Source organism: Bufo bufo, chromosome 1 (genome assembly GCF_905171765.1).
Source record: "Bufo bufo chromosome 1, aBufBuf1.1, whole genome shotgun sequence".
Lineage (NCBI taxonomy): Eukaryota > Metazoa > Chordata > Amphibia > Anura > Bufonidae > Bufo > Bufo bufo.
Genome location: NC_053389.1, coordinates 13,461,878 through 13,533,966, shown reverse-complemented (window position 1 = coordinate 13,533,966; position 72,089 = coordinate 13,461,878). Strand labels below are relative to the sequence as shown.

General features: G+C 43.3%; 3 protein-coding genes across 12 annotated transcripts; 1 reads left to right on the top strand and 2 right to left on the bottom strand.

The window, feature by feature from the left end:
- Nucleotides 1-4,631: 4,631 nt before the first annotated feature.
- On the bottom strand, nt 4,632-22,070 carry LOC120991695 (chemokine-like receptor 1). 10 transcript variants are annotated; one of them, XM_040420494.1, is made up of 5 exons: nt 21,938-22,070; nt 21,275-21,456; nt 20,518-20,597; nt 10,166-10,256; nt 4,632-6,061 (listed from the first exon to the last, which is right to left on the bottom strand). In XM_040420494.1, the coding sequence occupies exons 4-5, from the start codon at nt 10,201-10,203 to the stop codon at nt 5,092-5,094; spliced, it is 1,008 nt and encodes a 335-aa protein (XP_040276428.1). In that variant the 5' UTR covers nt 10,204-10,256; nt 20,518-20,597; nt 21,275-21,456; nt 21,938-22,070; the 3' UTR covers nt 4,632-5,091. The 10 variants fall into 10 exon arrangements, with proteins under 10 accessions (XP_040276428.1, XP_040276448.1, XP_040276462.1 ...); XM_040420514.1 differs by lacking the exon at nt 10,166-10,256; XM_040420528.1 differs by lacking the exon at nt 20,518-20,597 and having other exon boundaries at nt 10,159-10,256.
- On the top strand, nt 16,526-21,488 carry LOC120986270 (protein GOLM2-like). Its single transcript, XM_040415140.1, has 2 exons — nt 16,526-17,079; nt 21,417-21,488. The coding sequence occupies exons 1-2, from the start codon at nt 16,582-16,584 to the stop codon at nt 21,486-21,488; spliced, it is 570 nt and encodes a 189-aa protein (XP_040271074.1). The 5' UTR covers nt 16,526-16,581.
- Nucleotides 22,071-47,774: 25,704 nt separating the features above from the next.
- Nucleotides 47,775-50,704, bottom strand: LOC120991683 (chemokine-like receptor 1). Its single transcript, XM_040420484.1, has 2 exons — nt 50,571-50,704; nt 47,775-49,228 (listed from the first exon to the last, which is right to left on the bottom strand). Exon 2 carries the CDS (start codon nt 49,191-49,193, stop codon nt 48,138-48,140), a length of 1,056 nt encoding a protein of 351 aa, XP_040276418.1. The 5' UTR covers nt 49,194-49,228; nt 50,571-50,704; the 3' UTR covers nt 47,775-48,137.
- Between the last annotated feature and the right edge of the window lie 21,385 nt (nt 50,705-72,089).

Genomic DNA, 72,089 nt, shown 5'->3' with positions numbered 1-72,089 from the left:
CGTCGTTCACAGCTGCCACTACTTCTCCAGGAGAGCCGTGCCCTCCCTGCACAACCAAGTATCGGATAAAATCAATTGTGCACTGCGCAACGACATCTGTGGAAAGGTCCACCTAACCACAGGAAGGAGGCCATTTTAGATTTGGTATTCACAAATGGGAATTTGGTATATGATATTACTGTAGGGGAAAGCTTGGGATCTAGTTATCACCAGTCAGTGTGGTTTACTATAAGTAGAGTGACTGAGTCACACCACACAAAAACAAAAGTTTTAGATTTTAGAAAAACTGACTTTTCTAAAATTAGATTAGTGGTATACGAGTCCCTATCAGATTGGAACTGTTTCATTGGAGTCCAGGAGAAATGGGACTACTTAAAAGTGCCACTATTGAAGGCAACAGAAAATTGCATTAGGCTTGTCAGTAAAGGCAAAAAAAAATGGAAGAGACCACTGTGGTACTCGGCAGAAGTGGCCAAAATCATTAAAAACGAAAAGATAGCATTTAGGAATTATAAAACAAAAACGAGGATGACTGGCCTCTCTGCCTCATCTTATAAATTTGCCTAACAAGTTATAAGAGCTTCTAAAGCACAAGCAGAAGAAAAATTTGCTCAGTCAGGGAAAAAAGGCGATAAGGCATTCTTCAGATACATAAATGAAAAAAGGAAACTAAACAAGGAATTGCAAAATTAAAAACAAAAGAATGCGATTTATATGGAAGAAGATAAAGAACTAGCTGACTGCCTCAATGAATACTTCTGTTCAGTTTTTACAAAGGAAAAGGACCTCAGTTAGGAAAGAAGACTAATGAATCTTTTGATGCATGTGTCTTTACAGAGGAAGAGGTTCTAAGTCAGCTGTCTAAAATTAATACAAATAAGTCACAGGGGCCTGATGGGATACACCCAAAGCTATTAAAAGAGCTCAGCGGCGAACTAGCAAAACCATTAACAGATTTATTTAACCAATCACTGGCAACAGGAGTCGTCCCAGAAGATTGGAAATTAGCAAATGTTGTGCCCATTCATTAGAAAGGTAGTAGGGAGGAATCGGGCAACTATAGGCCAGTAAGCCTGACATCAATAGTGGGGAAATTAATGGAAACCATACTTAAGGAGAGGATTGTGGAACATCTAAAATCCCATGGATTGAAAGATGAAAAACAGCATGGGTTTACCTCAGGGAGATCATGTCAAACTAATCTTATTGATTTTTTTTGATTGGGTGACTAAAATAATAGATGGAGGAGGTGCAGTAGACATCGCTTATCTAGACTTTAGTAAGGCTTTTGATACTGTCCCACATAGAAGGCTTATCAATAAATTGCAGTCTTTGGGCTTGGACTCCCATATTGTTGAATGGATTAGGCAGTGGCTGAGGGACAGGCAACAGAGGGTTGTAGTCAATGGAGTATATTCAGACCAAGGTCTTGTTACCAGTGGGGTACTTCAGGGATCTGTTCTGGGACCCGTAATGTTTAATATCTTTATCAGCGAAATTGCAGAAGGCCTCAATGGTAAGGTGTGTCTTTTTGCTGATGACACGAAGATTTGTAACAGGGTTGATGTTCCTGGAGGGATACACCAAATGTAAAAGGATTTAGGAAAACTAGAGGAATGGTCAAAAATCTGGCAACTAAAATGTAATGTTGATAAGTGCAAGATAATGCACCTGGGGCGTAAAAACCCAAGAGCAGAATATAAAATCAGTGATACAGTCCTAACCTCAGTATCTGAGGAAAGGGATTTAGGGGTCATTATTTCAGAAGACTTAGGCTACTTTCACACTTGCGTTATTCTTTTCCGGCATAGAGTTCCGTCACAGGGGCTCTATACCGGAAAAGAACTGATCAGGTATGTCCCCATGCATTCTGAATGGAGAGTAATCCGTTCAGTTTGCATCAGGATGTCTTCAGTTCAGTCGTTTTGACTGATCAGGCAAAAGAGAAAACCGTAGCATGCTACGGTTTTATCTCCGGCTAAAAAAAACTGAAGACTTGCCTGAATGCCGGATCCGGCATTTTTTCCCATAGGAATGTATTAGTGCCGGATCCGGCATTCAGAATACCGGAATGCCGGATCCGTCCTTCCAGTATGCGCATGCGCAGACTGAAAAAAAGGTGAAAAAATAAATGCCGGATCCGTTTTTGCCGGATGACACCGGAAAGACGGATCCAGCATTTCAATGTGTTTTTTTGACTGATCAGGCATTTTTAAGACTGATCAGGATCCTGATCAGTCTTACTTATGCCATCAGTTAGCATACATTTTGCCTGATCCGGCAGGCAGTTCCGGCGACGAACTGCCTGCCGGATCTCTCTGCCGCAAGTGTGAAAGTAGCCTTAAAGGTAGGCAAACAATGTCATAGAGCAGCAGGAAATGCCAGCAGAATGCTTGGGTGTATAGGGAGAGGCATTACCAGTAGAAAGAGTGAGGTGCTCATGCTGCTCTACAGAGCATTAGTGAGATATGAGACCTAAGCGTTGGTGTACACAAGCAAAAAACTAATCCTTTAAGTTGGCACTATCAGTCAGTGCCAGCCTAAATAACTGGGCGGTTGGTTTTGAAAGTTGGCTCTGCAAGGGTGAATTTATATAATATTAGGATCTGGGCGTATAGTCGGATGATGAGGGTGACAGAAGGATAAAGAAATACAAGTATTTGTTCTGTGAGTTCAGAGATTAAACAGTAAGAACAAGGTTAGTAATGATAATAATGGTGCCGTGAGTACCTTTTATCTTTCATCCAAAACGGTCCCTTGGTTGATGATCCGTTGTGTCGCTCACTATTTGAAAGTTTCTGTGTTGTTCTTATAATGGTGCTGTCCTTTTAAATCGCGGCGTCCTCCTAGCTCACCTATCAGCAGCAGCGTGGCCCCGGCCGGAAGCACGCATGGCGTGAGGGAGCTTGTGAGTCTATTGCCCGGGAAACCGCTTGCGGTGATGTCACCGTTAAGAGTATAGGGGCCTCCGTAGGACAAAAAACTTCCTATGCGTTTCGGGGCCTATCGAGCTCCTTCTGCTGCTGGTAGGTGAGCTAGGAGGACGCCACAATTTAAAAGGACAGCACCATTATAAGAACAACACAGAAACTTTCAAATAGTGAGCGACTCAACGGATCATCAACCAAGGGACCATTTTGGATGAAAGATAAGGTACTCACGGCACCATTATTATTATTATTACTAACCTTGTTCTTACTGTTTAATCTCTGAAATCACAGAACAAATACTTGTATTTCTTTATCTTTCTGTCACCCTCATCATCCGACTATACGCCCAGATCCTAATAATTATATAAATTCACCCTTGCAGAGCCAACTTTCAAAACCAACCGCCCAGTTATTTAGGCTGGCACTGACTGATAGTGCCAACTTAAAGGATTAGTTGTTTTGCTTGTGTACATCAGCGCTTATGTCTCATATCACCCACGGGTGATATACTATTTTCTCTTACATCCTTCACATAAGATAGGCCCAGGGGCTATCCATAGTATTCAGTATATTGGGCAGAATAGATGGGCCAAATGGTTCTTATCTGCCGACACATTCTATGTTTCTATGTTTATGGCTCTACATGGTGTTCAGTTACTTACATAATATGGCTCCACCTTTTGTTCTATTAATTACATAGTTTTGTCTTCACCTGGTGTTCAGTTACTTACATAGTATGGCTCCACCTGGCATTTAGTTACTTACATAGTATGGCTCCACCTGGCATTTAGTTACTTACATAGTATGGCTCCAGCTGGTGTTCATTTACCTACATAGTTTGGGTCCACTTGGTGTTCATTTACTTACATAGTATGGCACCACATTGTGTTCATTTACTTTCTTAGCATTGTGCCTACGGGTGTTCATTTTCTTACATAGTATGGCTCCACCTGGTGTTCATTTACTTACATAGTATGGCTGCATCTGGTGTTCATTTACTTACATAGTATGGCTCCACCTGGTGTTCATTTACTTACATAGTATGGCTCCACCTGGTGTTCATTTACTTACATAGTATGGTTCTAGCTGGTGTTTAGTTACTTACATATTATGGCACCACCTGCTGTTTAGTTGCTTGCATAGTATGGCTCCAGCTGGTGTTCAATTAATTACATAGTTTGGCTTCATCTGGAGTTTAGGTACTTACATAGTATGGCTCATCCTGCTGTTTATTTAATTACATAGCATGGCACCATCTGCTGTTCATTTACTTACATAGCATGGTCCCACATGATGTTCAAAGTGTATACCAATGTGACATCCACTTAAAGGGAACCTGTCATCGGGATTTTGTGTATAGAGCTGAGGACATGAGTTGCTAGATGGCCGCTAGCACATCCACAATACCCAGTCCCTATAGCTCTGTGTGCTTTTATTGTGTAAAAAAAACTAATTGATACATATGCAAATTAACCTGAGATGAGTCAGGGACAGGACTCATCTCAGATTAATTTGCATATGTATCAAATTGTTTTTTTTTTACACAATAAAAGCACACAAAGCTATGGGGACTGGTTATTGCGGATGTGCTAGCGGCCATCTAGCAACCCATGCCCTCAGCTCTATACACAAAATCCCGGTGACAGGTTCCCTTTAAGGAGGCTAATGCTGGCAATGACCCTTGCTTAATTACTCTTTCCATTTCCAGGTTTTTGCATATTAATTCTCTGTTTATTGCAGCGCAGCCCATAGACGTAGCTTTCTGCCTACTTGTCAGGAAATGTATAGAATAATTTAGTCACATGGTAGTACAGCAGAGTAGACTACTTCTACAGGTTAAATATGGAGGGACTAAACTGATAGTTGCCAGAGTGGGAGGGAGACCTCAGCAATACATATCAGCAGCAGCATCAGTGGAGACACATAGCAGAACAAAATTGTGATTTTTTTTCATGTTAGAACCACTGTGCATTACATTTACAAACAGTTATTAACAGTTTTCAGCATCTTTGGGATTGGAAAAGTCCATGGAATAACTCCAGAAACAGCACCATCTCTGTCCACAAGCTATGTCTGATACTGCAGTTCACATCTGCTGAAGCGAGGGGCAATATGTTTCGAATAAAATGCATGGTCTGTTCAGTTGTCTTCTTTCCAGATTCTAATGTATTTTTGCAAATAATGATTGTATAGAAAAAACTTTTTTAAAATCCGGACAAATAAAAGCATACATCAAAGGGTTTATACAAGCAGTCAACAAGGCCAAGGCCATAGTGAGAATCAGACCCTGGTCAATAAAGGAGTTCGGAAGACTTTCTCCAGTCATAGAAGAAGATAGAAAGGAGAATACATGGTGTGGGATCCAACAAAGGAAAAAACATATCTGGATTAAGAAGATCAGTTTTAAGTTTGTGGTATACCTTGAAGAATTCTTCCTGTGATAGAACAATCCTGTGAAAATGATACATGAAATGATGATCAAAAAAGGGATGAGGATTCCAAGGACAAATGCACTGGTCACTATTGACTGATATTGGACCTTCTCATCATGGAGAACACCATAGAGACACTTGCTTGACTTCTGACACTCGTATGTGTTTTTGAAAATTAAGTAAGGCACACTGGCCGCAAGTGAGAAGATCCAGATGACTAGGACTTCTATGGAAGCCAATCTCGTTGTCCTGTAAAAATTGTAACGAATGGGAAGCAGGACCACAATGCAATAGTCTATACTGAATAGAGTGAGAATAGAAGCACTTACAAACAAGTAGAGATAAAAAATAGCATTGTTCAATCTACACATGAAGGAGCCAAAGGGCCAGTGAACATCTAAGGCAAAGTAGACCATGTCCAGAAATTGGAACAATGAGAAGATAAAACCAGCGAAGAACAAGTGAAGGTATAAGACTGTACGGTATTTCTTCTCCATCTTGAAGACTTTAATCCATAGGACAAAGCCATTTACTGGTGGCCCCAGTAGGAACACCAAGGCACAGATAACAGCAGATACAACACTAGTGACATGGACATGGTGACCATCTTCTTTGCCAGTGATATTACAATATTTCTCCCAGGTAATGGCATGGTCAAGGTTTGAGTTATTCTCCATTTTCTTGACTTGAAAAGATACACTGTAGATTATAAAGAGAAAGAAAAAATATAATATGATCTATATAGAATCAAGAGAGCTGGTGGGATGTTGTTTCACTAGGTTTTTCCAGGATATGAGCTAATTTACACACTTTTCACCCATAGACCATTGCCATAAAATACAGTAAGTCTCTTCAATGAGAGCCAGTAACTATCTCAGGTATACTAGTCAATATGTCCCTAAAGAGGTTTTTCAGGTTCTAAATATTGATGATCTGTCTTTCAATCACTGGCCAGTACACAATGGGCAGACCTTTGCTTTCACCTCCATTCTTCCAGGAGACTGATGCAAAGTGCTGATCATTGGGGATATGGATTGTTGCCCCCCACTGATCTGATATTGATGACATATCCTATGAATAGGCCTTCAATAGTCATATACCTCATAGACTGGAAACAGCTCACTGAATGGTGGAGGTCACTGTACTAGAGAGACATGGACCAGTTCTGGCCAGACTCTCTGCAGTTTAACTGCATAGTGTTGGGTTGGTTGATGTGCAGAGATATTGGTGGAGTGGCTACATGTCCTTTGTTTTTTGTGTGGTGAGAGCCCTCAATGGTTAATAAGTTATTGTATCTTCTACAATCTACATATATATATAAAGGACGTATATATGTATGTATATGTGTATGTATATATTTATGTTCTATGATCACTCAAAAATGCAACCATCGATTTCAATGAAACTTGGTATACACATCCCTTGCTACCTGGAAATAAATCTTGTGGGGGTCACAGCTCTCTAGGACTTACCGTTCCTGAGATATTACCAAGAAATGACCTGCATTAGCCAATACAAGTCTGCAAGTCTTTCTCTTCATATCTCAACTGTCATACACACGGTCACATGACCCTTATCAGCCAATAGAAGCTTGCAGGCCCTTAGTCTCCACATACACACAGTTTTACTCCAGGTTTCTATAACAACCCATCCATTTTTCTTCACTGCTGTAGGTCAGCTTTAGGCTAGGGCTGCACAACACAGGGCACAACTACACTGCTAAATGCATCCATCTTGAATGGATTTTTTGCGACTGTCGTGTCGCAGTTGCAGCATGTCCGACACTATAGCCTATCATTATAAAAATTGTTACACGACACATGCCGTCATATATCCCTAGCCTTAAAGGGGCAGGGCGCTATGAAAGTCACTGTTAAGGGTACAGGGGTCACTATTAAAGGGGCAATGCGCTGTGGAGGCTGCTGTTAAGTTGTCAGACAGGTCACTGTTAGTGGGACAGGGGCCACAATTAAGGGGCAGGCCGCTGTGGAGGTCACTATTAAAGGGGCGGGCACTGTGGAGATCACTGTTAAAAGGCGTTCATTGTGGAGTTCACTGTTAAGGGGGCAGGCCACTGTGGAGGACACTGTTTAGTTGTCAGGGGCCACTATTAAAGGGGCAGCTGCTGTGGAGGTCACTGTTAATGGGGCAGAGGCCACTATTAAAGAGGGCAGGCCAGTGTTCAAAGGGCAAGCACTGTGGAGGTCACTGTTAAAAGGGCGGGCACTGTGGAGGTCACTGTTAATGGGGAGCTCACTGTGGAGGTCACTGTTAAGGGGGCGGGCACTGTGAAGGTTACTGTTAAAGGGGATGGCACTGTGGGGGTCACAATTAAAGGGGTGTTAACTGTGGAGGTCATTGTTAAAGGGTCAGGCACTGTGGAGGTCACTGTTAAAGGGGCAGACACTGTGGAGGTCACTGTTAAGGGACAGGGGCCACTATTAAAGGGGCTGGGCACTGTGCAGGACACTGTTAAGTTGGCAGGTGCCACTATTAAAGGGGCAGACTGCTGTGGACTTTTAAAGGTGTGGGCACTGTGAAGGTCCCTGTTAAGGGGTCGGCAATGTGGAGTTCACTTTTATAAGGCCAGGCACTGTGAAGGTCACTGTTAAAGGGGCAGGCACTGTGGAGGTCACTGTTAAGGGACAGGGGCCACAAATAAAGGGGCTGGGCACTGTGCAGGACACTGTTAAGTTGGCAGGCGCCACTATTAAAGGGGCAGACTGTTGTGGACTGTTAAAGGTGTGGACACTGTGAAGTTCACTATTAAGGGGTCGGCAATGTAAAGTTCACTGTTAAAGGGGCAGGCACTGTGGAGGTCAATGTTAAAGGGGCGGGCACTTTGGAGGCCACTGTTAAGGGGGCAGGGGCCACTATTAAAGGGGCAGATGCAGTGGAGGCCACTGTTAATGGGGCAGGGGCCACTATTAAAGGGGCAGACCGCTGTGGAGGTCATTGTTAAAGGGGCAGGCAGTATAGAGTTCACTGATAAGGGGGCAGGGGCCACTATTGAAGGGGCAGCTGCTGTGGAGATCACTGTTAAAGGGGAGGGTACTATGGAGGTCGCAGTTAAGAGGATGGGCCACTGAGGAGGCCACTGTCAAGGGAGTGCGGTGCTGTGAAACTCACTGTTAAAGAGGCGGGCTGCTGTGTAGGTCAAAAGTAAAGGGATGGGCGGCTGTGGAGGTCCCATTTTAAGAGGGCTGGGCACTGGGGGAGATCAGTGTTAAGCGGTGGGGGGCTGTGGAGTTCACTGTTATGGGGGATACTGTCAATATCTTTTAACGACACACACAAACATTAGGTTAAATAGATGAAATATACCCGTGCGAAGCCGGGTTTTTCTGCTAGTGATGTTTGTATTTGTTGAAAATCAAATTTAATAGGCTCATTCTGTCTAGGAGATGACTTTATTATGCATCTCATTTTCAGGAGCCCAATAACCCTCACCATGGCCTAGAATGAAGAGGCACTAACTCCTTAGCTCATTGTGACATACATGATTAGAGCGGAAGTGTATGGCTCTGACCTCAGGATCTGATCCCACTCAATACACGGTGGGTCCTGACTCTATTATACTTTGCAACTGGCACCTGTCTGCAATGTTCGGGATCAGAACTATGGTAGCCTTAATTCCTGGTATTTAACTCCCTCATAAACCTATGGTGAACATATGAGCGATTAGGTTCCCTCTATTGCCTGGTTTTATCTCTTCCATAGGATAACAACATATGTTCATTGCACTACGGAAGGATTCTAGTGCACTGTACAATTGTGTTAAAGTCCCATAGAAATAAGAACTTTAGTCCCCAATTGCTATTCCTACTCTGAGCGCAGCTGGTCTCCAGCGTAGTGAGTTCAATTCACAGCAAGGTCCAATTAATAGTCATAAAGACTGCAAAGCTCCAGATAGATACAGATCTGCCCAAATTGTAGTAGATAACTCTCGTCTGCACCTCCTATATGGAAAAGGACCGAATGGCCAAAGAATAGTTAAGTACTGCTAGCACTTAACAAAAATAACCGAAGTCACCTGACCAAAAAACTCCTTTAGTCCTATCAGTGTGTTAAAACTTTAACCTTTATTGTTTGCTTTTTATCCATAGCGGTTCCTTTTACCACCAGACGAAAGGTACCGCTATGGGTACGCCATGTGCACCGACTTTTGCCAATTTATTTTCAGGGTGGTGGGAGGATCATAGTGTTTTTTCTGATACTTTTTCACAATTCACGAGGCACATTTTATTTTGGGGCAGATTCATTGATGACGTCCGTATATTTTGGGATGGGGAATTACAACAGTTCCATGATTTTGTTGAGAAACTGAATGTCAACACAATTGGCATGCACTTCACGAGCGAAATCCATTTGCAGGAAATTAGCTTTTTGGATTTACAAATCAGTAAAGATGAAAATGGACATATACAGACGGAGATTTTTAGGAAAAAAACTTCTACCAATAGCTTCCTCCACTGTTCCAGCTGGCATCCGAAAGCATACAAAAATGGGATTCCAGTTGGCCAGTATTTAAGAGCTAAAAGAAATTGTAGCACAGAGGAAGCCTTTGAAAAAGAGGCAGGTGAACTCTATAGATGCTTTAGGGCGAGGGGTTACCCACGTAAACCCCTGAAAAAAACATATAATAGAGCGAAAAATCAAAAAAGAGAGGAGTTGATAGCACCAAAAAACACGGAGGATACCTCTCAGAAAACTCAGACAATTAGATGCATCGGTACTTTTGACAGTCACCACCAACAAATGATGGTGATATTCAAAAAACATTGGAGAATACTTACCAGTGGCACAGATTTCAAGAAGGTCTTACCAGCATATCCTAGCATCACATATAGAAGGGGGCAGAATGTCAGGGACCATCTGGTTCATAGCTTTCAGCCTAAAATACATATGGATAATGCATTATGGCTGAGGTAAAAAATTCAGGATTCATTCCCCTGTGGGAACTGCACTTTTTGCAAATTTCTACCTAAAATAAAAAAAATTAGGAACCCAGCAGATGGCCGGGAATAGACTATCATGGGAACTTTTCAACTGCCGCAGCAGCGGCATTGTGTATGTAGCCCTGTACCTGTCCAAAGTTATATGTGGGCAAAACAATACAGGAATTAAGAAGAAGAATATATGGACATGTCAGTGCTATCAATACTAAAAAGTATACCCCCCTTTATAGACATGTTGCATACGTACACAATGATAACCCTGAAGGTTTAAAATTCTGGGGTATTGCAAAAATAAAATTGGGTCCAAGAAGTGGAAATTTGGATCTGAAATTATTGCAGGAGGAAGCCAGATGGATTAATAGATTACAATCTTTGAGTCGGAGGGGCCTTAATGAGGGCTTTCATATACAGCTTTCATTTAGTAAGCTAGGACTCATTTAAGGAGTCAAGGATCTATACATTGCCAATATTGCCACCAGTACCTGCATAAGATAAAATATACTACAAATCAGAGAAGCCCTTATAATTGGGTAAATTAGCCTGCAGTATATACCATATTCCCTTCCCTTGTCACTGATCCTATACATGATAAGTGATCAGGTATAGGATAGGTTCTGTGATAGACACATATGGCATTTCCAAGGTTATTTATGTACTTCCACGGTATTGCAGTGATTACTAACTGACTACTACAGCCAGAAAGGAAAGGGTTACCGCATCAAGGATGACGTAAGTCTAACCTCCCACCCCGGTCAAGAGACACGCGTCGCATCGCACTGGCAGTAAAGAAGTGGCGCTTCCATGACGTTGCACACCTTGTTCGGTGCAGTATTCAGAAGGACGCGTGTGATAGGCGGTAAGAAAGTGATGCGATACCGTGTAAGGGGGTGTGCCTAGCATGCGATTTTCCTTATTGGTGGAGAGGAGCGGCATTCGGATGATGTCACTCCCCCCGCCTACCTGTCAATCTTGATGAGACTCACAGGATGGGTCGATACACTTGTCAATCACAGTAATACATCGTTATTGGCGGGAACCCATAGATTGGGAGGGGAGAGATAGTTTTAGTCAGGCAAAACATAGCGTGTCACGCTATTACCCCAACTCCCCTGAGGAAGCCGCCTCGCGGCGAAACATGTTGGGTGAGGTAGTGACCATTCATACCTTTTAGGCAGGTTGCAATAGAGGGCAAGATTCACAACTAGTAGGGTTGAAATTACTGTCCAGCTCAGCATATATCGTGCAATTGTTCGGAGGTCAACAGCTTGATTTCCCAGTGTGTGAGATGGTGTGAATGAATGATGGATGTCTGTTGTATAGGGATATAGGAATACACCCCATCTATTTATAATAGAAACTCCTATAATCAGGACCTTTAGGGACACCTAACAACTTACCATTGAGAACACACCTGGGAACCTGTGGTGATATAACGTATATCCCCCTTTCCCCGTAGAAATAACATCACTCCCTAGTGGAGCAATAGTATCATGCACCTGATATCTAATAAAGTGCCAGAAATGGCCACAGAGCATCCATGAGGTTAACCACCCCTTAAATAGAGTGCAGAGCGAATGATAGCGACCACAAAAAGACATTTAGTAACTCACTTAAGCCCGTACTTGCAACCTGATATTTTTAATCACCTTATAGTATTGTTTTCTATGAGTAAAAAGATATTTAAAAAAACAAACAATAAAGGTTAAAGTTTTAACACACAGATAGGACCCCTAAAAGGATTTTTTTGGTCAGGTGACCGAGGTTATTTTTGTTATAATATCCTGAGGGCACTACTGCTAGCACTTTATATAAAACCTGTATTTATTATACTTACAAGATTCCATATTCTTGGCCATTCTGTCCTTTCCAATATACGGTAGGAGGTGCAGACGAGAGTTATTGTGGAGTCCACGCTTGACATAACAGTGATTGACTATGCCGAGACAGTTGTCTATCTACTACAATTTGGTCGGATCTGTATCTATCTGGAGCTGCGCGGACATTATGACTATTAATAAGTCCCCTAGGAAGACTAAAAAAGGGGGTTAATAAGTTTTTCTAAAATATAAAAAAAAAAACATTTTCCATTTATCAGTTTTAAAATATACCGTATGTTTCGCCCTATAAGACGCACCGGCCCATAAGACGCACCTAGGTTTTTGAGGAGGAAAATAAGAAAAAAAATATTTTGAACCAAAAGGTGTGCTTTTGGTGGGTTTTGAACTAATTGTGGTCTGTGGATGGCGCACTGTTATGGGGGATCTGTGGGTGACGCACTGTTATGGGGGATCTGTGGGTGACGCACTGTTATGGGGGATCTGTGGGTGACGCACTGTTATGGGGGATCTGTGGGTGACGCACTGTTATGGGGGATCTGTGGGTGACGCACTGTTATGGGGGATCTGTGGGTGACGCACTGTTATGGGGGATCTGTGGGTGACGCACTGTTATGGGGGATCTGTGGGTGACGCACTGTTATGGGGGATCTGTGGGTGACGCACTGTTATGGGGGATCTGTGGGTGACGCACTGTTATGGGGGATCTGTGGGTGGCGTACTGTTATGGGGGATCTGTGGGTGGCGTACTGTTATGGGGGATCTGTGGGTGACACTTATGGGGGATCTGTGGGTGACACTTATGGGGGATCTGTGGGTGGCTCTTATTGGGCTCTCTGGATGGCACTGTTATGAGGATCTGTGGATGACACATATATAGCATCGTATGCTATGTGTCATCCACAGATCCCCTCCATAAGTGTCCCTGTAGTGAATGACCCTCAATGCCGGGGGCCGGCATCTGCTTTTATAATGACAGCGGGGCCCGTGCAGTGACTGTATTCTACTACACGGGCCCCGCTCACTGTATATTATCGTATCTGTAATAGTTAATTGTTATGTATATAATCGGGTAATCAGCGCCTGTATCACTTACAACTACAAGCACTCGGTAGCAGAGAGGAGGGAGGAGGCAGGCCGGGAGGACGGGCGCTGGCAGCGTGAATCACTACTTCATGCACCCACGCCGCCTGCTTCATTCATAAAGTGACTCACGCTGCCAGCGCCCGTCCTCCCGGCCTGCCTCCTCCCTCCTCTCTGCTACCGAGCGCTTTTAGTTGTAAGCATACAGGCGCTGATTACCCGATTATATATATATATATATATATATATAACAATTAACTATTACAGATACGATAATATACAGTGAGCGGGGCCCGTGTAGTAGAATACAGTCACTGCACGGGCCCCGCTGTCATTATAAAAGAAGATGTCGGCCCCCAGCCCCTCCTCCCTCACAGCTGATACACCCGCTGCGCGGCATCGCTGCGGGTGTATCATTGAAAATTCAGCAAAATGCAGCATTCGCCCCATAAGACGCACTGCTATTTTCCCCCCACTTCTGGAGGGAAAAAAGTGCCTCTTATAGGGCGAAAAATACGGTAAACTCTAAAAAATATAAAATAAACACTAAAAAAATAAACTGAATTAGTAACATAGTGTCTGTTATGGTCCAACCACACAGTGAATGTTATATGAAAAGAAATTCATAATACTGGAATCACTGTCTTGTGGTCGAATCACCTTCCAAAAATATGTAATAAAAAGTTATCAAATAGTTGGATGTGCCCAAAAAGAGTACAAATAAAAACTACAGCCTACTTGCAGAAAAAAGCCATCACACAGGTCTATTGACGCAAAAACTAAAAACCTATTTGTGCTAGAATAAGGAGACCCAAAGGTTTTTTTTTTTCCGTAAACTTGGCAAATCATAAAATAGTATAGCAATCTGGTAGGCAGGCATGTCACTCAGGGAAACACTTGTATTCACTCCCTTAGCAGTGAAGGGGGAGGGGCAAAGATTTTTGTCATTGCAGGTAAACAAAGGCCAGAAGAGAACCAAGGAAATGAGGAAATAGATATTTTTTTTTTGCCTAAAACTTGCTTAGCTTAGGCTACTTTCACACTTGCGTTCTTTTCTTCCGGCATAGAGTTCCGTCGTCGGGGCTCTATGCCGGAAGAATCCTGATCAGGATTATCCTAATGCATTCTGAATGGAGAGAAATCCGTTCAGGATGCATCAGGATGTCTTCAGTTCCGGAACGGAACGTTTTTCTGGCCGGAGAAAATACCGCAGCATGCTGCGCTTTTTGCTCCGGCCAAAAATCCTGAACACTTGCCGCAAGGCCGGATCCGGAATTAATGCCCATTGAAAGGCAATAATCCGGATCCGGCCTTAAGCTAAACGTCATTTCGGCGAATTGCCGGATCCGACGTTTAGCTTTTTCTGAATGGTTACCATGGCTGCCAGGACGCTAAAGTCCTGGCAGCCATGGTAAAGTGTAGTGGGGAGCGGGGGAGCAGTATACTTAACCTCCGTGCGGCTCCCCGGGCGCTCCAGAGTGACGTCAGGGCGCCCCACGCGCATGGATGACGTGATCACATGGATCACGTCATCCATGTGCATGGGGCGCTCTGACGTCGTTCTGGAGCGCCCCGGGAGCCGCACGGACTGTAAGTATACCTCTCCCCAGCTCCCCGCTCCTACTATGGCAACCAGGACTTTAATAGCGTCCTGGGTGCCATAGTAACACTGAAAGCATTTGGAAGACGGCTCCGTCTTCAAATGCTTTCAGTTCACTTGCGTTTTTCCGGATCCGGCGGGCACCTCCGGCAAATGGAGTACACGCCGGATCCGGACAACGCAAGTGTGAAAGACCCCCTAGGCTACTTTCACACTCGCGTTTTGGGCGGATCCGTCATGGATCTGCAAAAACTGATCTGTTACTAGTGTTGAGCGCAAATATTCTATTCACAAATTTGCACTTAGCAACATCCCTAGCAACCAATAGGAAAGTTGCTTACCCCTTAGTGTTGATCGCGAATATTCTAATTGCTATTTTTTTTTTATCAAAATATATTACATTGCCGATTTTCGCAATCAAGTAAATAATGACTGGAGATCACGAATTCTCAAATTTGTGAATTTATGGCGAATAGTCAACCAAAAATTCGCTAATTATCTTGAATTCGAATATTGCCTATGCCGCTCATCACTATCCATTGCAATAATACAACCTCATGCATCCGTCATGAACGGATCCGTTTGTATTATCTTTAACACAGCCAAGACCGATCCGTCATGAACTCCATTGAAAGTCAATGGGAGACGGATCCGTTTTGTATTGTGCCAGAGAAAACGGATCTGTCCCCATTGACTTACATTGCGTGTCAGGACGGATCCGTCTTGCTCTGCATCCCGGGATGGATAGAAAAATGCTGCAGGCAGCGTTTTGGTGTCCGCCTCCAGAGAGGAATGGAGACTGAACGGAGGCGAACTGATGCATTCTGAGCAGATCCTTTTCCATTCAGAATGCATTAGGGCTGATCCGTTTTGGACCGCTTGTGAGAGCCCTGAAACAGATCTCACAAATAGAAAGCCAAAACGTGAGTGTGAAAGTAGCCTTAGTTATATATTGCTGCCCATCAGATTTACAGTGCAATATATATATTTTTTTTTTACTTGGACAATAACTGTCACCTTTGGACCCTAATTTCAATTTTCATATATGTAGTTACTATTACCCTGATATTCCAGAATCAGTTACTATTAGACTTACTTACTCCATATTTCATAAGATCCAGCCCTTAGCAACCAGTCTGAACAAAACTGCAATTTCCTTATTCAGTTAAGATGGCCCCTGATGACTCATCCTGAAGCTAATCCAGCCTGCTCTCACTACCCACAATGCATTGAGCTTCTGCACCTCAACCAATAGGTGCTCTCCACACTAAAACACGCCCCCCTCCTGCTATCACATACACTTTAGGAACATCCCCCTCCCCTAAACAGTGCCATCCACAGATCCCCCCTAAACAGTGCCATCCACAGATCCCCCCTAAACAGTGCCATCCACAGATCCCCCCCTAAAAAGTAACATCCACAGATCCCCCTCCCCGACGCTCACAGGAGTACATTTATTAACTGTAATCTGTAACTTTAACTTTAATCATCGCTCATCTCTTTACTTTGATACCTTACTCTCAGCTCCGGTAACAGCAGGCAGTGCGGGCGGCGCTCACTCACTGACGTCACATGCCTGCTCCTCCCACTAGGCGGCGCAGGCGCATGACGTCAGTGAGTAAAGAGATGAGCGATGATTAAAGTTACAGACTCGGCTCAACAGCTGTCACAGCAGGTTTGGCAGCGGCGAAGAAGGGAGAAAGACGGTGTGAGATTGGACAGGGCTAGGCCGAGGGGGCGATCATGGTGGGCTTTGGAGCCCTGCGGCGTACAGGCCGGCTGCCCCCCTTTGTGTTGGTGGCGTTGTTAGTGGTGATCGCCCTCCTGGCCTTAAACTACTGGAGTGTGTCTGCCTGCCAGGCCGCCTTGCAGGGGGATCTGGTGGCTCTTCAGGAACAGGTTCAGCGCACGGAGGTAGCCCGGAGCCGGCTGGAGAAGCGCCATTCTGAGCTGATCGTGCAGTTGGAGGGCAACCGGCGGCAGCTGGAACAACGGCTGGGCGAATTTCAGAAGATAGGGGATCGACTGCGGGCCCGGGACCTGGAGGCCCAGCGCTGCGAGGCAGACAGGGAGAAGCTGCTGGCCAAAGTGTCACTCCAGATGGTAGATATCACTCATCTGAAGGAACTGTTGCATGAACTTCATCAAGAATTTTTGCGACAGGAGAATCAGCTACTTGAGTACAAGAAAAATAATACCCTGCTGCAGAAGGCACTGAAGGAAGAGAGTATACAATGCCCTGTATATTCTAACCCCCAGATGTTCCCATGGTGATGGGGACGCTTGCCTGGGAGTCAGAATATACCATCGGATCTGAGTTTTCACGATCTCACTGAGATTGTGAAAACTCAGATCCGATGGTATATACTAACCACCAGGCAAGCGTCCCCGTCACCATGGGAACGCCTGGGGGTTAGAATATCATGAACGCGCACGCACGTAGCAGGGCAGCCTGCTCGTGCGTCTCCCGTCCTCCAACAGATAGACGGACCTCTCCTAGCAACGCAGTTTTAGAGTAAGGTGAAAATAGGCGCTATGGGGGACAAATTGAATGATTTTAATAGTTTAGGAAGAATTAATATAAAATTTGAAGATGGCCACTAAGGTGATACTTATCACCTTTATCAAAATATGGAAAAAATATATATATGACAGTTATACTTTAAAACTTCTTACTTTATTTTTCTTGAAAGGGTTAACTTACAGTATACTGTTTATTACTGTGTTACTGCGTTTTATATGTATGTTGTGATAGATATTCTGTTCATTATCACTGTATTTACATGGCTCTGTGGAAAGGGTTAATGAATACTGAGAAACTGTTAGAAGTCTTTGAAAAGCTGGTAATTTTCCACAACTGGTCTGTAACCATGGAAACGAGCAGTGTATAATGTGATGGGAAAATGAATCCAGCCAGCAAAGGAAGCAATAAGGATAATAACAATATATTAGTAAGTGGCTTGTATTAACTTTCTCTACATGATAAATGCTAATTACTGAAGTGAGACAACCCCTTTAAAAAAGACCATGTTTTAGGGTACTTTCACACTAGCGTTATTCTTTTCCAGTATTGAGTTCCATCCTAGGAGCTCAATACCGGAAAAAAAACTGATCAGTTTTATCCTAATGCATTTTGAATGGAGAGAGATCCGTTCAGGGTGCATCAGGATGTCTTCAGTTCAGTCTTTTTGCCTTTTCAGGACGGAGATAATACCGCAGAATGCTGAGATTTTATCTCCGTCCAAAATTACGGAACACTTGCTGAAATGCCGGATCCGGCATTTTTTCCCATTGAAATGCATAAATGCCGGATCCGTCCCCGAGTGTTCCGGCAAAATGGATCCGGCATTGCAGTCTGCGCATGTTCAGACCGGAAAAAATTGGAAAAAAATATAAATGCCGGATCCGTTTTTTCCGGATGACACCGCAAGTGTGAAAGTACCCTTAGAGGGAAAAACACAGACATTGTTTACCAACAAAAGCAGACAGACTGAACTTTTGAATGTCTGGTTTTAGCTCAGTTGTTATGTCTGGAAACTTGTTTTTGTCTGGAAAACCTGCTGTGTCTTTGGCATTGAGTATCATTGAAGCTGTAATGTAAGTCTATACCAGACGGGAGTTGAAACAATGTATCTGTTTGTGCTGAGTTTCTCCACCCCTCCCACTAGAAGGTTCTAGTCTAGCTAGAAACTGTATTTAAGGAGAGCAGTCAGAGCGCCTAGTGTTCTGCAGTTAGGGAACAGTGCTTGGAAGAGGAGACTACTGAGTGACCAGAGGAAGACGATAAGACAGGGATATGCTGCAACAGACACTGGATCACCAGCCTTGGACCAGGGTACCAACCTTCTGAAGAGAAAGAGGAACAGCTAGCTCAGGCCCTTCCTCAGCATCAAACCCTTCTTCTGCCAGGGAGGAGATTGGAGAAGCCTCGTCTGTATTGTTTTGTACCTGAATTTCTCCAGTAAAGAAGCACCCTGGCTTACTGCAGACCCCGACTCTCTGGACTTCTTTCCCATTGGGGTGCACCACGCCTTACCATCCCTTACGGAGAGCAGCAACACATGGTGACACCTCGACAGTGTCCGGGGGACCCAGCGTAGCGTTGGGACTACCCCAAAACCGGCCACTGCAGTGCACTTTAGTGGAGATACTAGGGGGAGCATTATAACTACTCAGGGCACTATAGGGAGCATTATACTTACTGGGGGAACTATAGAGAGCATTATAACTATTGAGGGCACTATAGAGAGCATTATAACTATTGAGGGCACAATAGAGAGCATTATACCTATTGGAGGTACTATAGAGAGCATGATACTTATTGGGGGCACTATAGAGAACATTATACTTACTGGGGGCACTATAGAGAGTATTATACCCACAGGGGCAGTATAGAGAGCTTTATACCTACTGAGGGCACTATAGAGAGTATTATACCCACATGGGCAGTATAGAGAGCATTATACCTAATGAGGGCACTATAGAGAGTTTTGAATTGAGTTTTTTTCCATGATTCAAATAAAAAAAATGCTGAACAGTGACCCTTATATGTGTCTAGGAGAGGGTAAAGTAGCTTCAAGATATGATTGATTGTGCATGTCACATAATCATCTCAAATGTTCTTAACCCTTCAAAGACTCCACCGATGAGGAGCAGAACATGCAGCTGCCTGTGAGTAAAAACGAGCTTCTATGTTTATCTTCGTGTGTATTTACCTGTGAGTGTGAGTGAGTGTGTGTGTGTGTCAACGTCTGCTTTTACTCTCTATAGAAGGGAAGTGCACACTGTCCTCAGTGCCAAAACATGAGTAGTAGTGCACAATATACGGAGACCCATCTCTGTACAGCATTAAAATGTGAGCCAAAGTCAGTTATTTGCAAGGTCGCGTGAGACTTCATTGAAGATGTTCGGTAGTTGATTTTTAAAGTTGAAAACCCTTTTAAAACTTCGAACCGAACTTGGCTTCCGTTCTGAGGTACCAATTGGAACCAAAGCAGAGTTTGGTTCCAAGTTTTAAAGTGGTCTTCCACTTGAAGAGTCAACTACCGAAGTTATTCAACAAAGTCTTGCGTGACTTCGTAAATAACTGACTTTGGCTCGTCGGAGCCCAAACATTTTAATGCTGTACGGAGACGGATCTCCGTACAGCATTAATCTGAAGTTTTGAACAAAGCGACTTTGCTCATCGCTAGCCCTGATCACATGACGGTGATGTCATCACAAGTCCTTCCTCATCACTCCTACTCTCCACTGCTGAGCCCCGCCCCTTCTGATGTCATCACAGGTCCTTCACCACAATTTTTGGTCGTCACTGCAGTGGGCCCTCCTCTTCTGCACTGGTCACATGACAGTGACATCATCACAGTTCCTTCACCACCTCTTCTACTGTACACTATTGAGCCCCACCCCCTTGTGATGTCATTACAGGTCTTATCGGTTTTGCTCTGGAGGGGGGAGTACTTGCCCTTTGGTACCAAATTACTGTATATCTACAGCCCTGCCGGTGACATAATCCCATCATGCGAATGCAGGGCCCCTTACATTACAAAAATGCCCCCAAAACAGCATTATCTAAAAGTGCAGACCCCGATAACATGGCCCTGAAAGGAGGGGACAACACTGCAGAGGGAAATTCATATCAATAAAACGTTTTAACTGTAAGGCAAACATAGAACCTGCCTGCAGTGAGCACAGTGCTGTTCTGGCTGGAGATGTCATTCAGAAGGTGCGGCTTACAGCTGGAATACTCGCTCGGTAACCTATGATTGATGAGAGCATTTGATTGGCTAGTTTGACAGATATTTCACACAGAATATTTTGTGACATAGAATTCTACAAAGTGCACTGTGAACAAATGGCGCCCCATAGTGGGCAGAGTTATTATACACAGAGAAACGCAATGTTGTCTACCATAGACAGCAGGCACGTCATGCTCTCCAGTAATATGCTGAGCCCCTCCATCTGACGGAGACTCCTTTGGCCTCCATTAGGCAGCTATACATGGGGGATTGCTGGATGTAGTAGTGCTGCAGACTCTGCTGTCCAATCTGTTATAATTATATCCATTGAGCAGATATAATAATAATCTATAAATGACAGAAAGCTGCTTTCACACAGAAAATGTTGCGGTTTTTTCTGCGCCTTTGCATTTTTGGTGCGGTATTTGCTGTAAAAATACAAGCTCCAGGCGTTAGCTGAAGGTCTAAATATGAAATGCAGGACACACAAGGGGATTTTTAGCTTCGGGTTCCTTTTAAAAAAACAAACAGCATACTGGAGCTCCTGGCATTTTTTTTTCACAGGAGTTTGGTATTAACTTCTCTAGAGGTGAAAAGCACAAAATAAGCCATCTCCATACACACACAGACACATACACAATGTATACATTCATATAAATACGCAAGAAGCACAAATACAGCATGATACTCCTACTTACACTCAGGGTCTGTAATATGGTGGTCAGCAGGAGCAGAACAGGGCTCTGTACAAATCCTCTGATGAGGTGGGGGAGGAACGTCTTCCAGATACAGTCATTCTGGAATCTGCGGTTACTGACTCCCTGATCTGTCCTCTTGCAGATAGAGGAAGTAGCTGCTGCTGCCAAGAACTTTGCATCTACTACAACAAAAGAAAAGCAGTGGAAGCCCTAGTCTGCTACAAGAGTGTGAGGGACAGAGCTGAAGTCAAAAGTGGTGCTATCATACTGCAGTGTGTAGAGGGTCAGCGCAGGATGGAGGCCTCTCGGACAGCCGCTCAGTATCTCAGTTATCCCACAGTCCTGCTCTAAACATTGATGTCAAATTCAGCCTAGGAGTGATGTCACAGCACTGAGCATGCTGAGAGCTGGCTACTGTACTTCAGAGGAGTTGGGTCATTTCATAGAGCATGCATGTGTTCTCGCCTCTGATGGGGGCTTATCTCCCAGAACAACAGACTGGTCATCTCACCCTACAGTCCAATTCCCTGACATAGGCCTAATAAGTATCAGGCAAACATCAAATGCACATTAGCTAATCAGCTGGTCATCTCGAAAAGGGCAGGTTTGGTCGACCATAGTCTAATGTATCTGACCATCTTTACATAGGACAGGAAATGTTACCTCTGTGGTTTTTTTAGGATTCCATAAAAAGGAGATCGTCCAGTAGATCCTGTCAATCATCCACTGAATTCATGTAAGGTCCATTCACATCTCCCCGGCAATCATGGTTGTATCGTCTGCTGCATGCGTCTTCCACCCGATGATTGAGTAACAGGAAGTGTAACGTCCTCCTACTGATATCTCTTTCGACACATGGTTAAGTAAAGGTTCCTAATCCTGAAAACAGTCAGCTGTACATACATGTCTCCACATGTCAGCTACTCAGTTATGTGCCTTGTATGTGTATTAATGTAGCTGAGGAAGAGATGAGCAAATTTGTTTTGTGTCCAATTCGTAGAATTTTTGAAAAAAATTGATTTGTGTCTGAATTGATTGTGCATGAATCGAAGTGTCTCCAATTGCCCCGAAAATCGTTGTATAAAACCCTCTAGTCTTCTAGGCAGGGGCTGGCTGGCAAATTGTAGCCTGGGGACAAGCCCACAGCACTGGTGCTTGTGTAACTGCCCACATTTAACACTACAACACCTACAAAATTGTTCCCGAGGGAACAAACAATGATACCCAGAAACAATATTTACTAAAATATAAAGTTTATTTAGAATAAGATCAAACAAACATGATAGAGGCAGAAAAAGACATCAGACAATGGTTAAGGTGACCATAATTGTAATACCAAGTACTAGGCCCACAGGTCACATCCCCTCCAACAAGATGTACCATGTGTCGTATAACCACAGGTGCGGTAGAATTATCAAAACAGAATAATACTAATCAGGAGCCCCCGATATGGTCAGGGGGAACATCCCAATTGTACCTTTCACAGGTGTCTGACCAGGCTCTAAAGTAAACACTATATAGAGATATTCCAGAGAGATATAGATATCGGGCGGCACTGCTCAGCGTTCCCTCCATGGTTATACATACACTCAGTACCCCTTTCACAGACCAGGTGCAGGTGGTGCACTACCTCCTGTAGAAAAACAACATTAGATTGTAGATAGAAAGGAAAGCAGGTGGCACTCACCACTGGTACAAATCACGTCTTCTTTATTGTAGACTCAAATAGACTCACGGTGGGGCTGGAGCGGACCAAAGCCTTCACAGAGCGCTTATAGCGACGGCCAGGAGGTCAACTTGCAGCAAGAAACAAGTCTCTTGGAGACAATAATTGATTCTTCCACCCAAGATAGCGTTGTTATCAATCTCACAGGCTGCGACCTGTCACCTGACTGTATTTTGGGCCTTAATCGAGGACTAGGTTACAGTTTAGTCGAACAGTTTGACAGGACAGCTTTTGAGATTGATTTATACAAATCTATCCGCAAGCTTTACTTACACGGAACATTCCATGAGATGCCCCAGCGCCCCCAGACAATTAGACAGGGTGATGTCCCCGTTAGGTGCATTCTTAGATATATATATGCCCCAGTTACTATGTGATTCAGCCTCCTGACGAAGCCAGAGGGTGTGGCTAAACGCGCGTCGAGGTTACGTTCTGTGCCGGTAGCGCCGTGTCGCTTGCCTACCACGGGTGATTATTATTAGTGTTTATATCGGTCCTGTGTTTTCCTCATGTGCTCCCTTACTGGGTATTGTATTGGGCTTATATTATGCCCTCTATTAGCAATGTAACTTGCATAGTTGATAGTAAATTGCCCTGAGGATAGACACTTCACATGTTCATATTGGTTATATTATTCCATGCTGGGCATGTGATCCGGTTACCTACCTGGTTGGTCTCTGATACACAGGGGTTTCTTTGTTGGTGTCTCCTTTCTTTTGGGAGTTCCAGCTTATGTTTTCACCATCATTTTTATTATTATCTTTATATTTTGTTCTAATAAACTTTGTATATTTTATACTCATTAGTTGTATTATAATCCTGTTCTTTGGCTATTGGTTCTGTTCAGTATAGGTTGTGTATATGCAGTACTAGGCCCATATGTAATTGTAGTTGGTATAATTCTCGAGGTACAGGTTGGTTTACATATAGCTATATATGGAGTCAGAGCAGGGACTCCTAAGCTGAACTAGAGTCCTGACACCCTCCCCTCTTAAGAGCAGGGGCTGCCTGAGGTTTTCCCATTGACTGCCATTGTGCTCGGGTGCTTGGTAGAACACCCGAGCATGGCGAAGTGTTCTGATCAATCAACACTAGATTTTATCTATTTATATATTTTTTTTTAAGAATTTTCCACCCCAAGCTTGAACCAAATGACAGCAATATCAAACCATGTCTGAGTGACACTGAAAGTGTTAATGTGTTTAGAAACACACCACACAGTCACATGTGTTGTGCTTTTTCATATTACAAAAAGCTTCTAAAAATTGTCCCTTATTGAGGACATTATATCGCATTTAAATATTTTATGAGAAAAAGTGGATTGTTCAGGGATCATCCATGCTGCCTCACCCAAACCTTGACAAAATAGACCGGTTTCTTCTGGCTACCTGCCTCAGCGACCCGCCTAATGCCACACACCTGATTCCAAGTGCTCATTCTTACACCCACCATTGTCAGCGGGTACTGTTATTGCCACCCACCTCCACACTCTGTCACTAGGTCACTCTGTGGGCTCCTGATGCTGCTGCCACCTCACCATTCAGGTCTTCTCATGCAGCTATTGCCTCCTTCACACTATGTCATTGTGCCACTTTGTTTTCTCATCATGCTGCTGCTGCTAACACCTCCACACTCTGTCATTGTGCAACTCTGTGGAATCCTCATGCTGCTGCCACCTTCACCCTATGTCATCTTGCCACTCTGTGCTCTCCTCCTGCTGCAGTCAACTCACAACTCTGTCTCTGGGCCACTCTGTGGTCTCCTCATGCTGCTGCTGCCACCTCCACACTATGTCACTTTGTCAGTCTGTGCCCTCTCATGCTGCTGTTGTCACCTCCACACTCTGTCATTGTGCCACTCTGTGGTATCCTCATGCTGCTGCTGCCACCTCCACACTATGTCTACTTACCAGTCTGTGGCCTCCTCATGCTGCTGCCACCTCCACACTCTGTGATTGTGCCACTCTGTGGTCTCCTCATGCTTCTGCCAATTCACCACTCTGCGGTCTCCTCATGCTTCTGCCACTTCACCACTCTGTGGTCTCCTCATGCTGCTGCCACATCACCACTCTGTGGTCTCCTCATGCTGCTGCAATATCACTATTCTGTGATCTCCTCATGCTGCTGCCACGTCACCACTATGTCACTTGGCCCCTCTGTGAACTTCTCATGCTGTTCCCACCTTCCCCACTCCATCACTGGGTCAGTATTTTGCCTTTTTGGTCTGGCTGAAATCATTTATTTAACTCTTCTTCTGATCAGTTAGAAGGAAGGAAAAATGAGACCCACAAGGGATCCTGTCTGTGTAACAGCTGTAAGACCTGTATGGTCCCATCAGAATTGGCTTATGAATTTGTAGCAAAAAGCAGGAGTGGGTACAAAACACAGAAGACATGCAGATATTCCATTCACGTGTCATCTCTGTTTTCGATCCACTCCTGTTTTGTTTGTTGCTATAGCAATACTGATGGATTACTGACCAAATGTTGACCGAGTGAAGGCGGATGCTCCACCGACAGGATCTGTTTTTTGGGGGTTATTGTTCTGATGGATCAGAGTAAGGGCAAAATAATCTGTGATGTCAACACAAACTTACTGCTGACACCCTCTCCGCTCTGTCCAGGGGAGGTGGGGGGGGGCTCTACTTGTATAAGCGTTTAATAGATGTAGACATTTATGTGGAATCAGCCGACAAAGGTGTAAACGGAGTGCGCTCTTTCACACTATAGTAGGATCGTGGGCCTCTGCACGGTTCTTTATACCTGGCGCTAACATTGACCTGTAAGGCTGAGTTCACACTTGAGTTATTTGGTCAGTTTTGGCCCCGTCACTGCCCTAATAAGTGAAGTGTGCAGTGATTCTAAGAGTGACGCCTGTCATCTGCATGTCATACGGACTCACAGTATTGTTTCCCTACCACAGAAGACTCCCTATGCGTGTTGCTGCAAGGCACAGTGTTCTACACCGCTATACAGGCACAGTGTTCTACACCACTATACAGGCACAGTGTTCTACACCGCTATACAGGCACAGTGTTCTACACCACTATACAGGCACAGTGTTCTACACCACTATACAGGCACAGTGTTCTACACCACTATACAGGCACAGTGTTCTACACCACTATACAGGCTCTCTGCAGACAGAAAATAGCTGTTTTTTAATGCGATTTTCCACGAATAAATTCGGATCGAATCGAATCTTTTCGGAAAGTTCGGCGAATTGGCCGAATCGAATTTTAAGAAATTTGCTCATCTTTATCATCGTGCTGCAGTTATCCCTACTGACAAATTTCATGGCCTTTTCGAATGGCTTTTCGAATGGCTTCAGCACTCGACAAGTGTCTCGGATGAGCTGCCACTGCCTGACCTTGAAACAGCACATGCTCGCCGCTGTGGTTTAGTGCATGACAACATCATTCATGACTTTCTGCTGCTCATATAGATGCTCGAGCATGTGCGATTTGTCAGGGCTCAGTATCGAAATGCAAGTGAGTATGAATATAAAATTGACAGTACTGGACTCGGCGACACTAACACTATGATCTGCTTACTGTAGTTTGGGGTTTGTTTCGTTGCTGACAGATTCCATTTACAATAGCATGCTTTGAAGCATTAAGCTATGTGGTCAGTGCGCTATTCCTATAGTAAGGCCCCTTGTAGATGAGCATGAACAGTGAAAAATGTGTTATTTAGCATGCAAGTTCATTCAGTTTAGTATGCAATCGTATTCAGTTGTTCCGTTTTTATTGAGTGGGTGCAATGCGATTTAATGCGTTTTGCACGCGTGTGATAAAAAACTGAAGGTATACAAACAACATCTCTTAGCAACCATCCGTGAAAAACACATTGCATCTGCACTTGCTTGCTGATGCGATTTTCATGCAGCCCCATTCACTTCTATGGGGTCAGCGTTGCGTGAAAAACGCAGAATATAGAACATGCTGCGATTTTCACACAACGCACAAGTGATGCGTGAAAACCAACGTTCATGTACACAGACCCATTGAAATGAATGGGTCCGGATCCAGTACGGGTGCAATGCATTTGCATCACGCATTGCATCTGCGCGGAATACTCGCTCGTGTGAAAAGGGCCTAAGTCTATACCATGGCTTCCTTTGCAAGTGGCGTAGTGCACCATTGCACGCTACAGATGTATTATTTGTTAACCAAGCACTGGCACACTATGCTATTAATTAATGTACCACATCACAGGTTATTTGCGTAGACCAGATGTTCATTTTGACTTGAGCAAAGTATTGGAAAATTTGATTCGGTTGCTTCGCAAATTTTACAAATTTTTTTTTGTAAGTAGTGGGTGCAATGATAGGGAGCTGCGATTGCGCCGCTCCCCGTCATTGTACCCCTCGCTACGATAATACATCATTCACAGTAAAAATACAGTGTAAAATTAACAGAAAACTATATTAAATAATACTTACCTCCTCCATTTGCTCGTGACGGGCCAGCCGCGATCTTGCTTAAAGATCTAGCATGAAATTTGGCGCCGCCCGGGATGACGTCGTTATGCTAGCCCGTGTGGTAGCTAGCCGACCCATCGCAAGCAAATTGAGGAGGTAAGTATTTTTAGTGCTTTTACACTATTTCAGGTTAAATTGATTCTCTACCATGAAGCACAAATCAAATTTATCCTGAAATTCGGATCAAATTCCACTTTGTTGGGTTCGACATGCTAATTGAATGAGCATCACGCTCAGTGTGTAGGCCAGGGTGGCTTGTTTAATAAATGATACATTTGTACAGATAGAGTAGAGCATCTTATGTAATGATAAAGGTGTTTTCTCATCTTCCTGGATCCATACTGAACATGAAAGCAGTGTGCCCCATTTGAACAACTATAACTTTGGAGGAAGCTTGATTTAATTGTGAGTTCATAGGGATTTGGCTTCGAACAACAAGAAACACTATCCAACAGGAAGAAATTGACTTATCCTGGGCTAGACAGTTCACCAAAGAGAAGGTTAAAGACTAATTCAAGTGGGAGCACTTGTGGGAGTAGTGAATTCCAGGATGCAGGTACCTGTGGATCTGTTGAAGGCAAAAAAATAAATTGAACGCAAGAGGACTGCACCCAAAATGGACTAGCCCAAGGTTGTCTTCAGTCTAAGGAATCACGCACCAATAGGCAAACCGTTTTCCAATAGTTCCCAAGAAAAGAGTCAATGATTAGATTATCGTCATCCAAATATCTTCAGGGCCATCATGTTGTAGTGTTTATAGACCAATGTAGATTGCATAAGAAAAGAAAAAAGAAAAAAAAAGCACCGCGGCACTCACCACTGGTCACAAAATTGCTGTTGCAGTTTATTCTTTAGTTACATGGTATCAGTGGACGCGGACGGAACACAGGTGCATGGATCTGCTACAGCTGTTTCGCGCTGTGTTGCGCTTTGTCAAGACTAATATCCTGCATAAGTCACAATATATCATCAAATCTGTGACTTACGCAGCAATCCCATTCATTTCTATGGGTTTACCGTGACTCCATCATACTGGCTGCAACACATGTCGTGCTAAAGTGTAGCCATGCCGGTAATTATCTCAACCAGCCAACTCATACCCTGCTCTATACTAATGAAAGGCAAGAAGCAGCTGTCTACAGATGGATTTATCTGGTTTGGCAGAGGTAAACTAATTTGCCTCCGCTAATACAATACTTATAGATGGAGTGTGGCTTAAAATTATCTACAACACAACTTAGAATGATTTTCTTAAAATTGGCTCCATCACCAATGACATCACCTTTATATTAACCCCCTGGCTGTCATGGTCTTACCTTCTTGCTGTTCTCCTTCGTTTGACATGTGCTGGCGGCCATCTTGGTTTCTGGGTTTCTTGTAGCCTTCCACCCTGCGGCTCCTCCTTCCCTCTGGGAGGAGCTGGATGCCTAGCTCATATATATAGGAGGTCTGTGGCTTCAGTTCCTTGCTTGGTCCTCCTGTGTTCACATGCTTCTAAGACTGCTGCTGCTTCTGGTTCCTGATCCTGGCTTCGTCTGACTACCCTGCTGGTTCCTGATCCTGGCTTCGTCTGACTACCCTGCTGGTTCCTGATCCTGGCTTCGTCTGACTACCCTTCTGGTTCCTGATCTCTGGCCTCTCAAAGACTCTGCTTCGGTTTCACCATTCGTTTGGACTTTTGCTTTACAGCTTTATTTTCAATAAAGCCTTCTTATTTTCACGTATCTCTTGTTGTACGTCTGGTTCATGGTTCCGTGACACTGGCACACCAGAACGTGGTCACACAGGCTCAGAAGCTATGCCCACTCAATCACTTATGGAGCCTGGTGGTGATCAACAGTTGGGTTTCTCCTGTACCTGGAAGCCGTGTATCGGGGTGGGCTCCCCAGGATACAGCAAAGTCACAAACGAGGAAAGCAACCCCAACACCAGCTTTTGTCAAAACAGTATTTTACTTAAATGTGGTAATGAGCACAACCACAAATGCTGGGAACATACAATAAATTTACATACACCCAGCCCAAAGGCTGAGACCCTTGTGCTGCACAGCACGGTGCCCTCGTTGGATGCCGGACTAAAGTGCAGTAATTTACCTACTGGCGGGCACAATTAAACAGCCACACCTTACCTGTTATTACCCTAAAAGATCAAGAACAACTGTTTGGGCGTGTGGTAGAGGCTAGCCTGCGGTGCAGCGCAACAGCTTACAATCTTACAAAGCTCTACAGGATTCCCCCTCCCATAACTGGTCTTGTAGCACATACCTGAATTTTCCTCCTGAGCAAAACACCAGACTGGCTTGTGGGGTTTACCAGATCTCCAGTGTGAGATGTCACTTTAAATTGTGGAGTCCTTGCAATGAACAGCCAGCAACACCTGTGGCCTGACACAAACAGAAATTCTATCTAATTAACTAACTTCAGGCCTGGTCTCAGTCTCCAGGTGCCAACACTGTAATGAGGTGCGTACACGAGCAGTCTTACCGACTCAGGTCTGCTCTGCATCCACTGGTGACTGTGGACCGAACAAAAGGTTCTCTAACAAGTATGCGGTGCCACAGAGTATGTTGATTTGCTCCTCAGCTCTGATCAGCATTCCTGGAAGCAATCCTTGTTCCTCTGGACAGGATCAGGGCCTTGGACACACTCAGCTTCACTGGGCTGTAGTTCTGGTCACCGAAGGGCGCTCGCACACCTGGATGGCGATGCATCCTCCTCACACACAGCTCCTGGATTCTCTTGCAAGCTCTCCCCAAGATGGCTGCTCTATCTTTAGGAAACAGCGGCATCTTATGGCCAAACAGCAGAATGTCAGTCCAGATCATTTAACTTAATTTACACAAACAGTTTTCAGGCAATGAGAGCCACTTCCACATCTCACATGCCAACTAATATTAAAAAAAAACGAGACAAAAATAAATAAATAAAGATCTCACTGTTTAACTCTTTAATTGCTATGGTTAATAGACCCTGACATCTTGGTGGACCTTAGAGGGGCTCTGTAAGCCTATCACCATCCTACAGTATGATTTCTAGATGCCAATGGGTAGTTATAGTGCAGCATCCCACATACAGTATGTGTTTAAAAAGGGTCACTTTAAACATCTGCCTATTTATCTAATGTATTTACAAAGTATGATATTTCCTATTTATCAGGCTGGGAATGTCATTACACCCATCTGCCCCTAGGTGGTGCTGGCACCACATTAATTAGTTCAAAGTGTAGTGAGAGGAGGAAAGCAAGTGTATGGAGGAGAGAAACAGGCCTAATTCACGATGTAACTGCAATTTCTTTAAATATGAAGTAAACCTAGTGAAGGTTAGAGCTGAGTCTGGCCTATGGACTTCACAAGCACAAGTGACCAAGAGTAACTTTCCAAGTTCCTGGACAAGACTGGATGATTAAAGGCCATCATTATCCTTATTTACTAGAAGCCTTCCGGGATACAGTAAACCTGAATACTTCAGAAGAGCATCCTGTAAATAATGCCACAGAGAATTTACCTGCCGCAAGGGAGAAACGCCCTTATTGGATAGCTCAAGATAAGTAGAAAACAGCATATTTAGTACCAGAGTGCTATAGTTTGGACTTATTTGAATAATTACAGAAGTATTGCCTGTAAAGTGTAATCCTTAAAGAGAACTCCTCAACTGACAATTGCCTAAACCTGATAAAATGAATCCTACTGAACCTATTTCTGAGTCATCACTCATGCCATATACAGTCAGGTCCATAAATATTGGGACATCAACACAATTCTAACATTTTTGGCTCTATACACCACCACAATGGATTTGAAATTAAACGAACAAGATGTGCTTTACCTGCAGACTGTCAGCTTTAATTTGAGGGTATTTACATCCAAATCAGGTAAACTGTGTAGGAATTACAACAGTTTGCATATGTGCCTCCCACTTGTTAAGGGACCAAATGTAATGGGACAATTGGCTTCTCAGCTGTTCCATGGCCAGGTGTGTGTTATTCCCTCATTATCCCAATTACAATGAGCAGATAAAAGGTCCAGAGTTCATTTCCAGTCTGCTATTTGCATTTGGAATCTGTTGCTGTCAACTCTCAAGATAAGATCCAAAGAGCTGTCACTATCGGTGAAGCAAGCCATCATTAGGCTGAAAAAAAAAAAAAAAAACCCATCAGAGAGATAGCAAAAACATTAGGCGTGGTCAAAACAACTGTTTGGAACATTCTTAAAAAGAAGGAACGCACCGGTGAGCTCATCAACACCAAAAGACCCGGAAGACCATGGAAAACAACTGTGGTGGATGACCGAAGAATTCTTTCCCTGGTGAAGGAAACATCCTTCACAACAGTTGGCCAGATCAAGAACACTCTCCAGGAGGTAGGTGTATGTGTGTCAAAGTCAACAATCATTGGTGAGCCTCAAAAACAGGAAGGCCAGATTAGAGTTTGCCAAACGACATCTAAAAAAGCCTTCACAATTCTGGAACATCCTATTGAAAGATGAGACCAAGATCAACTTGTACCAGAATGATGGGAAGAGAAGAGTACGGAGAAGGAAAGGAACTGCTCATGATCCTAAGCATACCACCTCATCAGTGAAGCATGTTGGTGGTAGTGTCATGGCGTGGGCATGTATGGCTGCCAGTGGAACTGGTTCTTTTGTATTTATTGATGATGTGACTGCTGACAAAAGCAGCAGGATGAATTCTGAAGTGTTTCGGGCAATATTATCTGCTCATATTCAGCCAAATGCTTCAGAACTCATTAGACACCGCTTCACAGTAAAGATGGACAATGACTCAAACTACAGGGAGTGCAGAATTATTAGGCAAGTTGTATTTTTGAGGATTAATTTTATTATTGAACAACAACCATGTTCTCAATGAACCCAAAAAACTCATTAATATCAAAGCTGAATATTTTTGGAAGTAGTTTTTAGTTTGTTTTTAGTTTTAGCTATTTTAGGGGGATATCTGTGTGTGCAGGTGACTATTACTGTGCATAATTATTAGGCAACTTAACAAAAAACAAATATATACCCATTTCAATTATTTATTTTTACCAGTGAAACCAATATAACATCTCAACATTCACAAATATACATTTCTGACATTCAAAAACAAAACAAAAACAAATCAGTGAGCAATATAGCCACCTTTCTTTGCAAGGACACTCAAAAGCCTGCCATCCATGGATTCTGTCAGTGTTTTGATCTGTTCACCATCAACATTGCGTGCAGCAGCAACCACAGCCTCCCAGACACTGTTCAGAGAGGTGTACTGTTTTCCCTCCTTGTAAATCTCACATTTGATGATGGACCACAGGTTCTCAATGGGGTTCAGATCAGGTGAACAAGGAGGCCATGTCATTAGATTTTCTTCTTTTATACCCTTTCTTGCCAGCCACGCTGTGGAGTACTTGGACGCGTGTGATGGAGCATTGTCCTGCATGAAAATCTTGTTTTTCTTGAAGGATGCAGACTTCTTCCTGTACCACTGCTTGAAGAAGGTGTCTTCCAGAAACTGGCAGTAGGACTGGGAGTTGAGCTTGACTCCATCCTCAACCCGAAAAGGCCCCACAAGCTCATCTTTGATGATACCAGCCCAAACCAGTACTCCACCTCCACCTTGCTGGCGTCTGAGTCGGACTGGAGCTCTCTGCCCTTTACCAATCCAGCCACGGGCCCATCCATCTGGCCCATCAAGACTCACTCTCATTTCATCAGTCCATAAAACCTTAGAAAAATCAGTCTTGAGATATTTCTTGGCCCAGTCTTGACGTTTCAGCTTGTGTGTCTTGTTCAGTGGTGGTCGTCTTTCAGCTTTTCTTACCTTGGCCATGTCTCTGAGTATTGCACACCTTGTGCTTTTGGGCACTCCAGTGATGTTGCAGCTCTGAAATATGGCCAAACTGGTGGCAAGTGGCATCTTGGCAGCTGCACGCTTGACTTTTCTCAGTTCATGGGCAGTTATTTTGCGCCTTGGTTTTTCCACACGCTTCTTGCGACCCTGTTGACTATTTTGAATGAAACGCTTGATTGTTCGATGATCACGCTTCAGAAGCTTTGCAATTTTAAGAGTGCTGCATCCCTCTGCAAGATATCTCACTATTTTTGACTTTTCTGAGCCTGTCAAGTCCTTCTTTTGACCCATTTTGCCAAAGGAAAGGAAGTTGCCTAATAATTATGCACACCTGATATAGGGTGTTGATGTCATTAGACCACACCCCTTCTCATTACAGAGATGCACATCACCTAATATGCTTAATTGGTAGTAGGCTTTCGAGCCTATACAGCTTGGAGTAAGACAACATGCATAAAGAGGATGATGTGGTCAAAATACTCATTTGCCTAATAATTCTGCACGTAGTGTATAAAGCAAAAGCAACTAAAGAGTTTTTTAAGGGAAAGAAGTGGAATGTTATGCAATGGCCAAGTCAATCACGTGACCTGAATCCGATTGAGCATGCATTTCACTTGCTGAAGACAAAACTGAAGGGAAAATGCCCCAAGAACATGCAGGAACTGAAGACAGTTGCAGTAGAAGCCTGGCAGAGCATCACCAGGGATGAAACCCAGCGTCTGGTGATGTCTATGCGTTCCAGACTTCAGGCTGTCATTGACTGCAAAGGATTTGCAGCCAAGTATTAAAGGGTTTCTACCACCTCATTTGGACCTAATTAGCTGTCAGACACTAGCGATCTGCTAGTGTCTGCTCTACCTAACCATGCTATTCTAAGACCTTTGTGTGCAGCCGTTACACTAAAAAAACAACTTTTATTGCTTTGCAAATGAGCCTCTAGGTGCTATGGGGGCGTCTTTTCCGCACCTAGAGGCTCCGTCTACTCACCCTGTATTCCGCCCCGCTCGTCCGTCAAGTCCGCCCATCTCTAGATTGCCAGCCTCCATCTCATCCATCGGCCTTATTCTCGCACCTGCGCCATGTGCGTCTGTATTCGGCGCAGGCGCAGTGACTGACTGACCAGCCGGGCGTCGTCTGTTCGGGAGCGGTCAGACAGTCACTGCGCCTGCGCCGAATACAGATGCACACGGCGCAGGCGCGATAATAGGGCCGATGGATGAGATGGAGGCTGGCAATCTAGAGATGGGCGGACTTGACGGACGAGCGGGGCGGAATACAGGGTGAGTAGACGGAGCCTCTAGGTGCTGAAAAGACACCCCCATTGTTTTTTTAGTGTAACGGCTACACACACAAAGGTCTTAGAATAGCATGGTTAGGTAGAACAGACACTAGCAGATCGCTAGTGTCTGACAGCTAATTATGTCCAAATAAGGTGGTAGAAACCCTTTAAAAAGTAAAAGTTTGATTTATGATTATTATTATATCCCATTACTTTTGGTCCCTTAACAAGTGGGAGGCACATATGCAAACTGCTGTAATTCCTGCACCGTTCACCTGATTTGGATGTAAATACCCTCAAATTAAAGCTGACAGTCTGCAGTTAAAGCACATCTTGTTCGTTTAATTTCAAATCCATTGTGGTGGTGTATAGAGCAAAAAAAAAATGTTAGAATTGTGTCCATGTCCCAATATTTATGGACCTGACTGTAAATGAACTGTATCTGTACTGACTACCTGAAGACAATTGATTCAGTAAATGTTCAACTGTTTGATTGCAACCAACTCCTCATCATTTCTACTACTTCACTCAACATTTTCACCTTACAGTGCTGGCGTCACAAACACAGGGGCCCAGCCACCAAAGCACCTTGAACACCTACACTATCAAGGGCACCTTAACTTCCATCTGGCTGGTGTTCTCTGCAATAGAGAGTGCCCCGGAGGATTTAGTGCTGTCTTCCCATCCACATTAAAGCATTGCCGACCCACGGAGGTTCTGCTAACCGTGAGTAAATGAACTACTACCCTCATCGGCCCACCATAGCCTCACATGTTTCCCCTGTGTTCCGGCTCATTGCAATAGCAACTGGGGGTTTAACAAAGTTCCCCAGAACAGTGATTACCATATCTATCTATCTACTCAAAGAGCAACCACACAGAGAGCAATTCTCATTATTATTCTTTATTGGATATCCAACACATAGATGGTATATCAATTAAAACATATACAAAGACGGGGCGGAGCCAGCACCAGAGCCGGATGGTCGTGTGAGGTGCTGCTCTCCTGCTAGCATATCCCTCACAGCACTTTATTACAAGCTAACTGGACTGCAAAATGGTCAAGATCGGGGGCCAAAAGCCTGCTGACCAAACAGGTCACACCAGATCCCTGAACCAGACTGGAGAGATCGAGAAATTTATCAAAAAGACGGCGGCTGGAGCAGTCAGCAAAGAATCCAAGATGGCGCCCGGGACGCCTCGCTCCAGCCACAAACAAGCAGCAGCTGCATTCGTCGATACGGTAGGAGAAGATCCCTGTGACACAGAGTGTCTGCCTATATCTAGGGCTTACCTCAAAGAAGCGCTAGCTGATGCCTTGGGCCCCCTTAGCCTAGACCTCTCTTCTATCAAAGAAGATGTGCGCCATATAGGCAGAAGGGTGGAAGTATTAGAAGACACCCAGGCCGCGATTTTGCAACACCAGAGTGAGGTGTCCTCCAGCCTGTCTCTTGCACAGAACCATATCAACTCCCTCTATACCGCTATGGAGGACCAAGAGAACAGAAGCAGGAGAAATAACCTCCGCTTCAGAGGCATCCCTGAAACGGTCACTGCAATAGATATCCCAGAAACTGTTATGCAGATTTGTTTTAAACTACTAGGCCCTGACTCGATCCATGAAGTGTTAATAGAAAGGGCACACAGAGCACTCCGGCCCAAACCACAACCTAATGAGCCTCCTAGAGATGTCATCTGCAGATTTTTACACTTCCAAGTGAAGGAAGCTATAGCGACCAGCTCCAGAAATGCCAGCTCTGTGGAATGGGAGGGAAACCCCATTACCATTTTTCAGGACTTAGCCCAATCAACCCTGAGAAAACGCAAAGCGTTGAAACCACTCACAGACCTACTACGCCATCATAAGATTATATACAGATGGACATTCCCATTTGGCATTTCCTTCCTCCATGATGGACGCCGCATCCATATTGCTTCATTTGGAGACCTGGATAAAGCCTACGACCTTCTTCAGATTTCACCACTTCCTATAGAAAATTGGGACATGGTCCAGAACTTGACCACCTTACCAGACCTACCTGTGGTTACACCTTGGGAACCGCTTCAAACTCCCAAATCTCAAAGATTCAGAAGAGGGAACTTACCAACTACTCCGAAACGTTTAGCCCTAGCGGATAAGTAACCTGCCTGAGATCCTCCTTCCAGTTATTAGGGTTCCATGGAACTTAATTCGCGGACCTTTACACTAATAATTATGCATTAGAATGTTATGCTTCGCAGGGATTACTTCAGTCACTGAGTGGGAATGTTAGCACTTTTATTTTATTTTATTCTATTTTATTTTATTTTATTTTCAATGCCCATCCATTTGCCATATCTCTAGTCAGGGATGGATATAGAATTAATGGGGATCCTTTGTTCTCTATTGTATATAGGTTAAAGATTACCAAAGAAATAGAAGGAAGAGTTTACTCTTTGCCTCACAAACATATGTTCTTAGTAGATAAATAGCTCAATATGCTCTCCTATCTCCTAAAGTGGGGGATCTACTATAAACAATATATGGAAAGGTGCTATTTCTAGAATACTATTACATCACTCACCAAGTGACAAATTGTCATATACTGGATGGGGAGCCTGGCTTAACCCTTTTTTCATTTTTTCTGGTCATGTTCTGCTCCTTACCCAGTATTAGACGACGAGACAGTAGGGAGCTCCTCCCAGAGTTTCCCATCTGTTTTAAGGTTAAAATAGTCACGTTACTAATTATCAAGATCTACTTACCTCCTACATAAATACGCTTTCCCATATCCAAGAAGTTGTACGAGGCATATACACTGACACACCTACATCTTGTAATCCTATGCACTACTATTATCCCCATTAATGGCTATGGGCAGACATTCCTCCCACTATCATTTGTTCCCTGCTTGTTTACTTTAAAACGAGTTAAAATTATTAAGATTCTGTTTACATCTTTACAGACCTTCTATATCTCTCACTAAGTTAAATTAAGTCCAAACACTCCAGTATAAGTAGCATTACAGAGGGTAATGCAACTGGGTATTTTTCCCTTTCCCCCCATATATGCTGCCTAAACAGAAAGGCGCAGATGTTATGACTTACCTAATTCGGATGAAACTTACTCATCCTTTGTCTTTAACCATAATTTTACTTTGTGTTTCATTTTGTTATTGTTTTGACAGGTACTCTGAAACTGATTTAATGCTTTCTCAAATGAGTGAACAGTTGTCTACACAGATTTGGATTTTGAAAGATGGGATTTTCCTGAATAGTTGGATGCTCTTGGGCTTCCCTGGTGGCCGCACTCCCTCCTCCGCCCTGATGGTGATTATTCAAGTTTCTTATGCTATATCAATTAGCCCCCCCCCCCTCCTTTTTTCTTTAGTAAGACATGACAGATTTTAAATTGGTTTCCTACAATGTCAAGGGAATGAGATCCCCTTCTAAGAGGTCCCAGATTTTCTCCCTCCTGCACAAAGAGAGGTGCTCAGTGATCTTTTTACAGGAAACACACTTCAAGCACGGAAATTACCCTAATCTCTCATACTCTAAATTCCCTAACTGGTACCACTGTGGTGCTGGGGGTGCGGCCTCGAGGGGAGTCAGCATTGGTTTCAGTAGAGGGTTTCCCTTTCAGTATAAATCTCATATACAAGATCCAGAGGGTCGTTACCTGATCCTGATTGGCCAAGTAGGGCAATCCTTATATACTTTCGCAAATCTATATGCTCCAAATGTAGACCAAAACGGTTGGATCACCCCAGTCCTATCTCTGATTGAGAAACATAGGGAAGGTTTTCTGATTATGGCAGGTGACCTTAACATAGCTTTAAACCCTTCAAAAGACACCTCTTCTAAAAAATCTCCAGCCTCATCAAAGACTCTCAGGTTGTTGCAAATAAAACTGCATAACCTTGGAGTTCTGGATATTTGGCGCTGCCACAACCCTGAAACAATTGATTATTCCTTTTATTCCTCGGCCAATAGTTCATACAGTAGGATTGACTATATTTTTATACCAAAGGACAAACTGCAACTAACCTCATTTCCAAAAATTGGAAATATTACCCTGTCCGACCATGCCCCGATTTACTGTGAAATACGCCCAGATCATAACACTGCTAGACGATCTAATTGGAGATTCAATGAATCCTTATTAAATAACACAAAATATACCGCCCTTATAGCCTCCTATCTTGAGGAGTACTTCCAAATAAATAATACCCCTGAGATATCCCCACAAGTTTTATGGGACGCTCATAAAGCTTACATAAGAGGCAGGTTGATTGGTCTCTGCTCTCATCTGAAAAAGGAATCAGAGAAAAAGCTCAATGACCTGCTGTCAAAAATACATATGGCAGAGAAAGCCCATAAACAATCCCTAACAGATCAGCAACTAGCGGAACTTTCTTCCCTTAGAGCTCAATTAAAAAACTTTCTTAATGAACGCTCAGCTAAACTTTTCTTGTCAGTGCAACAGAAATTTTTTGCCCATGGCAATAAAGCGTCTAAATACGTGATGAACCGCATTAAACAGAGAAGAAATTCCCGATATGTACAATCTCTTAAGTCTCAGCAAGGAGATTTAATGTTCAAGGCTGAGGAGATAGCTGATCAATTCAGGTTATTTTATAACTCCCTTTACAACCTTCCAGTCCCTGACTTGCCTGACCCTTCTAAATGCAGAGAAGCCAACATTAATTCTTTTCTGGACACCCTTAACCTCCCAACCTTATCCTCAATACAACAAGAATCTTTAAGCAGACCCTTTACCATCTCTGAGCTAGAAACCGCCATCAAATCGACCCCCAGGGGTAAATGTCCGGGCCCGGATGGTCTTCCTATAACGTATTTCTCAACTTTCAAAAACATACTTCTACCAAACCTATTACCTATTTGTAACCTAGCTATGGCTAACACCCCACTTTCTCCCGACATGACTAGGGCTACTATAATAATAATACCCAAAGAGGGTAAGGACCTTACATTGTGCTCCAACTATCGCCCAATTTCCCTACTTAATGTAGATCTTAAACTTATCGCTAAGATGTTGGCCACTAGACTACAAATTCTCCTACCCGAGCTAATACATCCAGACCAGGTAGGCTTCGTGAAGGGGAGAGAGGGGAAGGACAATACCGCAAAAATACTTGACTCCTTATATTATGCCTCACATAAACATACTCCCTTGGTCCTGATTGGCACGGACGCCGAGAAAGCATTTGATAGAGTGGATTGGACTTACATTAGATTGACTCTGTCAAAATTTCAACTCCCAGAAGCTTATCTAAATGCAATATTTGCAATGTACACGTGCTCCTCGGCGTCCGTGTCGGTCAATGGCTTACTATCCTCCTGCTTTACCATTAGAAATGGGACGAGACAGGGGTGCCCCCTCTCACCCCTCTTATTTGTGTTAATAATGGAAACTCTCTTGCAAACTCTTAGGCAAAGTAATGATATTAAAGGCCTAAAAGTTAGAACTCGAGAATTCAAATTAGCAGCCTTCGCTGATGATTTGTTAATCATTACCACCAACCCACATAAATCCATGCCCAAGATCCTATCTACGCTTAGCCTTTTTGGTTCCCTCTCTAACTTCAAGATCAATCCCTCCAAATCCCAAGTACTCCATACAGGCCTATCCCCTACTAGCATCTCCTCTTTACAAACAAACTCCCCTTTTAACTGGCAAACCCAACAACTAACCTACTTAGGGGTCAAACTATCCCCTCGTTTAGCTGATCTTTTCAATTTAAACTACAAACCCCTCTTAACATCTATGCAGAAACAATTAGAATCTCTGGACTCTCACTATCTATCATGGTTTGGTAGAAAAAATATCTTTATGTCCTTGATTATGCCGAAACTCACCTATCTGATGCAGGTTCTCCCTATTGAAATTCCCAAAACATATTTTGCCTCTCTGAATAAAATTATTCGCAAGTTTATTTGGCAAGGCAAAAACCCACGTATCTCTTTTGACACATTAACTAAACCAAGACCTTTAGGTGGCATTGGTCTCCCTGACCCTGAAACCTATATGAAAGCAATTCAACTCTCTAGAGTTATAGACTTTATTAGAGAACCAATTCACAAATTCTGGCCCAAGTTAGAAAATGCGCTACTTCCATCCCCAATTCGAGCCCTTTTGCTAGCCAATAAACCACATCCGCCACTGGTTTCAATTACCAACCCTCTAACTCGTAACACTCTTAAGACTTGGAAATGGTTCACAACCAACCCAGAAAGTCCTATATTACCATCCCCCCTTTTGCTTATTAAAGATATTATTGATTTGGCACCCAAGGAGCTAAGGGAGAGCTGTCCAATCACTTTAAGAAATTCGGAGATTGCTGTCTCACAACTGCTAGACGAAGAGGGCTGTATTCTCTCTGGCCCGGATATATGCAAATTGTTAAAAACACAGATCCATAACCGCTTGGTACAGCACTTCCTCAAGACAGAGGCTCTTCTTTGGGCAAAAAAAACTTCCCAAACAGGAGAATCTAGTTGGTTCGAGGTAATGCTCAGTTCTAAGATATACCCACCCAAAACCATTTCTAAAATATATAAACATTTGAAGTCGCCCCCCTCCCTTCCTAAGCCAGCAATTGTGGGTCTCTGGGAAAGAGACTTACAACGTAACCTGTCACCCCAAGAGATCACTAAACTCTTAATCTCCCCTCACAGATTATCTAGATGTATACGCATACAGGAAAATAGCTACAAAATCCTTATGCGTTGGTACAAGACCCCAGATAAAACATGTAGGTACAGCTCGAATGCCTCTGACATTTGCTGGAGATGCCACACGTCGAAAGGCACATTCATGCATATCTGGTGGTCTTGTGACCTAATTAAGCCTTGGTGGGAGAAAATACTCCAACTTTGCAATCAGATTTGTCACTCATCTCTCCCTTGCTCACCTGAAATAGCCCTTATATCCTTAGGAGTGGGTGGAGTGGGATTACATAAATCTTCCCTCTTCTTACTTTTATTGGCAGCAGCTAGACTACTTCTACCAACACATTGGTTGTCTTCTGATATCCCTAGTATTGACCATTGGATCAATAAGGTAGACCAGATATACAGGCTAGAAGAAATCTCCCACTGGGAGTCTCACTCCAGATCTACCTTTTTGAAGATTTGGTCGCCATGGAAAACTTATAGGGGTTTTGTATAATTGAATTCTTATCTGTTTATCCAGGTGGGGTTGATCATATATTCATATGATGTCGATAAAATCCTGATAACCTTATGTGGCTTCTTCTCTTTACACCAGGAGATGTGCTTGATTGTGCCTGACATTCTGTTCAACCAGAGTTTTATTTAGGTCAAGTTCTTTGCTAATACCTGTCTATGTTGGGCTTGATTTGCCCGCCAATTATTTTAACATGTGATATTCTTTTTCGAATATATTTGATGCTTCCTTTTATGTCACATGTATTGTTGATACAATTTGTCTTCATGCATGTACCTTGCTATGATAAACATAAAACAATAAAAAATTGTTAATAAAAAAAAAAAAAAAAAAACATATACAAAGACAGCACATACTGGGAACACAACGGTGTTACAATAAATGTATAAAAAAACAGAGTAAGCTCCAAACCAATAAGGGACTAGTATCCCCCCATACGCAATAAAGCAGTATCAGCTTGGTGGGGCGCATATAGCGATAATAGCATCCAGAACATACATAAACAAACACTCCAAACATTTAAGGGAGTGTAAGCCTGGGTGCCGCCCTCACCAGGCAGAGACTGCAAGTGAAGGGGGGGGGGGGGGGAAACACAGTTTAAAGTGCCAGTGCAATGAATACCTACTGACCCTGGTCTGAAACAGCCGCCCGACGATCGTTTCGCAAAATGCTTCCTCTTGGGGCCTACTGAACTACTCCATACTGGTCTCCTATATACTCCTGACATCCAAATTCAACCAATCAACACACACCTACCCAGCTTTCCATAATTGGGCAACTCAGCTACTCCTGGTAGCAGGAAAAGTGCTCAACCAATAGTCAGTCGTGTTCAGTCTCGTCATCAGACACCTGATCTCAAAATATTGGCACCGCCCACCTATCTCTCCGAGCCGTGTTGCGGCACCATTCAATCCCGAGCCTCAACCACTATTGTTTCTTTTTTCTTTCCTCTTACTGTACTTCCGTATCACTCCTTAAGATTATATATTATATACTAAACCACAGGTAGCGCTGGATGATCACATACCGTCATGCGATCCGCATCATGACTCGGTCACGCCAGCCAGCGGCGCCAGAGAGTGACGTCACCTCCTGTACCAGCGTGGCATCCTCATTACCTAGCAACCGAGTCACGAGGCGGGTCACATGATCGGACCAACGGCATCTAAGAACTTCAATGTTATTGTTGCCAAACGTCTGTGGAGAAGACCAGGGTCCATATCTTATAACATACTATCATCACTCTCTGCTATATATATGTGAGCACATAAATATAATATTAATGACACAGATGAAAAATAAATGAAAAATAAAAAAATATGAATATACATATAGAAGGTTGGGTATTCTACATAATGCATGAAATTGGAGCATATATCTCTCCAAGTAGTGAAAGTGGCCCGTGCATATACAATTTAATAATATACCTAATATTGTAAATATAAATATAAAAAATACAAAATACAAGAATTACATTCATTGTCTATAGAACAATTACTACAAAATCCCACATAGTATAACAATTACAATGCGATACTTAAAGTGCTATAGTGTTAATTACATCATATTAATAAGAACACCACAAAAGAGGCAGTGCATGTATAATTTTTGGAAGTCAATTATTTATCTACAATCATCAAATATGACACCCGGACCATTAAGTTAATATATAGGATCCAATTGATCACCTACAGACCCATACCTCAAATAACTATCCAGGGTCCAGATGTGTTCCGATACCATCAATTATAAAAGTGCCAGTGCATGTGCTCAAAGAAACATAAGTGTGAATGCAAAGAAGAAAGTGTTAGAAAAGTGCCAGTGCCAGTGCTCCATGAGAGAGAATTATATTGATGGGTATCCAAACCCAGCTCGCCTTTTCACGTTTCATCACTGTAATCATATAAAACCCAACCAACATGTGCCCCATTCCAAAGACCCCTTGATCATTTCTCTGACTCTATATATAAACACAGAAGCACTATGTATATCTTCAAGGGTTTCCATAAAATGGGAGAGTCCAGACCACCTTACTCTTCTCCACATCTTTTTTTCTCCTTTTTTCTCTTTTTTCTCTCTTTTTTCTTTTCTTTTCTCTCTCATACTTTTTTTCGATGCCCTGCATATTTGATACTGCAAGTATATCTCAAATCACTCCATAGACCAGGAAGCTCCATGTTCCAAGGTGTGTGTTATCCAGACCTTCAGACTATACTGGAACAAGCCGGAATCAAAAACAGGAGTACACAGAAGATCAGTATCTACATTAAAACACATAACAAGAAAAAGAACCACCGTGTGGCTGCATAAATACAAACAGCCCATCACTGGTATCAAAGAGAAGAGAGACACATAAACAAATCACTGCTAAAAGAAAGTTACGCAATTACATCAACACATAACTAACAATGATTAAAAATGAACCCATCTTACCTGGTGGTTCTGTGATGATCCAGGCTTCGAAGTACAAAAGAGGGGGGGAAAATCTAGAGAAATGGAGCATAGCTATTATAGTCATTCAATCCCACAGGGGCCATAGTTTTCAGAGTATATATCCAGCGTGTCTCTCGCTGGGCCAATAGTTTCTTCCAATTCCCACCTCTTAGGGAGATCATTACATGATCAATCCCTCGGAAACGTAGGGCTGATCCATCACAGGCATGTTCTGCTTTAAAATGCCTTGGTATGGTTGTTAGCAATTGTACATCAGTTATCTCCTGTGCAGCTTCAATAGCTAGCACATGCTCACGGATCCGTTTTTTAAACTGACGTGAGGTCATCCCCACATAGATTTTTTCACAGGGACATATGGCCCAGTAGATTACCCCCACTGTTGTACAATCAATGGGGTGAGTGATTTTATACTCTTTTTTTGTGGGACATGTCCCAAAAGATGTCACTTCTGTCCATATTTGTGCATGCAACACATTTTCCACAGCATTTGTTTCCCCATCGTGGGCCTTTTGAGCCAAAAGGATTGGGGGGGCGTACTACATAGTGACTCTTCACTAGGTGATCCCTCAAGTTTTTTCCTCTTCTGAAGGTAATACTCGGATGTTCTTTTAGTTTATCCTTCAGACAGGGATCGAGTTTTAAAATCTCCCAGTGTCTAGTAAGTATCTTGGTGATCTCTTTGTTCCTATTGTTAAATGTTGTTATGAATCTGACCTCCTCCATATTCCCCCCTGGTCTCTTACCTTGCAACAGACTTGAACGTTTCGATAAACTCGCTCGTCTATATGCCCTTTCAATTGATCTTTCAGTATAGTTACGCGCCTGAAATCTATGACGTAGGTCTGTTGCTTGATTTTCAAACAGATGATCTGAGGAACATATCCGTCTGGCCCTCAGAAACTGCCCCACAGGAATGTTTTCGATCAGTCTTTTTGGATGTGCTGAATCGGCCGATAGTATACTGTTAACGGAAGTAGGTTTTCTATACAGATCTGTCACTATTTTACCATTCTCACCCACACAGATTTTTATATCCAGAAACTCCACCTCAGTTTGACTCGTGGTGGAGGTCAGTCGGATGTTTAAATCATTTCTATTCAGTTGATTCATGAATGTGTCGAACTCCTCGTTGGTGCCCTGCCATATAATCAGCAGATCGTCAATATATCTGCCCCAATATTGCACCTTCTGTGCCAGTGATGTTACTTCAGTTTGGAGGATTTCCCTTTCCCACAGCCCCAGGAAAAAATTAGCGTAAGAGGGCGCACAAGACGCCCCCATCGCTGTCCCCTGGAGCTGTAGGAAGTGTAGGGCCATGATAAACTCACGTTTTTTTGCAGGCATGTTCGAAGTCTGTAGATAGAAATTGGTTGCCCTCAGACCATCTTCATGTTTTATAGAAGTATATAGCGACTCCACTTCACAGGTGGCCAGGAGCATGTCTGAGTCCAGATGCAGGTCTTCAACCTTTCGGAGCACGTCAGTGGTGTCCTTCAAATATGAAGACAATTCTTCAACATAAGGATGCAAGTGATGTTCAATGTATTTACATATTACGTCATTTATACTATTAATCCCAGAGACAATTGGTCTCCCAGGCGGTTGTTCCAAGTTTTTATGTACCTTCGGTAGAAAATACATTGTTGGAGTTACCGGATGTTCTGTTAATAGGAAGGACATCTGTTGTCTTGTAATGACACCCTCGTCTACTCCCTTTTCCAGGATGACATTTTTTTATATATATTTTTTTTTATATTTATATTTATAATATTAGGTATATTATTAAATTGTATGTGCACGGGCCACTTTCACTACTTGGAGAGATATATGCTCCAATTTCATGTATTATGTAGAATACCCAACCCTTAATATGTATATTCATTTTTATTTTTAATTTATTATTTATTATTTTTTATCTGTGTCATTACCATTATATTTATGTGCTTACATATATATAGCAGAGAGTGATGATAGTATGTTATAAGATATGGACCCTGGTCTTCTCCACAGACGTTTGGCAACAATAACATTGAAGTTCTTAGATGCCGTTGGTCCGATCATGTGACCCGCCTCGTGACTCGGTTGCTAGGTAATGAGGACGCCGCGTTAGTACAGGTGGTGACGTCACTCTCTGGCGCCGCTGGCTGGCGTGACCGAGTCATGATGCGGATCGCGTGACGGTATGGGATCATCCGAGCGCTACCTGTGGTTCAGTATACAATATATAATCTTAAGGAGCGACACGGAAGTATAGTAAGAGGAAAGAAAAAAGAAACAATAGTGGTTGAGGCTCGGGATTGAATGGTGCCGCAACACGGCTCGGAGAGATAGGTGGGCGGTGCCAATATATTTTAAGATCAGGTGATTGATGACGAGACTGAACACGACTGACTATTGGTTGAGCATTTTTCCTGCTACCAGGAGCAGCTGAGTTGCTCAATTATGGAAAGCTGGGTAGGTGTGTGTTGATTGGTTGAATTTGGATGTCAGGGGTATATAGGAGACCAGTATGGAGTAGGTGATAATACGAATAACTCCATGCGAGATATTTATGATACAGTTGTTTTTTGGTGTTTATCATATCTATCTATCTATCTATCTATCTATCTATCTATCTATCTATCTATCTATCTATCTATCTATCTATCTATCAGAGAAGGGACATCAGCTTTTGAGATTGTAGAAGCAAATATATTTATGTTATTTGTGGGTTTTAGTCTATTTCTCATTTATTTTTTGTTCTTCTTTATCACAATAATAATGGGGGTGGTTTTCTCTTGTTCAATTATATAACATATTCAATCAAAACTGACTACTGTATCTTGCATAAGTGTAATTCAAACCTACACCAATTTTGAAATGGTCAAATAGCTCCATTGTACCAAAAATGGGTTCTGTGGTCTCCCCAATTAATTTTTTTTTAATTTTCCCAGAGAACACTGTTTTCATGTGCGTACTTCCTTTCCCCTCTTGTCAGTATCACTGCATCCTGACAGAATGTTTACATGCAGAACTTCCTGTTTTTATTAGATTCCTGCTGGGTTTTCTAACCAAACCCATTATGGTTTGCTCTGCAGAATTCCTTACAGCTTTCTCACCTGCCACACCGTTCCCACTGCATGTTCACTAGGTGGAGCAAGTCCCAGGAAATATTACAGAGGAATGCATTCTAGGTTTGGTTAGCAATTTCAACAGAGAGCAGCTGAAAACAGGATGTTCTGGATGTAAGCATGCTGCCAGGATGCACTGATGTTGAGAAGAGGGGAAGGAAAATGCTAACATTGAGTATTTAGGGAACTCTTGGCAGATGAACGTTTGTATAACTGGAGAACCCCTCTAAACATATGTTAGAGCAACAAGCAGAAAGAATAATGTAATTTATTTTATTAAAGCACAAGCAAATATAATTAATCTCAACATACTGACGAATCACATTGGATGTCTTTTTGCGAGCCCATTTACACAGCCTGATTGTGGCCCATAGCGAGTGTGGAATTGTAATAAAACCAGCTCATTTAAAAAGGTCGCTATACTGACTGATGGAAGGTGCTTGGGATAGGAACAACCATTACTACAGTAACTACTTTTGCATTATGTCGGCAACATTTCATCTATTTATACCTAAAAATGAGCTACCTATGTTTGCATTAATAGCCTGATCAGCCAACAAATCACCGGCACAGTTACACACACCAGTTATCGGGAACACACCTTTGTATCAACATTTGTTTCCGATAAAAGGATCAATCTTCTACCCATGTAAAGGGGCCCTTACTGATGTATTCAATTAATGAAATAATAAGCATGGTGTTTAGTTTCCATTATTTCGCTAAATTTGTAATAAAAACAAAATTTTCTGTCTTAAAATAATACATTTAATATTGAGTGTGGTTAATCAAATGACAACTTCCTCTTCAGAAGCTTGATGTAACGTTGGAAGAGCTACATGCCTTTCTTGTTTCTCAGCGTCAAACTCGTCCTTTTCTATAAATGCTTTCTCCAACGTAGCTTGGAACGAGCCACAGAAATTCTCCTTGAAATCGCGGCCGATGAAGACGTAGAGGATGGGGTTAATACAAGAATTCATGATTAATAGGGCAAAGGCAATTACAGCTCCATAATACAACACATAGATATTAAGGTTACTTCTTTCAAAAAAAAAAAGAAGGGAAAACAAATGATTTGGAAACCAGCAGACAAAGAAGGCAATGATGACGGCCACAATGGTTTTAAATAGCTTAGGAGATTTGAAGATGCGCTTCTTTCTGAGGTGCAAAGCAATCACCATGTAACAGAAAACAATGATGACAAAGGGTAGAAAGAACAATAAAACAAAGTCCAAAACTGTTCTCCGCCTCAGGCTAGATTCATCCAGTGTTAAAGAGCATATTGTAATTATGTCAGACACGTCAAAAATGACTAGATAGGAAAAAAACAGAAGAAGTGAAATTATCCAGATGATCAGGACAATAATTAAAGCTAATCTTGGCCTCCGATGATTGTGACACCATACCGGGAACACAACACAGATGCATCGATCTACACTGATGACCGTGAGCTGGAGGATGCTGACGAGCATGTTCAGAGACAGTAGACCATGGATTAGCTTGCACATAAATTTTTCAAATGGCCAATATCCTAATATAATTTGTGTAATGTTCAAAGGAAGGAATAATGCAAAGGAGAAATCTGCTACGGCTAAACTGAGGAAAAACACCACGTTGACTGTCTTCTTCATCCTGAAGATGCCAAACCAGATGACAAGAACATTTCCAATGATTCCCAGAAAACAAAATGCTGAGTAGATCAACACAATGCATATGGCTTCATACGTCATGGATTTATTATTGACACCTTTTCCATAGTTTTCCATGACTTCATAGTTTTTATCATAATCATCTGTATAAAAGGTGGTATTTACCAAGGAATCAAAAAGTGTAAAAGTCTCCATTATTTTTGTATTCAGGGATATTTACTTCTTTATTCCTGGAAAATAAATTCAAAAACTTAGATTTGCACTTTGTACTGTATAACCACAACTATACAAGGGTTTTTTTCATCTTACAATTCTAAATGGCAGGACCATAGACAGGAGTTTGTTGCCCTTTCTATGGCGCTTGCACATTTACATTACCAGCATAGTTGTAGTTTTGAGATTTGGTTTTATCTCCCAGAAATAGGAGGCCATCTCAAAGATGGCCTCCCATCAGAGAGTTCCTGTTAGGTTTTACCAGTGGAACAAACTGAAGAGTCCCTTTACTGAAATTAACTGAAAATCATAGTAGTATTAGTTATAGCAGTAGTACTACTCTCAATGCTGTTCCTGTGTTTTTGAAGAACCCAACTAGCCACCCAATGATTTCCCTGATGCCAAAAAATTTTGTTATGTTCTATTCTTCTTTTTGTACATGGGACTAATGTGGGGATACATTTATGTTGTGTGGATGAAAACAGGCCAGACGCTACAGTCGTAAGGATAGGTTGGAGCATCCAAACCCAGGAGCATCTCCTTACATTACTACTGGTATATTATAATATCATAATAAGCAAAATCAATAGGCACATCCTTAGTCTAAAGAGAAAAGGCAACAACAAATACACATTAGCATATAGAGCCCAAAAATATTGGGACCTTAAACATCTTTCCCCAAATTAAAAATCTTGTTTGTTTCCAGAAACGTCTACATCTGTCCATAGAGTTGTGTGTGGTATTACAGCTCAATCTCATTCCAGGACTAAGCTACAATACCATACTTATCCCACAGACAAGAGTGGCGCTGTATAGTTGCTCTTTTTATGGCAGCTTGCAGCCCAATTAATAAAAAAAAAAGGCAAATAAATAAATCTACTGGCTGTTGACTGGACACTGTTCAATTTTGCCTTTTTTTCCAAAAACCTGTTACAAAACTTCTACAGTTAATAAGTGTACAATAAGCGTCAGCAGCAGGATTTTTTTTTTCCACAGAGTTTGTGCCTTTTTTACTTGAAAACCTTCTTTAAAAAAAAGACAAAAGAAAATAAAATAGTTCTAGGAGACCTCAGAGTGTCACATACCAATTTTAAGGGCAATTGGAGCACATTAGAATCAGGTCGAATTTATTCATACCCAAATCTAACCTTCCGACTGACTCGTTAGAATTGGACCCAAAACAAATTTAAAGTAAGTTCTTGTTCATAATTTTTTAAGTATGTTTCTAATGCTCACAATCTGTATTGCAACCTGTGCTAAGTAGTGGTATGTATAGAAGGATCAAAGTGCATTTTACAGCATACAGTATATAGCGCCATCATCATATTAGAGTATTAGTTGTCTATATACATTACTTACCAGTCGCTGATTGTATTGGAGGCTTCAGCTTCTATGTTGCTCTAAAGAGATTCTCTATTATACAGTATGTGTCGTATTTGAAATTCAGCTTCTTAATCTTCCATGAGAACTTCCTTGTGACTAACAGATTGTTCTTATCGCACTTGTTTTGTAGACTGTATGGTTTAGTTATGTCTTAATAACAGCAGCACAACTCAAAATGTCACATCATTAAAAATAATTAAACCAACAGCTAAGCTGCTTGTATATTTAGCTCTAGAAACCAAAGAAAGAAATGTATAGATGAATATGAGAATTTCCAAGAACACAAACTGGTTAAAAATTGCACCAAAAATGTCTTGCATTACAGGAATAAAGTTTCAAAATTAGGTCCCCTTCCAAGGAACTGCGGCGAAAAATTAAGTGACAAATCCTTTTCAAAATCTGCCCACACTTTGGAAACTATGCAGCGTATCCACCCCATGGTATCATGTTTCTGAAAGTATATTGTAGGCTGAGTTCACACTTCAGTTATTTGATCAGTTATTTCCATCACTTATTGCGAGCCAAATCCAGGTTTGGTCAAAAACACAGAACAGGTGCAAATCCTATCTCCGAGTCAGGTCACAAAAACTGATCAAAATCCCCGATCAAATAACTGAAGTGTGAACTCAGCCTTAGGGCTCATGCGCACAAACATGTGCCGTATCTTCCGTGCATCGGGGACTGCAAATTGCACGTCCCAATGCACAGGCTCCGTTCGTGTGGCTGGCGCAGACGGACGCAGACCCATTCAACTTGCGGTGCGAAGGAACTGACCGAATTGCCACGAAAGCACTCTGTAGAGCTTCCGTGGCCTTCCGTTCCATGCCTCCACTCTGTATATTCCAGATTGTGGACCTCAAGTGAATCCGCATCTGTGATACACTGCGCACACGGTCAGTGCTCCTATATTGCAGACCCGCTGTTTGCCGGCTGACAACTAGGTGAAGTGCAGCCAGAAATGTGTGTAACCTGCCCTGCAGATTTTGGTCTTCTCTCCCCCTTTGGCGGTTTCTTTAAGAGTATATTCGTACACAGAGAACACACAACTGATTTGCCACTGTGGATTTGCACATGGTCTGCACTATGCAGCATTTTGGGCATGTGCAGGGCTACACTACCAATTTGGCGAGGTGATGCGATTGCATTGCTGCCCTGGTGAAAAGTGGGGGGCTGCAGCAGGGCACAGAGAGATGAGCGCTTCCATTGTGGAAGAGCTCATCTCCATAGTCATCTGTATCGCAGTCCCCAGGACAGCAATACAGATGGATGTGCTGCGGGGCAGGGGAGGGAGAGGCGTGTCCCTTCCCCGTTCCTCTGATAGGCTGCAGGCACTAGGCCTGTAGCCTATCAGAGGCCGGTGCAGGTGGAGCAATGACCTCATTGCGCCGCTTGAGACATACAGCACGGGACACAGGTAGGAAGAGGCCTGCATCGCATCGCTGCCAGCCTGATGGAGGTAAGTATAAGTGTTTATTTATTTTTTTATATGTTACAATACAGGAGAGGAGTACTGTGGGGGCACTTGTTACTGGCACATGATTGGGAGGGCACTTGTTACTGGCACATGATTGGGGGGAATCTATGGGGGGCACTTTTTACTGGAACATGAGTGGGGGCATCTATGGGGGGGTATTTCTTACTGGAACATGATTGAGGGGCATCTATTGGGGCACAGGCACTTTTTACTGGTACATTATTGGGGGGCATCTATGGGGCAGTTCTTACTGGCACATTATTGGGGGGCACTATTGGGGCACTTTTTACTGGCCCATTATTGGGTGGCATTAGGGGGCATTTCTTACTGGCATATTATTGGGGGGCACTATGGAGGCATCTACTAAGGCCACAAAGAAGGGATATTTTATATGGGGGGCACTATGGGGGAAGGGGGGAGAGGAACACTATGGGTGCATCTACTGAGGCCACAAAGAAGGGGTATTTTTTATGGGGGTCTCTGTATAGGGGCATTTTATACTGGGACACATTATGGTGGGTACAGTGGAGAAGTGGGAAGAGGAGTACAATGGGGTTATCTACAGATAAAAACAACAAAACTTTATTTGTATTGCTGGTTAAAATATATTAGTCCCTTGATTGAAATTAATATAAAAGGCTCTGGTGAGCATGCATCATATGGGGGGGAGCGGAAAATTCTCCAACCCCCACAGTTTAAGTGGACAGGCAGCTGGCTGTTTGTACTATGTCCAGTGAGCCAAAGCTGATCCACAGTAACAAAACCTCACTGCTAATGTGGTAACAGTGATCAAGCTGGGACTCTAATTGTGCCCAGTCCCAGTGCTGTCACCTCAGTATTATATAGCTAGCCTCCCTAAAGCATCAGATGAGACCCATGTACTGTATTAGATTGCATGATCTCTATGCTCTAAGTCTGGCTAATAATCATACCTCCTGCTCGACGCGTTTCTCATAGCCCCCCACCAACAATATAAATAAAGTTTTGTTGTTTTTGCTTTTTAACCACTTCCAGACCAAGCCATTTGCCCCTTTCCTGACCAGGCCAAATTTTGCAAATCTGACATATGTCACTTTATGTGGTAATAACTTTGGAAGACTTTTACTTATCCAAGCCATTCTGAGATTGTTTTCTCGTGACACATTGTACTTTATGATAGTCATAAATTTGAGTTAATATATTTCACCTTAATTAACCAAAAATTTAGAAAAATTTGTAATTTAAAAAATTTAAATTTCTCTGCTTTTAAAACAGAAAGTGATACCTCATAAAATATTCATTACTTAACATTCCCCATATGCCTAATTTATGTTGGCATATTTTTGTAAATGTCATTTTATTTTTTTAGGACGTTAGAAGGCTTAGAAGTTTAGAAGCGATTCTTAAAATGTTAAGAACATTTCCAAAACCCACTTTTTAAGGACCAGTTCAGGTCTGAAGTCACTTTGTGGGGTTTACATAGTGGAAACCCCCCATAAATGACCCCATTGTAGAAACTACACCCCTCAAGTTACTCAAAACTGATTTTACAAACTTTCTTAACCCTTTAGGTGTTCCACAAGAATTAAAGGAAAATGGAGATGAAATTTCACTTTTTGGCAGATTTTCCATTTTAATCTATTTTTTTTTTAACACATCAAGGGTTAGCAGCCAAACAAAACTTTGTATTTATTACCCTGATTCTAAGGTTTACAGAAACATCCCACATGTGGTTGTAAACTGATGTAAGGGCACACGGTAGGGAGCAGAAGAAAAGGATAGTTTTTGGAAGGCAGATTTTGCTGAACTGGTTTTTACAGTAGAAACTCCCAAAAGTTGACCCCATTTTGGAAACTAGGGGATAGGGTGCCAGTTTTATAGGTACTATTTTTGGGTACATATGATTTAGAATTACTCTATATTAAGTTTTTTGTGAGGCAAGGTAACAAGAAAATGGCACTGTTTTTATTTATTATTTTTTACAACATTCATCTGTGCTATAGATCATGTGCTATTTTTATAGAGCAGGTAGTTACGGATGCGATGATATCAAAAATGTCTACTTTCTTTCTTTGTTTCAGTTTTACATAATTAAGCATTTTTGAAAAAAATATGTTTTTGTGTCTCCGTTTTCTGAACGCCATATTTTTTTATTTTTCTGCTGATCGTCTTGTGCAGGGGCTCGTTTTTTGCAGGAAGAGTTTTTATTGGTACCATTCTTGGGTACATATGATTTTTAGATCATTCATTTTTACACTTTATGGGGCAAGGTGACCAAAAAATTGGTTGTTTTAGCACAGTTTTTATGCATTTATTTTTACAGTGATCACCTGAGGGGTTAAGTCATGTGATATTTTTATAGAGAAGGTTGTTACGGACAAGGCAATACCGAATATGTATACTTTTTTTATTTATTTAAGTTTTCGTGTCTCCATAGTCTGAGAGCCATAGCTTTTTTTTTGACCGATTGTCTTAGTTAACTTCTTGTTTTTTTGCGGGATGAGGTGATGGTTTGATTGGTATTATTTTGGGGGGCATATGCCTGTTTGATCGCTTGGTGTTGCACTTTATGTAATGGATTTTTTGGCACTGTTTTTATTTTATTTTTATTACGGTGTTCATGTGAGGTGTTAGGTCATGGGATATTTTTATAGAGCTGGTTGTTATGGATGCGGCGATACCTAATATGTGTACTTTTTTAAATTTATTTCACTTTAACACAATAATAGCATTTTTGAAACAAAAAATGATGTTTTATTGTCTTTATGTTCTGAGAGCTATAGTTTTTTTCATTTTTTGAGTGATTTTATCACTTGGTGTTGCACTTTTTGTGGTGTAAGGTGACAAAAATGCCTTTTTTTTACACAGTTTTTATTTAAATTGTTTTATGGTGTTTATCGTATGGGGTCGATCATGTAATATACAGGGAGTGCAGAATTATTAGGCAAGTTGTATTTTTGAGGATTAATTTTATTATTGAACAACAACCATGTTCTCAATGAACTCAAAAAACTCATTAATATCAAAGCTGAATATTTTTGGAAGTAGTTTTTAGTTTGTTTTTAGTTTTAGCTATTTTAGGGGGATATCTGTGTGTGCAGGTGACTATTACTGTGCATAATTATTAGGCAACTTAACAAAAAACAAATATATACCCATTTCAATTATTTATTTTTACCAGTGAAACCAATATAACATCTCAACATTCACAAATATACATTTCTGACAAATCAAACAAACAAACAAAAACAAATCAGTGACCAATATAGCCACCTTTCTTTGCAAGGACACTCAAAAGCCTGCCATCCATGGATTCTGTCAGTGTTTTGATCTGTTCACCATCAACATTGTGTGCAGCAGCAACCACAGCCTCCCAGACACTGTTCAGAGAGGTGTACTGTTTTCCCTCCTTGTAAATCTCACATTTGATGATGGACCACAAGTTCTCAATGGGGTTCAGATCAGGTGAACAAGGAGGCCATGTCATTATATTTTCTTCTTTTATACCCTTTCTTGCCAGCCACGCTGTGGAGTACTTGGACGCGTGTGATGGAGCATTGTCCTGCATGAAAATCATGTTTTTCTTGAAGGATGCAGACTTCTTCCTGTACCACTGCTTGAAGAAGGTGTCTTCCAGAAACTGGCAGTAGGACTGGGAGTTGAGCTTGACTCCATCCTCAACCCGAAAAGGCCCCACAAGCTCATCTTTGATGATACCAGCCCAAACCAGTACTCCACATCCACCTTGCTAGCGTCTGAGTCGGACTGGAGCTCTCTGCCCTTTACCAATCCAGCCACGGGCCCATCCATCTGGCCCATCAAGACTCACTCTCATTTCATCAGTCCATAAAACCTTAGAAAAATCAGTCTTGAGATATTTCTTGGCCCAGTCTTGACGTTTCAGCTTGTGTGTCTTGTTCAGTGGTGGTCGTCTTTCAGCCTTTCTTACCTTGGCCATGTCTCTGAGTATTGCACACCTTGTGCTTTTGGGCACTCCAGTGATGTTGCAGCTCTGAAATATGGCCAAACTGGTGGCAAGTGGCATCTTGGCAGCTGCACGCTTGACTTTTCTCAGTTCATGGGCAGTTATTTTGCGCCTTGGCTTTTCCACACGCTTCTTGCGACCCTGTTGACTATTTTGAATGAAACGCTTGATTGTTCGATGATCACGCTTCAGAAGCTTTGCAATTTTAAGAGTGCTGCATCCCTCTGCAAGATATCTCACTATTTTTGACTTTTCTGAGCCTGTCAAGTCCTTCTTTTGACCCATTTTGCCAAAGGAAAGGAAGTTGCCTAATAATTATGCACACCTAATATAGGGTGTTGATGTCATTAGACCACACCTCTTCTCATTACAGAGATGCACATCACCTAATATGCTTAATTGGTAGTAGGCTTTCGAGCCTATACAGCTTGGAGTAAGACAACATGCATAAAGAGGATGATGTGGTCAAAATACTCATTTGCCTAATAATTCTGCACGCAGTGTATTTATAGTGCTGGCTGTCACGGACACGGCAATACCAAAATTTTCAATATTTTTTTTCTAGTTTTAACTTTTTTTTTTATTACTTAATTGGGGAATATTTTTTTTTACATGTGAAACCTTTTTTATATTTTAAAACACTTTATTTTTTTTATTTTTTTATTTTACACTTTCCTTCCCCCATAAGGTCATACAAGACCTCTGGGGGACATTTAACTTCAAAAAATGTTTTTAACTTTTTTCTCCTGTAACTGGGGCTGACATAGTAGCCCCAGTTAGAGGGGAAATACACCACCCAGAGAGGCTGTACACAGTGCTGTACAGCCTCAGTGCAGGACTGATCGAGGTCTATGGAAGACCCGACAGCTCCTGCACTCTCCCGACCCGGCGGTCACATGACCACCGGGCCAGGACAGGAAGTGTATCGGTGAGAGCTGTGTATACAGCAATCTAGAAGACAGGGACACCAGGGAACTGTCCCTGCCTTCTCTCTGGGATACCCTGCTGTCACTGACAGTGGGCCCCCTGATCGGCAGCTGCACGATTAGCATGCAGCTGACATCTCTAAATGGAAGTTTTAGAACGTCCATTTAGAGATAAACAACCGCCCATAGAACGTTTATATCCTATGGGCGGTCAGGAAGTGGTTAAACCGTCAATCCCTTTTAGTGAGTTAGTCTAAATCTGAGACGGTACGTAAATATATGTACCCTGTTTCTTCTGTGACCATAATCTACAGGGGCCACTAAGAAGGGGTATTTTATAGTTGTAAATTATGTAGGACACTTAGGGAATCTACTGGGGCACTATATATGGGTATTTTATAGTGGTATATTATTGGGGGCACTAGGAGGAAGAGGAGCACTATGGGGGCATTTACTGGGGGCACTATATAGGGGCATTTTATACTGGCATATAATGGGGGCCCTATGGGGACATTAGCTCAACTGGGGGCATTAAAAGAGGGCACACATTATAAGGGGGCATTTTTTGTACTGTCACATTATAAGGAGAATTATTACTACTGGGGGCATTATGATGGGATTTATTACTACTTGAGGTCTATGGGGAACATGGTTACTAGAATGGGCACTATGGGAGCACAGTGGGGACATGTTGGGGGCACTGTAGGAGCACTATTACTACCATATGTGCTCTAGCAGAGAATTATTACTATTGGTGGGAATTTGGGGAGCACTATTACTGTGGGGGCAACCTGGCATAGTATCTGCTTATTATAACTGAAATAATCCTCAACAAAAATAAGAAAATCATGTGTGAGCGCAAACAAATCCAATAGACGAGAAAACACATATACAGGAATAAGAAAAATATTTTATTAAATAGTCACATAAAGGACAACTAAATAGACAATAATAAATATAGTAAGTATATAGCAGTAATGTAGTGGCGCTACGAATCAGCGCCCCACCAAGGCTACACCGGATCACTGTACCCCCTTAGTGCACACCTCCTAATGACCTGAATTAGCTGTACAGAGATAAAATATCTCACCCACAGGCAAAATGAAAACGTGCACAAAAGTGGTCATACAGGTGATACCATGCCAATCAAATTGAAATGGTTAATGAACATAGTGTGTGAGCATGATGTCCAAATCATAGGACACACTGTTGTGCGTTTCGCTCAGCTTTTTCAATTTTTGACTCAGGCAGCAGAAAGGCTAGGTGTACCCCTGGGCATGTTGAGAAATCTGATCGAAATGATGCCAAAAAAATAGAAGCAACCTAAATTAACCCAAACTTAAACATTTAAATCTGTAACATTCTGATAAATGGTCGAGTAGTTCACGATTTTCAATGCACAGGGTTTAAACTTTTGCAAATCTGCATCTGAAATTCCACAATAGAACATTCTCTATAGGTGGTCATATCTTAAATGTCAATTTTTTCTCTTTATGTTTGCTGACAGTCAACCTGTTCCTCGTGTGATGTCAGAGCCGAACTACATGGTATAAGTCATTCAGACGCGGCGTCCTGCTGCCTCACTGAAGCTCTGAGTGGAAGTCTGCACTGTATATACTGTCACTTTATATAATATCATTGTATAATACTGTTGAGGGGGCCCTGACCATAAAATCTCAGAGACCCTGTAAGTAGATAAGAGGAAACACGGGTGACTGAAATGTGTGGAAAATGTCACTATTTACTAAAAAGATATACTACAAAGTAGGGATGAGCGAACCTGTCGAGATTTGGTGCAGTTTTGATTCACCAAATTTTTTTAGAAGTTCGTTTTCGGACCTGAGTCTATTCCAGTCGAACCAAAATGGTTTCAATTGTGCTGGAAATTCGTATATAACCCCCTCTAGTCTCCCAGGACCTAAGAACTTCTAGTAAAACATGTTTTTTTCTTTTAAATACATTTTTATGAATTTTTGATTTTTCTCACCCCCCCTCCCCAAGCTTTTGGACGCAATAATAGCAATAGTAAATCAAGTCTGAGTGACACTGACATACATAGCTATGGACAAACACACAGTTGATGGTGTTAATAAGAAAAAATTCCACCGTCTTCACCCATTCCCGCCATTTTTATTAGACTGTAATATATCATCAAATCCACTACCATCATGTTCTGGTCAATGTCACTGTCCACCTTGCCCAATTGGAGCTGGCAGGGAGACAGCCAGTGGGATGTTTGCTGCTAGATGCACTTTAGCAAGTAGAAAGTGGTTACTTTCGTCCAGGCCAATCTGCTCTAACATAACAGGACTTCACTTTACACATATTATAGGAAGGAGGGACAGTGGGAGGTGTCAACAGTACCTGGACTTCTTGCTATGGGTCCAAAATCCACTAAATGGTACAGCTTGGTCACTACTACTGACTAGATAGCTGGTCCTGCTACTACCCACATTCTCAGGCATAGATCCTTCATTTTGCACTCATCTATTTTCCAGAATTTTGCTATGAGGCCTATAAATGAAAAGTCATGTTTTTGGTACACAGTTTATTAACCCCTTCCCGACATGTGACGTCACTGCAGGGGTTCGGCAGTCACTGGTAGCCACACATATTAGGTATCGCCGCGTCCGTAAAGAGAGACTCAAAAAAGAAATTACATGATCCACCCCGTCTGATAAACACCATAAAAAAAGTAAATAAAAACAGTGTAAAAAAATATTTTTTTGTCACCTTACATCACAAAAAGTGCAACACCAATCGATCAAACTATGTATGTATGTACGTACTATATGTCGAAACAAAATGGTACCAATAAACTGTCACCTCAAAAATAAGACTCTACGTAAGAAAATTGCTCAAAAAATAAAAAAATATATAGCTCTCAGAACATGGAGACACTAAAACATTATTATTTTCTTTCAAATATGCTATTATTGTGTTAAAGTGAAATAAATGTAAAAAAAAGTATACATATTAGGTATCGCCGCATCCGTAATAACCAGTTCTATAAAAAAATCACATGATCTAACCTCTCAGGTGAACACCGTAATTTTTTTTATAAAAGCCATTTTTTTGTCACCTCACATCACAAAAAATGCAACACCAAGCGATTAGAGTTGAGCGGACACCTGGATGTTCGGGTACGGCAAGTTCGGCCGAACTTGAAAAAAAAGGTTCGGGTTCGGGACTCGAACTTGACCCCGAACCCAAAACCCATTGAAGTCAATGGGGACCCGAACTTTTGGCCACTAAAATGGCTCTAAAATAGTCCTGGAAAGGGCTAGAGGGCTGCAAAAGGCATAAAAAAATGTGCTTAAGAGCATGGCAATTATTCTGCAAACAAATGTGGATAGGGGAATTACTTAAAATAACATAAAATACAGAAAATTACAAATAAAAATCTGGATCTATGAGTAGGAGGTTGAGGAGGCGGTGGATGGGTGAATGTGGCGGTGTCGGTTGACGTGATAGGTGGAAGCGGTGGTGAAGGAGGAATAGGTAGCCAACACTGATTTGTGTTGTTTTTTATTTTTAAATATTGGGACATATAACAAAATAAAACAAAGAATAAGTGCACTTGAGTACAAGAATGGATGGTTGAGGCCGGTATAAATGTCTATTCTGCACAAGGTACGGACAAGTCCAGTGGGATCCAGGCCTGGTTCATTTTAACAAACATAAGCTTGTCCACATTGGCTGCGGCCTGTGATAATGCTCTCTTCCGTGCTAGACACATGTTCACACTATACACTGGCTGCAGGGCAGGTCAGCACCTCCAAGGCTGACAAAGCTTTCCACATTTGGGCCATGCTAACCCTGCCTTCTCAGGTGCTGGTGGTGCCCCAGCTGCGTTGGCGACCTCTTCCTCCTCCTCTGCCTTCGCCTTGTGCTTCCACTGTGCCCCCGCTGTCAGGTGGGAATGCCATCATCAGCGTGCGTTCGCACATCTTCCGATCAGTAACAAATGTTTTCACAAAATTTAGTTCCCTCTCAGCAATGCAGAGCAGGGGTTCATTCACGGCAAAAGGGGGTTCATGTCACCCAGCAATAGAACAGAGGATTTTGAGAGATTTAGGCCCCTGTCACCCAGGCACAGCAGGGGTTCATTCACGGCAAAAGGGGGTTCATGTCACCCAGCAATAGAACAGAGGATTTTGATAGATTTAGGCCCATGTCAACTAGGCACAGCAGGGGTTAATTCACGGCAAAAGGGGGTTCATGTCACCCAGCAATAGAACAGAGGATTTTGAGAGATTTAGGCCCCTGTCACCCAGGCACAGCAGGGGTTTTTATACGCCAAAAATGGTAAAATGTCACCCGACAATTGAAAATAAGAATTTTTTCAATTTATTGCACTAAAATTGGTACTTTTTTTGCATTAAAATGGCTCTAAAATAGTCCTTGAAAAGCCTAGAGGGATGTAAAAGGCAGTAAAATGTGCTTAAGAGCATGGCAACTGCTCTGCAAACAAATGTGGATACGGAAATAACTTAAAATAAAATAAAATAACTAAAAATTACAAATTATTAACCTGCAACTCAGAGAAGGAGGTGGATATGGAGTCGGAGGTTGAGGAGGCGGTGAATGTGGTGTTGTAGGTGGAGGCAGCAATGGAGGAGGAGGAGGAGGAGGAGGAGGTAGCCAACAATGTTCTTTTTATTTATTTTTATTGGGGTAGGTAGCCCCCAAAATATTGGGACAAATAAAAAAAAAAGAAAACAAAGAATCATTGCACTTGACTTGAGTACAAGAATGTATGTTTGATGGTGACATAAATGTCTATTCTGCACAAGGTACAGACAAGTCTTGTGGGATCCAAGCCTGGTTTATTTTAATGAATGTGAGCTTGTCCACATTGGCTGTGGACAGGCGGCTGCGTCTGTCTGTAATGAAGCCTCCTGCCGTGCTAAATACACGTTCAGAAATTACACTGGCTGCAGTGCAGGCCATCACCTCCAAGGCATACAGGGCAAGCTCTGGCCATGTGGACAATTTGGAGACCCAGAAGTTGAATGTGGAGGAACCATTATTCAGTACGTGTAGGCGTGTGCACAGGTACTGTTCCACCATGTTGTTCAAATGCTGCCTCCTGCTAACATGCTCCATATCAGCAGTTGGAGCCAGTTGTTGCAGCAGGGTGACAAAGCTTTTCCACATGTCGGCCATGCTAACCCTGCCTTCTGAGGTGCTGGCGCTGACACAGCTGCGTTGGCGACCTCTTCCTCCTCCCCTGCCTTCGCCTTGTGCTTCCACTTGTCCCCCGGCGTCAGTCGGGAATGCTCTCAGGCGCGCGTCTACCAGCGTGCGCCTGTAGCCGCGCATCTTCCGATCACGCTCCAGTGAGGGAATTAAGGACGGCACATTGTCTTTGTAACGGGGATCCAGCAGGGTGGCCACCCAGTAGTCAGCACACGTTAAAATGTGGGCAACTCTGCAGTCGTTGCGCAGGCACTGCAGCATGTAGTCGCTCATGTGTGCCAGGCTGCCCAGAGGTAAGGACAAGCTGTCCTCTGTGGGAGGCGTATAGTTTGCATCCTCCGTATCCCCCCAGCCACGCACCAGTGATGGGCCCGCGCTGCGTTGGATACCACCCCGCTGTGAACATGCTTCATCCCCATCCTCCTCCTCATCCTCCTCCTCCTTCGTCCTCCAGTAGTGGGCCCTGGCTGGCCAAATTTGTGCCTGACCTCTGCTGTTGCAAAAATCCTCTTTCTGAGCAACTTCTAAATGACTGGCCTGAAAGTGTTAGAGATGACCCCTCTTCCTCCTCCTCATCCTGGTCCACATCCTAATCCATCATCGCCATAAGTGTTTTCTCAAGGAGACATAGAAGTGGTATTGTAAGGCTGATAGCGGCGTCATCGCCACTGGCCATGTTGGTGGAGTACTCGAAACAGCGCAACAGGGCACACAGGTCTCGCATGGAGGCCCAGTCATTGGTGGTGAAGTGGTGCTGTTCCGCAGTGCGACTCACCCGTGCGTGCTGCAGCTGAAACTCCACTATGGCCTGCTGCTGCTCGCACAGTCTCTCCAGCATGTGCAAGGTGGAGTTCCACCTGGTGGGCACGTAGCATATGAGGCGGTGAGCGTGAAGGCCAAAGTTACGCTGTAGAGCAGACAGCCGAGCGGCGGCAGGATGAGAACGCCAGAAGCGCGCACAGACGGCCCGCACTTTACGCAGCAGCTCTGACATGTCGGGGTAGTTGTGAATGAATTTCTGCACCACCAAATTCAGCACATGTGCCAGGCAAGGGATGTGCGTCAAACCGGCTAGTCCCAGAGCTGCAACGAGATTTCGCCCATTATCGCACACCACCAGGCCGGGCTTGAGGCTCACTTGCAGCAACCATTCGTCGGTCTGTTGTTCTATACCCCGACACAACTCCTGCGCGGTGTGGGGCCTGTCCCCCAAACACATCAGTTTCAGAACGGCCTGCTGACGGTTTCTCCTGGCTGTGCTGAAGTTGGTGGTGAAGGTCTGTCGCTGACCGGATAAGGAGGTGGAAGAAGAGAAGGAGGAAGCCGAGTAAGAAGAGGAGGCAACAGAAGGCAAATAATGATGCCCTGTGATCCTTGGCGGCGGAAGGACGTGCGCCAAACAGCTCTCCGCCTGGGGCCCAGCCGCCACTACATTTACCCAGTGTGCAGTTAGGGAGATATAGCGTCCCTGGCAGTGCTTACTGGTCCACGTATCTGTGGTTAGGTGGACCTTGCCACAGATTGCGTTGCGCAGTGCACACTTGATTTTATCCGATACTTGGTTGTGCAGGGAGGGCACGGCTCTCCTGGAGAAGTAGTGGCGGCTGGTAATGACGTACTGTGGGACAGCAAGCGACATGAGCTGTTTGAAGCTGTCCGTCTCTACCAGCCTGAATGACAGCATTTCAAAGGCCAGTAGTTTAGAAATGCTGGCATTCAGGGCCAGGGATCGAGGGTGGCTAGGTGGGAATTTACGCTTTCTCTCAAAGGTTTGTGAGATGGAGAGCTGAACGCTTCCGTGTGACATGGTGGAGATGCTTGGTGACGGAGGTGGTGTTGTTGGTAGCACATCCTCTGTTTGCTGGGCGGCAGGTCCAAATGTTCCTCCAGAGGCAGAGAAAGAGGCCGAGGCAGCAGCAGAAGAGGGAGCAGGAGGGGCCTGAGCCCTTTCTTGATTTTGAAGGTGCTTACTCCATTGCAGCCCGTGTCTCGCATGTAGATGCCTGGTCATGCAGGTTGTGCTAAGGTTCAGAACAGTAATGCCTCGCTTCAGGCTCTGATGGCACAGCATGCAAACCACTCGGGTCTTGTTGTCAGCACATTGTGTAAAGAAGTGCCATGCCAGGGAACTCAGTGATGCTGCCTTTGATGTGCTCGGTCCCTGGTGGCGGTGGCCAGTAGCAGGCGAACTGTTTTGGCGACGGCTGCTCTGCTTTTGCACCCTGCTCCCTCTTTTGCTACGCTGTTTGCTCGGTCTCACCACTGCCTCTTCCTCCGAACTCTGAAAGCCAGTGGCGCGACCTTTATTCCATGTGGGGTCTAGGACCTCATCGTCCCCTGCATCGTCTTCCACCCAGTCTTCCTCCCTGACCTCCTTTTCGGTCTGCACACTGTGTTTCATCATCATCAGAGACATGCTGAGGTGGTATTCCCATGTCCTCATCATTAGGAAACATAAGTGGTTGTGCGTCAGTGCATTCTATGTCTTCCACCCCTGGGGAAGGGCTAGGTGGATGCCCTTGGGAAACCCTGCCAGCAGAGTCTTCAAACAGCATAAGAGACTGCTGCATGACTTGAGGCTCAGACAGGTTCCCCGATATGCACGGGGGTGATGTGACAGACTGATGGGCTTGGGTTTCAGGCGCCATCTGTGCGCTTTCTGCAGAAGACTGCGTGGGAGATAATGTGCACGTGCTGGATCCACTGTCGGCCACCCAATTGACTAGCGCCTGTACTTGCTCAGGCCTTACCATCCTTAGAACGGCATTAGGCCCAACCAAATATCGCTGTAGATTCTGGCGGTTACTGGGACCTGAGGTAGTAGGTTCAGTAGGACGTGTAGCTGTGACAGAACGGCCATGTCCTCTCCCTGCACCAGAGGCTCCACCAACACCACCTCCGCGACCATGACGGCATCCCTTATTAGATGTTTGCCTCATAGTTAGCGTTAACAAAGCAATGTAAAAATTGGTTATGTTAAAAATAATTAACCGCCAATATAAACCCTGATGTAGGGTATTGCACTCAATATTTCTTTTTAAAACTCTATATGACAGCGGTATTTGTGGCCTAAATGTGACTGTATTCGATGTACGTTAAATCCAAAATGATCAGTATATGAACACAATGTTTATTTAAGCCGCAGTAAACGAATGGTCGCATTTGTGGCCAAAATGTGACTGTATTCTATCTACGTTAAAATCAAAATGAGCAGCACATGAACCACGGTTTATTTCAACCGCAGTAAACGAATGGCCGTATTTGTGGCCTAAATGTGACTGTATTCTATGTACGTTAAATTCAAAATGAGCAGTATATGAACACAAGGTTTATTTAACCACCTCAGCTCCCCTAGCTTAAACACCCTTAATGACCAGACCACTTTTTACAAGTCTGCACTACACTACTTTCACGGTTTATTGCTCGGTCATACAACTTTCCACCCAAATGAATTTTACCTCCTTTTCTTCTCACTAATAGAGCTTTCTTTTGGTGGTATTTCATTGCTGCTGAAATTTTTACTTTTTTTGTTATTAATCGAAATTGACCGAAATTTTTGCAAAAAAATGACATTTTTCACTTTCAGTTGTAAAATTTTTCAATTAAAACTACATTTCTACATAATTTTATTTTTCTAAATTTATTGTTCTACATGTTTTTGATAAAAAAAATGCAATAAGTGTAAATTTTTTTGGTTTGTGCAAAAGTTATAGCGTTTACAAACAATGGTTACAAAAAAGTGAATTTCCGCATTTTGAAGCAGCTTTGACTTTCTGAGCACCTGTCATGTTTCCTGAGGTTCTACAATGCCCAGACAGTAAAAACACCCCACAAATGACCCCATTTCGGAAAGTAGACACCCTAATGTATTCGCTGATGGGCATAGTGAGTTCATAGAAGTTTTTATTTTTTGTCACAAGTTAGCGGAAAATGATGATTTTATTTTTTTTCTTACAAAGTCTCATATTCCACTAACTTGTGACAAAAAATAAAAACTTCCATAAACTCACTATGCCCATCACGAAATACCTTGGGGTGTCTTCTTTCCAAAATGGGGTCACTTGTGTGGTATTTATACTGCTCTGGCATTTTCGGGGACCTAAAGTGTGAGAAGAAGTCTGGAATCCAAATGCCTAAAAAATGCCCTGTGAAATCCTAAAGGTGCTCTTTAGAATTTGGGCCCACAAGTGTCACACATGTGGTATCGCCATACTCAGAAGAAGTAGGGCAAGGTGTTTTGGGGTGTATTTTTACATATACCCATGCTGGGTGAGAGAAATATCTCTCTAAAAGTCAACTTTTTTTCATTTTTTTATACAAAGTTGTCATTTTAGAGAGATATTTCTCTCACCCAGCATGGGTATATGTAAAAATACACCCCAAAACAGCCACCGCCATAAGGACTTTAAAACTATCCGTCTCCACCAGACGGAATGACAGCATTTCAAAGGCAAGTAATTTAGAAATGCTGGCATTCAGGGCTAGGGAGTAGGGGGGTACTTCCTCTTCCTCTACAGCGTTTGGGATATGGAGAGCCTAACGCTTCCTTGTGACATTGTGGAGATGCTTGGTGACCCAGGTGTTGGTGTTGCTTGCAGATCCTCTGTTTGTGGGGTGTCAGGTGGCACTGTCACTCCAGAGGTGGATGAAGAGGCGGCGACTGCAGCAGAAGAGGAAGCAGGAGGAGCCAGAGACCTTTCTTGGTTTTTGAGGTGTCTACTCCCCTGCAGCTCGTGCTTTGCACTTAAATGCCTGGTCATGCATGTTGTGCTCAGGTTGAGAACTTTATTTCCTCGCTTCAGGCTCTGATTGCACAGCGTGCAAACCACTCGTGTCTTGTCGTCAGCACATTGTCTGAAGAACTGCCATGCCAGGGAACTCCTTGGAGCTGACTTTGGTGTGCTCGGTCCCTTGCTGCGGTGGGCAGTAGGAGGCCTACTGTCTAGAGGACGGCCGCTCCGCTTTTGCACCCTGCTCCCTCTTCTGCTGTGCTGGTGGCTTTGTGCGACCACCGCCTCTTCCTCCGAACTACATCGGTCACTCGCATGACCTTGATTCCATGTGGGGTCGAGGACCTCATCGTCCTCCACATCATCTTCCACCCAGTCTTCACCCCTGACTTCCTTGTCCGTCTGCACGTTTTTGAAAGCCCCAGCAGTTGGCACCTGTGTTTCGTCATCATCCGAGACGTGCTGCGATGGTCCTCCCATGTAGTCATCTTGAAAAATAAGTGGTTGGGCATCGGTGCACTCAATCTCTTCCACTTCTGGGGCAGGGCTAGGTGGATGGCAGAAAAGACTGCTGCACGACTTGGGGCTCAGACTGCTTGGCTGATTTGCAAGGGGGTGAGGTGAAAGACTGATGGACATCGGCTGCAGGTGCCATCTATGGTCTTTCAGCAGGAGTGGGGTGAGACAATGTGAAGGAACTGGATCCACTGTCAGCAACCCAATCTACTATCGCCTGTACTTGTTCAGGCCTCACTATTCGTAGAGCAGCATTAGGCCCAACCAAATACCGCTGCAGGTTTTGTCGCCTACTCGCACCTGAGGAAAAGGTTTCACTTGTGCGTGTAGCTGGCACAGATCGACCACGTCCTCTCCCTGCAACAGGAGCTCCACCAGCAGTACCACGACCTGGGCCACGTCCCTTATTTGACGCTCTCCTCATATTTTTTGAATTTAGGATTTTGCCCTAAATGGGTGTTTAATTAACCCCTTATGGACACATGACGTTCCGGTACGACATGTTTCTTGAGTCCTTAGGGACACATGACGTACCGATACGTTATGAGTTTAAAACGCGATTGCAGCGCGGCTGGGGTTAATCGTAACAGGATGCCCGCTGAAATCATTCAGCGGGCATCCTGTCACAACACCGGGGAAGGTCATGTGACCCCCCGTATCGGCGATCGCAGCAAACCACAGGTCAATTCAGACCTGCGGTTTTAGCGCTTTCTGCAGTTTCTGATCCCCGCGGTACCTGACCGTGGGGATCAGAAACTTTAAAATGCCCAAAATAAAGATTTTTCACCCCCCCCTGCACCCCTGAATGATTTTATGCCGGCGGTTGGTGCAGGGAGGGGTTGCAGGCGGTGTAGAAGACGGGCGGTGCGGCAGGCGGGATCGCGATCCCCCGCCCCGCCTCCTCTTGAATATTCATTGGCGTCCAGTGGGTATACCAGAGTGTCAGCACATTGCTGACAATCTGGTATAAACGGCTGACATCTGTGCTGTGATGTCAGCCGTTTAACCCTTTCCATACCGTGGTCCGTACGGACCACTGTATGGAAAAGGTTAACAGTAGAGATGGCCCGAACTATCCGACGGCGAACAGTTCCCGGCGAACATAGCTTGTTCGCGTTCGCCTCTGCCGGGCGAACACATGCGATGTTCGGTCCGCCCCCTATACATCATCATTGAGCAAACTTTGACCCTGTACCTCACAGTCAGCAGACACATTCCAGCCAATCAGCAGCATACCCTCCCTCCCAGACCCTCCCACCTCCTGCACAGCATCCATTTTAGATTCATTCTGAAGCTGCAGTCTTAGTGAGAGGAGGGAGACTGTAACTGCTGCTGATTTAATTGGGAAATCGATAGCTAGGCTAGTGAATTCAGTGTCCACTCCAGTCCTGAAAGACTCATCTGATCTCTGCTGTAAGGACAGCGTCCTGACAGCACCCCAAAAAGCCCTTTTTAGGGCTGCAACATTAGTCTGCTTTTTTTTTTTCCTTTATATACATATTGCAGTTGCCTGGCCTGCCTGTGTGTGAGGAGCTGCAGGCCCACAGACTGTAGTGTGCCCACTGCCAGTGCTCACCCCTGTCATTCCGTGTGGCACAGGACTTTGCTTAAAAAAAGGCACTTAATTTTTACACTTTAATCTAAGGTTAGTTGCCTGCCAGTGTGTGTCAGGCTGACTTCCACTGACTGTAGTGTGCCCACTGCCAGTGCCCACCACTCATACCGGCTGGCACAGGACTTTGCATAAAAAAGGCATTTAATTTTTACACTTTAGTGTAATTTCAGCTGCTTGCCTGCTGCTAGTGTGTGTCAGGCCGACTTCAACTGACTGTAGTGTGCCCACTGCCAGTGCCCACCCCTGTCATCCCGTGTGGCACAGGACTTTGCTTAAAAAAAAGGCACTTCATTTTTACACTTTAATCTAAGGTTAGTTGCCTGCCAGTGTGTGTCAGGCCGACTTCAACTGACTGTAGTGTGCCCACTGCCAGTGCCCACCCCTGTCATCCCGAGTGGCACAGGACTTTGCTTAAAAAAGGCATTTAATTTTTACACTTTAGTGTAATTTCAGCTGCTTGCCTGCTGCTAGTGTGTGTCAGGCCGACTTCAACTGACTGTAGTGTGCCCACTGCCAGTGCCAACCACTGATACCGGGTGGCACAGTAGCTTGCCGATAAATAAGGCATTTAATTTTTAGACAGTAGTCTAAATTCAGTTGCTTGCCTGCTGCCAGTGTGTGTCAGGCCCGCTTCCACTGACTGTAGTGTGCCCACTGCCAGTGCCAACCACTGATACCGGGTGGCACAGTAGCTTGCCGATAAATAAGGCATTTAATTTTTAGACAGTAGTCTAAATTCAGTTGCTTGCCTGCTGCCAGTCAGTGTGTCAGGCCCTCTTCCACTGACTGTAGTGTGCCCACTGCCAGTGCCAACCACTCATACCGGGTGGCACAGTAGCTTGCCGATAAATAAGGCATTTAATTTTTACACTTTAGTGTAATTTCAGTTGCTTGCCTGCTGCCAGTGTGTGTCAGGCCCGCTTCTACTGACTGTAGTGTGCCCACTGCCAGTGCCAACCACTGATACCGGGTGGCACAGTAGCTTGCCGATAAATAAGGCATTTAATTTTTAGACAGTAGTCTAAATTCAGTTGCTTGCCTGCTGCCAGTGTGTGTCAGGCCCTCTTCCACTGACTGTAGTGTGCCCACTGCCAGTGCCAACCACTCATACCGGGTGGCACAGTAGCTTGCCGATAAATAAGGCATTTAATTTTTACACTTTAGTGTAATTTCAGTTGCTTGCCTGCTGCCAGTGTGTGTCAGGCCCGCTTCTACTGACTGTAGTGTGCCCACTGCCAGTGCCAACCACTGATACCATCTCCCCGTTCGAAAAATCTATTCAATAAATGGCACCCAGATTGGGGACGTTAGAGGGATTAAACTGATGAGAATAGTACTACAGAAAATACCACTCATATCGGGTGTGACAGTAAATTGCACGGCGCAGACACAGTCACCGTGGATTAAAACAGAGTGGAGGGAGCCAGCGTTTTTTTAACCATCTCCCCGTCCGAAAAATCTGTTTAATAAATGGCCCCCAGATTGGGGAGTCGGGGACGTTAGAGGGATTAAACTGATGAGAATAGTACTACAGAAAATACCACTCATATCGGGTGTGACAGTAAATTGCACGGCGCAGACGCAGTCACCGTGGATAAAAACAAAGGGGAGGGAGCCAGCGTTTTTTTAACCATCTCCCCGTTCGAAAAATCAATTCAATTGACCTTTCGGGGACCCTTGGTGTTGTACGTGGCTGGGTGGAGGAAGAAACCTTCAATGACATCACCGGGACGTGGCTAGCTTGGTATCCAACCTTGTGCAAATGGGGAGTTTGCGGTTGTGCAAATGAACTGTTTGCGGTGCATTAAAAGGGGAGTTTGGTCTGTCAATGTCTGTGATGCGGGCGTAACCCTTACACTACCTGATCGATACAACATCATACCTGATCGTATACACACACTGGATGTTTTAAAGCACGTTATTCCAAACAATTTAGGAATGTTAGTTGATTTATGCCCTTTATGGATTAAAACCCGACTCTGCGTCCACTACGTAATTTTCCATGGGAGTTTTGCCATAGATCCCCCTCCGGCATGCCACAGTCCAGGTGTTAGACCCCTTGAAACAACTTTCTCATCACTATTGTGGCCAGAAAGAGTCCCTGTGGGTTTTAAAATTCGCCTGTCTATTGAAGTCTATGGCGGTTCGCCCGGTTCGCCAGTTCGCGAACATTTGCGGAAGTTCTCGTTCGCTGTTCGCGAACTGAAAATTTTATGTTCGCGACATCACTAGTTAACAGTCAGGGAGCTTCTTCCCTCTCCCATCGTGGGGCTGCTGTGCATTTGCAGCCACCAGACAGGATGGTGTCACAGAGGGAGGAAGCCCCCTTCCTTCCCCTTCCCCGTCTGCTCAGTTGTGGCACACGGGGACGGTTCCCATGGCAAAAGGACGCCTTCTCAGGCATCCTGCTGTCCATGGTGCTGAACAGATCAGTGCAAAAGGCATAGATCTGTTCAGACAAAGTGTAAGTGAAATACAGTACAATACACTATATAGTGTACTGTACTGTATAATACAGACATCAGACCCACTGGATCTTCAAGAACCAAGTGGGTCTGGGTCAAAAAAATATAGAGCAGCCAAAAAGTGAAAAAAGTAAAGATAAAAAAACACATTTATCACTGAATAAAAATTAAAAAAATTAAATACACAACACATATTAGGTATCGCCGTGTCCGTAACGACCTGATCTATAAAAAGGTCATGTTACTTTCCCCGTACGGTGATCGCCATAAAAATAAAAAAATTAAAACGTTGAAGAAATATAAATTTTGCCCATCTTACTTCCCAAAAAAGGTAATAAAAGTGATCAAAAAAGTCGCATGTACGCCAAAATAGTACCAATCATACCGTCATCTCATCCCGCAAAAATCTTACCCTACCCAAGATAATCGCCCAAAAACTGAAAAATTTGGCTCTTAGACTTTCAAAAATGAAATCATTGTGTAAAACTTACATAAATAAAAAAAAGTATACATATTAGGTATCGCCGCGTCCACATCGACCGGCTCCATAAAAAAATCACATGACCTAACCCCTCAGGTGAACACCGTAAAAAAAATAAAAAG

What these genes read in the sequence shown, in the direction of transcription:
- LOC120991683 (XM_040420484.1), bottom strand. Translation starts at nt 49,193, where the DNA reads ATGGAGACTTTTACACTTTTTGATTCCTTGGTAAATACCACCTTTTAT.
- LOC120986270 (XM_040415140.1), top strand. Translation starts at nt 16,582, where the DNA reads ATGGTGGGCTTTGGAGCCCTGCGGCGTACAGGCCGGCTGCCCCCCTTT. An exon ending in AAGAGAGTATACAATGCCCT is followed by an intron (nt 17,080 to 21,416) that starts GTATATTCTAAC and finishes GTCCTCTTGCAG; the next exon opens with ATAGAGGAAGTAGCTGCTGC.
- LOC120991695 (XM_040420494.1), bottom strand. Translation starts at nt 10,203, where the DNA reads ATGCTAGGATATGCTGGTAAGACCTTCTTGAAATCTGT. An exon ending in AAGACCTTCTTGAAATCTGT is followed by an intron (nt 6,062 to 10,165) that starts GCCACTGGTAAG and finishes TATAATCTACAG; the next exon opens with TGTATCTTTTCAAGTCAAGA.